This window comes from Dendrobium catenatum, unplaced genomic scaffold (assembly GCF_001605985.2).
Source record: "Dendrobium catenatum unplaced genomic scaffold, ASM160598v2 fragScaff_scaffold_334, whole genome shotgun sequence".
Classification (NCBI taxonomy): Eukaryota; Viridiplantae; Streptophyta; class Magnoliopsida; order Asparagales; family Orchidaceae; genus Dendrobium; species Dendrobium catenatum.
Window position 1 is genome coordinate 1,980,231 of NW_021318796.1, and position 72,089 is coordinate 2,052,319.

Consider the following 72,089-nt stretch of genomic DNA (forward strand, 5'->3'; position numbering starts at 1 on the left):
GGGATGGAGCTAGAATATGGGAAATAATAGATAGTAGGGTGGCCTTCAGTACGAAGGTTCTTGGGTAGACCATTGGTTTGAACCTTCTTGAATAAATAATTGCTTCACATCATGTTCATTATTGTATTATAATTTAGGTGATGTAGTCATCCTTATTAAAAATAAATTTGCCTATTTTAATTGAATTGCAGGTTGTTGGAAATTCCAGCAAGCTTGGGAATAAGGCATCCAATGTCAGGGGTAGAAAGCAACAACTTATAAATATTGAAGCCCACGATAAGGAACTGGTGGAACTAGAAATCAACACTATAATGTGTAAAAATCATAGAATTTTTCCTGGCATTGCACCTTGAAAGGAATAGGAAAGGTTCAGTAGCAATGCATGTTCAAAAGCCCCATTGCATCAAATTTGAAACTAGGTGGGATTTGTCATTTATCATTTCCTAGTATAGAATTTTCATTTGAGCTTCAAGAATCTAATAGGAAAAATGGTTTGTGTAGAAGTTATTACTTATAAAAGTTTCTTTTAATCCTTATTTCACTATTTGTGTGAAGTCAAGTATTTCCTAGGATTCTTGGCAACCTCTATTCTTATATATTTTTACTTGTAAATTATCTCGAACATATTTCTGTGTCAAGTTATGTTCTTTGAATTTTAGTTTTTATTTCAATTTCTTATATTTGATTGTTGAATTATAATTTTTATTTATGAAAATTAAAATATATATATTTTTGGGCTTTTACACCTCAGTAGAAGAAAAATGCCTCTCCTTATTTTTCTAAAGAGATATAGAGATGCTAATGGGTTCGAGAGATGATGTCACGTTTGAGTATGAGGTATATTAATTACAGAGAGAGTATGTATGCTGGGTATAAAAAGAAAGTGCTATCTTGTTGGGTTAGATGTTATGAAGTCAGTTATCCTAACAAATATGAGGTAGTATGAGTAAGAGAAGGAAAAGAATGTGGATGACAAGAAGAGGAGGCATGCTTAAGTTTATTGTAGACGATAGAGGGAAAGAACTGGCAGGGAGAAAGCATAAAAGCAAATTAGAAAGAATGAAAAGAGAGTATGACATTTAACTAGAATAAAAAATTAATAGGAATCAAGCAAAACAACATAACTTTGTATGGAAAACTCGTAACTTTCATTTAATTATAAACTTAAGTTTAAGAGTTTATTAATAAGCTTAAAAAAGGATGCCTAATTCTAATCTACAATCCACAATTAGCTAAATGTTAGAAATTTAAGAAAAAAAATCAAATAGAATACTAATAAAAATAAATATGAAATTTACTACCATATGTATTATTTGTTCAACTATTTCATGATCTTACAATTGGTGGAGGCACAAAAATAATACAACATTTGCCAATGTAGTAACTCCATTAGAGTATACTTTTAGGAAACATAAGAGCCTCTAGTGTAAAAAAATAATAATAATAAGAGCCTCTACAGTGCCTCAATTTTTCTTTGACACATAAAGTTGAACATATATTCACATTAGATGGTAAAACAATAATATATGCATTAGACCCAAGTATTCTAATTTGAGAGTTACATAGGCTAGCGCACATAATATTTTATATGTATTGTGCAAAAGTAATATCAATACACACTAAATTCATGAAACAACTTGTAAAGTTTATGAAATATCTATAGAAGATTTATAATTATCATTATGCAAGGTCATTTGTGTATATCAGCATATAATTTATGCATGTGCTCTCTAAATAATGCAAAATTAACCAAAAATAAAACAAGCATGAAAATATGATAATGAAGCACATGAGATGTCTAAACAATGTGTCACTTTAAATCAAGGAAAAGATTAACATTTAGGTCCAGCTATTGATCGGAGTAATTCTTAAAGCTAGACTCTTTTTCTTAATAATAATATGTTAAATTTTGTAATTAGTAATAATGATGAATAAACTTTCTTCATAATTGATGGATACCTACAAAATTATGAAGTTCCAAATAATTTGGTCACAAATAATGATAATTTTCATTCAATTAAGGGCAAAGCAATGATGCTTTCAATACTTGATCATTGGATCCCTATTCTTGAGCATTCGATCACTTAAAACTACATGAAAGACTTTAGTGGTCCAACTTGCATCATGCTCAACATCAATCTCACAACTCTACTACTTGATTTCAATCTCCAGCAACATATCTTAAGCCTAAGAGCTATATCTATCACAACTAGAGGCGATATGGTTTATCATAGACATTGGAGACAAGGTGCCACACTTATCAAAATTTTAATTAGCTAAAGGAATAAAATACATTCACCCAGGAGTATTATTGCACAAATCTAGGAAAAGATGTATCTTCACCATCCACCATCCATCTTTGTACATATTAACCACCCTCCACCCTCATCTCTACAAATACCCACTTTCAAGGGTAATTAAAGAACATTTTTAACTCAATTTACCCATAGAAGGAAAAAATCTCTCATATGATCCTTCACTTTTAATACCAAAAAGAAAACTTGAACCAGTTTCAACTCTTATTTATCCTAATAAATGAATTGAGTGCCATAGGGTCTTCATAAAAATAATATCCATAGTTTGGCTTATTGACCTCTTATTTTGTTGATTGCATGCAAGAGACAAAATCAAGTTTGAGACTACCATTAGCCCAATTCTATCAACAGGCAAAGGCCATTTTTGGCACATAAAAGTTTAGAGTCGTATGTCAGATGGCTGTGCAACTGTCAACCAAACTAGACATGGGAATCTATCTATGTGCGACTGCCAAGCACCCCTTGTCGAGATTCAAGAAGATCAGCCTTCTCCTCCTCAACAGGCTTCAACCCCTTATTTGCATATGTATCAAGATTGTTGATTGTATGATGAGGACAATATGCATATGTTAAGGACAAGTATTTTGAAGACAATAATGCTTATACAACATTAACATACAACTTTAAGTTAAGAATGATTTCATATCTTCAACTAACGTTATCAACAACCTTTAAAGGATATTTAAAATATGGATTCATAATTCACACCTCTTAATGTTGCTTTGATGCATGCTCAATTGACATCATTGTCAGTGTCACTTTAAACACCTTTAATTGAACGCTCCTTTGTTGGCATCATTGTTTCACCTCAATTCCATTTTGATGCTCCCTCCTCAGTTGGCATTATTATCTACACCTTTACAAGTCTAAATATCTAAATCTTCAACCCTTCAAAGTAGGAAGAGATAAAATAAGCTCCTTTCTCCAAAAGATTGCATACTATTTACAAAAAGCAAATAACAAGCTTGTCTCTTCATGTAACTTTGATACTTAAGCTACTTATACCCTTACATATTCCAAAAACATCCATTTCTAAATTGGTTATGACTCTTATGCCTCACTATGCAAACTCGTCACCTAAAATGGTTTCATTGTCACTTAGAAAATTCATCATCAACATCACTTGCAACTCAACAAATAACTCTGATTATGACTCCTTAGTTTGTCACACTACTAGTATAAATGTCTCAACTTATGCATCTGCATAGTATATAATGATCCCCTCTATGTGGGAATCATATTCAGTGGGGGAGGCAAACATTATTTCTCAAATCTCATGTTCTTTTATTAAGTTCTTATTTTTGACATACATTTGATTTTGAATATGTTGTAGACGTCAATATATTAGTTAAGAAAAAATATTCTTATTAATGTCTTGTTGGAATCTAGTGATTGAAATTTGGCAATTTTGAGAATAAGAGTGCCTCAATACTCCACTTTCAACTAAGGAAATTAAGGGGTTTGGAGCTTTCACAACACCTCACATCAAAAGGATGATAAGTAACGCTTTCCAATTTCTAAAAAATAGAGTAATATAATGTAAAAGTATCATTGTTAAGATAAACTTGGGATAAAATGATTGTTCGAGAAATTATAATATAAGGGAATAGGCAATAGTAGCATTTATTAAAGATGAAGTAGTGCAAATAAAATTTAGAGGGTTGGTCATGTACAATGCATGATAGCAAGTAGAGAAACAAAACATGTCAATAAATTGTGTAGAAGGATTAAGAAGAAATGGGTAAGTTAAAGATAATATAGCTAGAATTGTGCAAAAGATTTCACAAAATAAAGTTAATAGGCCATGTAGAACACAAAATAAATGAAATGAAGTGAGAGAATCATAAAGATGATTATTTATCATTATAATGACATTTATGATGATCATGATGAATGAAGTTCAAACTATGATATAACCCAACTTATTTCAATGTGCAATGACCATTGTTGTACCTTATAAGAATGAGTGAGACATTAACTGATGCTCTTTTTTATTAAGGTATAATAAGACATCCCATATGCAATTGAGCCGCCTAATATAGCATGAAAAGGTATATAATATATTAGTGACCATAAGCAATAGGAAGAAGTTATACATGAATATAACAACTATAAAAACTTTAGAGGTATTTTATGATATCTAGAGTGCATAATAGACTATTAAATCTAAAACATAATCTAGGCATCCTTAATATTCTTCAAGTAAAACCAAAGAATCATTCCCAATATTCTTAATAAAAATGCATGAGAAAAAAGTGTTAGTTTATGCTAGTAGAGAAAATCTCACCAATAAGAATCCAATTCAAGCTAAAACTTAAACACATGTGATAAATTCTAGGTTAGCTTCAAGTTAAGAATTTGATATGTGTTATGGAAATAATGTGAAGGTCAAAGAGGGTAAGCAGAAAGTATATACACTGGATACTAAGGCTTTAAAAAGTCCAACATTAAAAAGTTTGAAGTCTTCAATGAACTAGAAATTATCACCATTAAATATTCATGATTTCACGAGTTGCAACCACATTTTGATAAGATAAAATTCTTATTTAGAGAGGCAACACATCAGATGTAATTTAAGCATCAGAATTGTTTGCACTTAATTATGTTAGGTTCAGCATTATTAACATCGAGTTACAGCTTGATCAAAATCAATTACTAAAGTCTTTGATTAAAAACTATAATTATAATGCTTTTCCCAATTTTTTTCTAACATTTCATGAGATGACAAGTAGTACTCTGATCAAATCATGATTATAAGTGGTTATGACTGTAAACCCCTTAGAAAAAAAAGTTTTTTTTAGACCTACAACAGTTAATAACTATTTCAAGAGTCATTATAAGTTCAAATCACAAATCATTTTAGCTAGAACATTTATGGTGTAGTACTTTAATTACCCTATTTGTTTCATAATTTTTGGGCACTATTGAAATTTCTTAAGAAATCAACACTTATTGGTATAAATGAGGTTTTTAGGACTGTTAGGTATCCATTTTTCAAACCAATTTTATCAGAATTTTTTAAATAAAATGAGCTAATTTATGAATATTTTTCTTTAATTTTTTGAATCCATACAAAAATTTGATTAATTTTCTAATAAAAATTAATTTATATGTTATTTAATCATAAAAATTATCTAAAGCCATCATGTCATTATTAAATGCCATTTTCCCCTTAATACTTCATTTTCACCTAACAGAGACTTTTGGGAAAAAATTAAAAGAAAGAGAAGAGATAGAAGGGGAAATCCCAGTTTTAGATGACTTCGAGTCATTTTGTTAGTCGACCCAATTGAAAACTTGCTCGTCTCAAGGTAAATCATATTATGCATATCTCAATTTTCAAAAATATGCATTTTTTGGTGAATTTTTTGAATAAAATTTTGTTTACATTAGCAAAAAATATGTATAACTTTTTATTAGTAAAACTTTCACTGCGTAACATTTTATATGTTATAAATATTACGATTATACCCATTTTGAATATTTTCTATAAAATTTACAAAGGAAATTTTGAAATTTATAGGTTTTTACTAAATAAAAAATTATCTGGATGTTAAAAAATAGTGTAGTAGTACAATAAAAGTCTTAAAACATTATTTTACATAATCCATGACAATTTAGTAATTTTTTTGAAAATGAGCATTTTTTAGTAGGATTTTATGTTGCCTACAGTTATTGAAGATTGTGCAAATTTTATACATACTCAATTACTATTTAATTGTTATAATATGATGATATGTGTACATATATAATTAAATTATATCTCTTTAGAGCCTTAAGGGGCTAGATCCTGCTAAGATTTGTCTATGTTAGAGGATTGTTTGGAGCAATGAGGGACCAGAATTCTTTGAGATTCTGTCCGAGATAGGGATATGAGATATGTTCTGGTGATATAAGCACAAACAAAAAAAAGGAGTCAAAAGGGGCCAGAATCCTTGAGGTTCTCTCTAGATTTAGGAAATATTTTATAACTTCTATATGATATGAATTTCAATTTATTTATTTGTTCAATATTTTTATTTAAATCAAAGAATAATTGTTATGTACTTTTTACTGATTTATAGATTGAATTTAACTACTTTTAAATATTTAACAAAATATTTAATAAAAGAATATTTGAAATTTTAGATTGCCTTGTGTGGATTGTTGAGTTATTGTAACTCACTATGGTTTTATTTATAGTTTTCAGGATCTAGGAATGAGAAAGAGATTGTCGACTAGCAATTCATGATCAGATATGAGGCTATAGATAATTTATTATTTCAATTTTTTGTATAGAGATAGGTAGTTAAATTTTCAGTTCTATAGCTCTTGCTAGTAGTCGTGCACTATAGTATAAATATTTATTTTGATGAAATGATAGAAACTTGGTGAATGAGTTTATTTTTAGTATTTGAATGTTTTAGTAACTATGTAGTATGTAGTTTATTTCAATAAACATTTGCAGAAAATCTGAAATCATTTCAAAACTAGATATTCGAATTTGCTTATCACAATGATCATCATTTAAAGCATATGGAATGATTCATTTTCCTAATTCTATGATTGAACTTCACACAAAGACATCCGTTCATTAAACTTATTAGTTAGTTTAATAAGGTCAGGTAAGTTTAAGAATATCATATGCCAGATTGGAGATAAGAGTTTTACAGAAGTTAACACATGAACTTAAATTTATAAGTATCCAATATACTAAAATAAAGGAAATGTAATGCATCAATAAAAGGAAATGGCAAAGGATATATTATAAATAAAAGAAGTACTAAATTGAAACTGACCTCTGGATTTACTCGAGTCAACACAATATTTATTTCTTGTAGCATTATGATAGTGTATTGATAGATATCGCTAGGTATAAATATAAATAAAGGTTTGAAATATTGTTTATTATTGTAATAATATAAATTAAATATTTTATATTGAAATACAACTTTTTTATGATGGTCGATAATAATTGGTTTGAATGCTCGGTACTACTCGGTACTGAAAGGTAACACTCAGTATAAACTTAAATAGAGGCTTTAAATATTGTTTATTTATTATGTAGTATGCAGGGATATTCTCTAAAGATATATTTCAGATGCAGAAATTCAACTTTTAGAGAACTTTGTAATCATTTGGTTATTAAATTCGGAGAGCAATATGTGCATAGACTTGGCTAGCTCCATATAAATCAATTCCTATTATTGCCTCCATTACCTCAGAATGTTCCCCTTGTGTATATGTTATTGATGAAGTGGGATGTGCAGGAGTGTTTTGTTATAAATAGACAAATGTTACAGTTTACGTTTGATGAAGTTGCTCTGATGCTTGGCTTGCCAAACAGAGGTGCTAAATTTGAGCCTAGAAGTAGTAGAATAATAGGAAAAATAGCAAATGACATCAGGCATGTGATTGAAAAACTGGACGTGTCAACTTCAATTGATGATTTAGTAAAAGAATTCATAATATATTTATTATCGAACATTTTCTTTCACATGGCCAACTTTCATGTGCCTATTGCAATCCTATATGTAGATAACTTCTTAACATATAACTGGCCTAAATTCATTAGGAATTTCCTCGTAATGTAATTCAATGCCATTTTAAAGAAACATTCTAAAGGGTATTCACTGGGTTACATCAATGGATTTGTAATCATTGTAATTGTGAGTACATAACTCATGTGGTTTATATTGTTAAAGTCTTTTTTCTTAATGATTAAACAAACTTTTTCTTACTAAATATTTACATATTTAATTTATGGAGCATACAAGAATCCATAAAGTAGTGGATGACCTATGCCAACCCCGTTTTATTCGTTGGGACAACAATTTTATGTATAGTGAGAAAGTCGTTAATAATTTATATGCTAAACTTGATAATGCATAGGTTGTGATCCTAGATGCATTCATATAAATTTCTAATTAAATTTTATATTTTGTATGCCTAACAAGAAATATTATGCAGATTTTTTATTATTTAGAAGGAATTATAGAAGATGAGAGGACATTATTAGATAGTTCTTCGACATATCCACCAGAGCAGCAACTTCAAATTGCACTACCCAGCCAGACCAGCCCTGAAATCTCCTATAGGCCCCCCACTCCAGCCAATCCAACCAGGATTCCAAGCCCAACTCAAATTACAAGCCCACCTCTAAGCCATAGCACCCGCTCCCAGAAATAATCCTCCAGTGCTCCTATTTCAATTCCTCCTGCCACAGAAGATTCTAACTAGCATAGCCTAAACCAAGTAATCAATAGTCTGATTGTACATAATAACTTACTTATTAAGAAGCTTGCTGCGATTGAATCCTTAAATGGTTTATTAGAGAGGCGTGTGGCGGATCTAAAACAATCAGTGTTCGACTTAAAAGAAGATAGTAAATTGAAATATGCAGGTATACATAAGTTTTTGGGTGATCACTTCCCTGCTTTATTTAAATGTTATCGAAGTGAAAGTTCTGAAAAATCTTCTTTAAGAACCATTTATGACAATAATATTTTGACCCCATCAGCCCCAACAGTTGCCCCAATTACTGTGGAAGTCACATAGGAAAGAGTAGTGGAGGGTCAGGACAAGTTTGTTATCCCATCAGCCCAATCAACTGCCTCAAATGATGTGGAATTAACACAGGCAAAGAAAGTGGAGGCCCAAGAAGAGGTTGGCTTAGGAGAAAAGGCTGGTAGCCTTTCTGAGGAAGAGGGATTTGCTTCATCCGCTCATGTTGGCATTACTAGACGGTTCACCTCATGAATGGAAAGAAGAGAAAACTCGTGGCCACTCGATTCACTATTGGTGATATGAAGAATAAGAAAGAAAAATTTAAAACAAAGAAAAAGAGGATTGAGCCTGCTTGTACTAAGAATCTCACTCCTGCTCTTACTGCTCCTGATGATGTTATTCAGGCTACTGCTATTGCTAAAATAATTAAGATAAAGGCAACTGCATCTAAAATAATAGTGCCTACTCCTAATTATGATCATATTCATATGATTGATGAATAAAAAACAATATAATGACGATAAACTCCAGAAATATTAGAGTACCCTGTTCGACTATTAATAAATAAAGAAAAGTGAATTTTTATTGACAGTTGTCTGAAATAGCTCAATGACAAGTGAGTACCGTGCAATACTGAGCATTGTAATTCATAAATAAGTATTGTACCGAACACTACGGAGCAGAAACATATTGTACCTTGTAGAGAATATCTATATCGAGGTGTACCCAGTGTAAAAAATACTCAGTATAACACAGTAATGATATGTTTGTGATTATTATGATATGGTATGTACCGAGTAGTAACAGCTTATACGGAGTAATACCAAACAATAACATCTTATACCGAGTTGTGCCGAGTATAAGAAATATACTCAATACTATTTGGTATATTACGTTCATCGGTGCTTGTAGGTTTATGAGGCAGTATATACAAGGCCTTTATGTGTATTCTTCTATTCTAATGAACATAATTTGAATTATCCATGGGCGATGTTAGTTTCTTATCTTGGAATGTAAATATATATAGAAGCAAAATCAATGAGCTTTTACTATTAGAATACCTTGATAATAATCATGTTGATGCATTTGGTATTTTATTAGCCAGGAAGAATGAACTATGCTTGTGCCGCAATAAACCTTTTCTCTTTATTTCTAGTTTCCATTGGGTCAGTTTCCATTCTTATTTTCTATTTGTTATTTTTACCATATTTCAACTTAACACCACTTCTATTTATTCTAGGGTTATTACCATCACCTCCAATAGGTGGACACAACTCCATTCATCTCCCATATCATCAGAAAAGTTGCTATTATGAATGTAAATCTAATCCTTCTTCCCATAATACACGATAGTCATTGGACACTCGTAGTTGGCAATTTAAGGAAGAAAATATGGGAATTTTTTTATTCATTATCCAAAGCTACTCATAAGTCTATACTACCTAAATTTATAAGTGCCACGCAGATTTCTCATTTATATTAGGAGTGATGATATTAAATAATAAGTATAATTATATTTTTAGATATCTCATTTATACAAGGAAACACTAAATTCTTTTGACGATGACATATGAAGGCGGTCGATCCAAATAATTTCAAACTTGCCAACAAAAGATAACAACGTCGATTGTGGGATGTATGTTAGTAAATATATGAAAATTATGATCAAACTAGAACTTATTCAATAGGATGATCATAAAGACTGGCATGCTAGTATGCCTATATTCAGGGCTGAATCTGCATATGCCCTTCTATGTGCTACTAGGGAATAAACATTTAAATATATAGTGTAATGCATATTTAGATTTTTTTTTTTCAATTTTATAAACATATAATGGTTTCAATAGTTATAAATTTAACGACTAAAAAAAAAAAAATTGTGCGGTAAAATATGAGCATATACTCAAATTCGAGGATAGCCTACCTATACCGAGTAAAAAAAAAGTATCGAGAGGTTACTTAGGAGAAGTTACTCAATACCGAGTAATACTGAGTTAATAAAAAGTACTGAGCAGTTACATAAATGACGACTGACTCCTTATATCTCTAGGTGTAAACTATATGGTTGTTAGAGGATTCTTCTTTGTGGGTTTCAAATTTTTATTCTTCTTCTTTTCCCAATGATCCTTTAATCTAGCATTAGATATCCTCTTAGGCCAGCACTTCTTAGGATCTTTAATATTTTTATGGACTCCCCCAGCTTCACGTTTAGTATTATTCTTTTTATTTTTTTTCTTTCGTGATGAATTGAATATTTTCAGCCATGACACTCATTACATCAAACAAACATTATTCTGCTTCCTCATTACCCTATCCTTGTGTGCTTATTTGATATGCAAATTAGTAAATATAATTTCTAAATATCATGTTATTGGATCCCTCCTATGATTGGCACGCATTCTTTCTTATACATGTGATCTTCCTTGCAGTATATAGGTCTTTTCGAGCTCTGGCTGACCATCTTAACAAAAAATAATTTTCAGGGATATTAATTATATCTAACTGCCTCAAAACTCTCATGCAATGAGAAAATAATAAACCCATCATCTTGAACTTATCACAGCTACATTATATAATTTCGTGAGAAGAATTAAATTAAACAGTCAAATTTTATTCTATGTTCTTGAAGTAAACGTGGATGAGTCCTACGAAGAATGATCGACGCACAGTCCACCTACACCATGTAAAAACTCCTCTTCAAAAAATGTGTACAACTTTCTCGAATAAAAATAGACAGCTTATTTTAATATTGAGCTACTTTTAATTATAAGTTGTATCTCTGTTTGACTGGATCTAAAATCTTCATCTTATTCATTCCAACATCAAGTCTTTATCACCTTTTCCAACCCTAGGAAACAATCAATAATATAACTGGTTGGCTTGGAAATGCCATGACATACATGATTGATGGATTCATTACATTGTGTAGATAAAATATCAAGGTTAAAATAATTTTTGTTAAATGCTATTGACAACTTTTGCCTAATTTTATACAGATCTTTCAACCATTGAGAGCTCTGCAGGTTTCCTTCTGTGATCATTCATTACATATTCTCTTAAACTCATCCTCTGAATTGTTGAAATAATTATAAAATAGGTATTTCACTTTGTTGTTACTATTAAAGCACCATACTTTGAAAAGAGCCTTCTTATATATATGCCATTGACATAACCTATGGCATGTATTATGTAATGCAATCTTTATTACATTAGCCATTTCTTGGTCCTGATCAGTAAATATAGTTATGGGATGTTTATTATCTATAATTCTTAAAAATATTCTAAACAGCTAGATAAATGACTCAATTGTCTCATCAGATAAAAATGTCACTCATAATAGAATGTTTTGGCAATGATTATTCACTCCAATAATAGGTTCATAGGCTATATTATATTTATTAATAAGGTAGCTTGTATAAAAAATAATCACATCCCCAAGCAGTCATAGTCAATTCTCCCCAATCTATCAACCCAAAAAAAATTCAACAACATGTCCTCTTCATCAGTTTGGACATCCCATGCAAATATGTTGTCAGTAGCTACTTGTTCTTTAAATAATTGAATTAATGAATTGGTGTTCCCATTCTCAATCTTAGCTATTATCTCTTTTTGAATGTAGTTGTATGCATCCATCTTTGTGAATCTCAAATTTTCTACACCTCCCACTTCATAAGATAGATATGTAAATATATTAATTGTTCTTATCCCAACTTCTGACATTAATTTCAGAACAGATGCATTCTCATCACTAATGTGCCTAGATGATTTGAGCAAATATTGATTATCCGATCTAACCAATTCGTAATTGTGACTTTCTATCAATTTTTTTACCATCCAAATTCCATCTTCACTAATTGCAAATCTAACCATAGCTGGACACCCAGTTCTTGTGTTTGATTTTCAAAATTTTGACTTTACATTTAAGTTAATTCCCTTCTTGAATCCTGCTTTCGAACATACAAAGTCCTTTGATTTTATTTTCCTTGAATTAGGCTAGAATGAATGATGCTCTTTCCGAACACTAAAATTACGAGAATGCACATAATGACAATACTTATCATATGCTTTCATTCTCAGAGTTATAAATATCATGTGCAAACATATTTCACATTCTTATATAGACTTGGCAGTAAAAAAAATTACATGTATAAAGAAATATTGAGTTTATACTGAGATTATGTACTTAGTATCAATACCGAGTCTCAATATCGATAAACTTTATCGAGAATTAATACCGAGACACTCTGCCAGTCTCGCTATAATGATCGGTACTCGGTACTATGATCCTAGTATTGCTCGGTACCAATGTATAATGAGTTTATATCAAGCGATAACTATCAGTACCGATCAGTACTGAGATGACTCGAAAGTTATTCTCGGTACTAAGCTGACTCGATACAATGAACTCGACGCTATCCTGGTATTGGTCGGTACCGAAGTATATCAATAATCAGGGTTTCAAGAAACTCTGCTAATATCGGAGCAAAGATCAGTACTCGTGAATATGCTCGGTACACAATACTATAGAATCGTAATATTGCTCGATTTTGATGTACAATAAATGTTAAACTCGTGAATAAATGTGTTATTGGTTGATACCGAGATATATTGGTAATCAGTAACCGAGACCGTTACAATATAAGTAGATGAAGTAGCAAATAAGAGGTGCATACATTTTTAGAATTTAAAATTTATATTCTAAAACCTCTATATAGATAAAAAATTACTTGTAATAAATGAGAAAAATCTTCATCAACATTATACGTCTCTTTAATCTCCTCGAACTCTTTCAGGTCTTCCAAAGAGAATTCCATTTTTGTCTCTTCGATATCCTTGAACCCTTCACGAAATCTTTCTCTACGCTCTTTAAACCCTAAATCATGTATAACGTCTCTAGAATAATCCGCCAAAAGTTATTAAATCTTTAAAGAAGGAGGGTGTTTTAAATTTTCGCGCCCAATTCATACATAGTCGTCGGACCGACCCGAAATAGTTAAAACATGTGGTAAATCTCTAAAATACAATGGGTTTGGGGCAGGTTCTCGGGCTGTTACGTGGCACCATCATACTGGCGTTCGAACGTAGAGCTATGTCCGGATGCCAGACCTATTTAAAATTCCAGACCCCCAGGCAGTAAAGGAACCTGCTCATTTTGCACATCAATCAACCTCCATTTTATCTAAAATCGTGTCACTCTCGATTAAGGGTGTAAGTGAGCCGAGCCGGCTCGAGCTCAATTTTTTTAGGGGCTCGTGAGTCAAGCATATCGAGCTCAAGCTCGTTTAGTAAACGAGCTCGAGTTTGAGCCGGCTCGGCTCGTGAGCTTGCCATTCGGCTTGAATAAATATTAATATTTTTTAAATAATTTTATTTTATTTATTAAATTCATATAAAAAAATTAATAAAAATCATCCAAATTTCACTTAAATGTTAAACATTTTATCTTTTTTTTTTTATAAATTTTGACTAAGTTCTTAAAAAAATCTCGCTTAAGATTTTAAAAAATTTCCCCTAAGTTTAAAAAATCCTGCCTTAAATTTTAAAAATTCCCACCCATGAAACTGGCGAGCGGCTCGAAGCTGTGTTTACACTGGAACGAGCTTGAGTTTGAGCTTCACTTTTAAACTACAGAGCCGAACTCGGATAAGACCTAAACCGACCTTGACTCGACTCGTATACCCCTTACTCTTCGTATATAATGCAACACATTTCAATGTCCTATATGTAACTCTTTTGTTCTACAGACAGGATCATTCTAGCAGAATTCTGCGGGACAACGCCTTAATTCTATCCTCAAATGACTACATTGTGTTGGCGAAAGGAGAGATTTCATGAGACGACTAGACGGCAAAGGCACCCGCAGGATTGAGCGCTATCCACCGAAAAAAATGTAAGGCCAAGCCCGATCCGATCAGCACCAGCAAGCACGGGACTTTCCCCTGACCTTACTCCGCATTTGAACAAATGCATCTCTTCAGTACTCCGACAACCATAAAGTGTGTTTGAATGTTTAAGTGAGAGATGTCATAGATAATAAGATTAATATCAAATATTCTAAGTATCAAAGTACTTATTTATTGTTAATTTAAATAAGTATTTAGTATCGATTTTAATTAGTTCATAATTTTTTTGAAATACACTATTATTTAACTAATACTCTTACTAAATTTTCTTATATAGATATATATCAAGATGTTATTAATTAAATTCATTGAATGATACAATAATTAAGCTAAATATATTTAATATTTAATTACTAAAAATACAACTATTACTTTAATATTTGTTATACAATTAATTATTTTAAATAATCTAATAATATTAATATTTTAAGTTAATTAATTGAAGCTAAATTAGATTGATTTCTATTGAATGGTAGGACGTTAGGGGTTGAGTTTTACTTAATTTATTTTTTATTACAGATTATCATATAAATCTCAATTTTAATTATAATAAATAAATTATAATTACAAAAATAATATATTTAAAAATTTTAATTATATATAACTTATTAAATTTAATTTATATATTTTAAGTATTATAATCTAATTATTAATTTTTTTTTATTAATAACTAATCATTATAAGATAATATAATAAAGTTTTCAATTTAATCATAAATTAATCTATATAATTAATTAATTATTAAGTGTAATATAATTTTTTATTAGTTTTAATTAAACAAATTGAATCAAATTAATTAATTTTTATGATACTTCTCTGTCATGTAATTGCTGCTCATTTCAAGAATTTCTCTTGTTGTAGCCGTAAGCCTAGAGTTTGTTTTTTTCCCTTCTCCAGTTATTCCTACCTTCAACTTCGTCTGCTTCGTGCATGAGGTAAAATTTTGAATGAGTCGGTTTCGCCTCCTTGGGCGACGTTCCTTTCCGTCATGTCGGAAGTCATTTTTGCTCGTCATTCTTTAGTTGGATTAGAAGTAAAGACGATGACAAGAACGAGCTTGTTCATTATGAAGGTAATCATTTTCTCCCATCCGACCAAATTTCGTAAATAGCCAGAGTTAGGGATTTAGTAAAAACGAGATTTACCACAAAAAGGTTGTAACGTTGGATTTGTCCCACCGTGGAATTAATGTGTTCTTGAAATATTGTTTGGCAAGATTTATGTTAAATCATGTTGCAACAAGTGGGATTTAACTTTAGTGGAATTTAGTAAATCCTATAAATCCAAATTTAGTAAATCCTGAGTGTGTTAAATCTTGAAAACTATTTGGTACGACAAATTTTAAATATTGTTAAATCCTAAGTTTAATAACATATTTCAGGATTTATGATAATTAGGAATTTAAATGTGAAGACGATAATTAAAAATTTAAAAATAAAAGATAATTAAAAAAATAATGCGTTATGAATTTAATAAAATATTAAGTACAAGTTACTTATTAATTAATATTTACATTATTAATTATACATTTAATAATATATATTAATTAAGCTAATTATATTAATATTTAATTATTTATTATATTACTAATTTTTAATTAAGTTAAATTAGATAATTAATTTATGCACTAATTATACAATAAATTATTTAATTAATTTACTTATTTATTAGTATTTTAAATTATATTAATTAAGTTAATCAATATAACGACTTAGATGCCTCTAGGGTTTGCCTTTTTTATCATCTCTTTTCGTCGTGTCTGTTTCGGCTTCGTTGCTTCGCAAGTGTAGAGATTGCAAACGTGGCTTCTTCGGCTCCTTCTCTTTTCGTCGTTGCTGTTTCGGTTTCGTTGCTTCGCAGGTGTAGAGATTGCACGCGTGGCTTCTTCGGCTCCGTCGTGGCTGTTCGATTTCGCTCCTTCAACGGCTTCCCTTCTTTTCGGATCGGAAGTTACGACATTTTAATCGGAAGCAACACGGGAGCTCGCTGGCTGTGAAGGTAACTTTCTACCTTTTGCGCGCTTCTTCGGCTAAATCCCATAAATCCGTCTGACCAAGGATTTAGTAAATCCGGAATTTAAGCCGTAAATCCTTAAATCCGGGATTTACCCATCGCCGGGATTTAACGCGCGCACAAAAACCGTTTGGCTGGATTTATAGTAATTCCTACTTAAAATCCCATTGTAAATCCGATAACAAACAGCCCCTAAAGTTGCTATTCTTTTTTGTTTGACAGGATTTAAGTTAAATTCTGCATGTTACCAAACACAATTATTTCTCCGAATCCTGTAATAACCTAGTTCTCCAAGCAAATCGGTTGGGATGGACGCCGCAGCTGAGAAGGCAGTCGCAGCAATGTCTGCGGCAGGGCAGCCGTTTTTTTCTCGGAGAATTGAGTTCCACCCGGCGAGGAGGCCCTACAACGGCGTCCCTATCTCCTCGGGTGACTTCCGACTCGAAATTTTAAACCCTGGTAGCGCAGACGAACAAAGGGAGGCATCGGGCAGCGGCACTGGGCCCGCGGCAGCGGAGACTGCCGCTCATGGAAAGAGATCGACAGGAGGAGAGTTTCATGAGCATGGATTGGATCCCGAACTCAGCTTTAGGATCAACTTCCAGAGGATCGTGAGTTTCTTTTGGTTTGTGTTGTTATTTTTGTCAGTCGATGACTTTTTTACCTTATGTTTGGGCTTTCTACTATTGCTTCGGCTTGGTCTTACTAAGAATCTTGATTACCTCTACAGATCTCCCATTCATTGCTAGATTTCTGTGGGGGCTGTCATATTTTGGCAGTCGACATTATCTTTTTCAGTTGGTTATTTCTTATATGAATTATTTGGAAAGTGCTTTTTTTTTTAAAAAAATTTCATCATTCTATCTATTTCTTTCTTTGATTAATTTTTTGGTTTTTTTTTTCTTATTTTCCTGGAATGGCTTAGTCCTCCTTGTGAATTTTGTTTATTATTCAACCTTAACTTAAACTGCGTGTGAATCTAAATCAATATGGTTTGCTATATGAATTTTTCCTAAACATGAAAGATATGCTTTATTGTAGGGTGCTGGTTTGGAGAACCTGGGAAATACTTGTTATCTTAATTCAGTCCTCCAATGTCTCACATATACGGAACCTTTTGCAGCATATTTGCAGAGTGGGAAGCATAAATCTACCTGTAAGTCTTTGCTTCGTGCATATTGCATTTTATTTATGGAAGATGTCTTGTTTCCGAGGTATCTCTTGCGCATGTTCTGATCAATGACTATTGCGGAATAATGTGCCACTTAAAGTTGAAAGATTTTTTCTATTTAGTTTATTATAATTCTAGGATACGTGTGTCAATGCAGTAGATGAATTAATGTAGGAAGTTTATGGATTATTCTTTAATTCTTGCATTGTATTGTTGTTGAATTTTACTAGAACCTTTTGATGGAGAAAAATGTGGTTTTAGCTATGAGTTGATGTATTGTATTTTTTTTTTGAATTTAAGCAATGTTACAATACTTAAGACAAAAAAATTTCACATAGATTATCAGGAAAGTAGAAAAAACTGTCTTGTGTACCACAATTACCCTTGCATTCTTTGAGTTAATATCAAAATGCTTGTTTTTATTCTTTTTAGAAAAGTTTATAGATTGATCATTTTGATTGTTTTGATGTAGCCAACGAAAGAAGCATAATTGCAAGTAGATAGGAATATAAATCTCATTATTCTGAATGAAAAATTATATGAGTAAGTGGCGATTCACGAAACTAAAATTATGAATATCACTCATCCAAAGGGGACATACATCCTCATTACATGTGGAATCATTCCACCCAAACAATGGTCGTAGAAGTTCACCCTTGAAATTGTGCTTTTGTAAAGTTATTGTATCGATGACAAGTTATTGGCAAACATTGTGCTTATGCTTAGCTAATAGCTAGAATGGCGGTAAAAGTGCTGACAACTTTTTTGGGATGATTAAGATGTAGGCAATGCCACAATGGTTGCATGTCATAATAACGATTTGCAGCCCTTTTTTGACCCACTTCTGTTGTTCCATGTAAAAACTTTTTGAGTAATTTTTCCTTTCATGGATTTGCACTTTACTTGCATCAGCCTTCTGATGATCTGGTTAGAAGAGTAGATGTTTTAGATCCGGCCTATGTTAAAAAGGTAAAGGTAAATCTAAAAAGATTTGGTTAGAAAGTATTATAAATGACCTTTATTTACTATATTTAAATGAGAATTTGACTCTTAATAGAACAATTTAGAAAAAAGATTATAGTAGCCGACCCCACGTTGGGTCGGCTACATTAATCCTTGTTCTCCATTCTGTCCTATTAAGAGTCAATTTCTTATTTAAATCTAATAAAAAATGTCATTTCTAATATTTTCTAACCATGTCTTTTTCAGTTTACCTTTACTTTTCTTAGCATAGGCAAAATCTAATAAATCTACTCTCTTAACCGAGTCATCAGAAGGCCGACGTTTTAGGTGACCAAATCATCTAAGCCGACTCTCTCCAATCTTATCTCCCACTGGAGCTAGTCAAACCTTTCCATGTATTTGCTCGTTTCCCATTATGTTGCTAAGAATAAAGCCAGTTATCCACCTGCTTGTCCTCATCTCTGCAACACTTAACTTAATTTTATGCTTCATTGTTAATGGCCAATATTCTGTGCCATAAAATATTGTAGGTCTCACCATCATCTTATAGAATTTTCCAATAAGTTTGAGGGGTACTTTTTTATCACTCAGTAGGTCCGATGCATTCCTCCACTTCAACCATCGAACTTGAATTCTACTAATAATATCCCCATCTATTTCACCATTACTCCGATTTTTCTTGATGCAAAAAAATTTTAAAGTGGAATAAATTTTTAAATACTTCAACATCATGATCCACACACAAATTCAGTTCAAAATTCAAGTTTTAATATTAACAATGCCATATAACACTTAGAATCTATCATAAAAGATTATCTTTTATATTGAGAGATTATCTACCAAATTGCTTTGTTGATGCTCAATAAAATGAGGTTGTTGAAAGGAAAAAATAGAGACCTCTTAAAGGTAGCTTAATCACTTATATTTTTTTTTGTAAATGTTCATATCTTTGAGGAGAACTTGTCATAACAACTATATATCTCATAAGTTGAATGTTCTCAAGAGTATTTAAATTTCAAACACTTATTCAAAACCTCCTTGACACTGGGCGGACATCTCAAAACAAGCAGGCGGAATCAACAAAAGCAGGAAACGAGGAAGAAGATCATACATGGAAAAAGAAAAGAAAGACTTTATTCAGCGGCAAGACACCACCTTGTTGCCAACCCAGGATATAGGCATTCTCTGGACATAATGCTGGGAGGAAACTCTATGAAAAACTCTGCCTAAACCTATCCTTAAGGGCTTATGTATATAGACTTCTAAAATACAAGTAATCAGCTATTGAACCCAGGCTAAACCTGACCGGACGCCTGTTTCTAGTCCGGTCTGGGTTGGCTATTTTTGAATCGGTCTTTCGGAATAATCAAGTCGGCATGGTGTTGTTCAACTCCTGTGTCATTCCCCCAGTCTTGAGAAGAGCCAATTGTATCATGGTGTTGAGTATTGGCTTCTACTGGGCCCATTCGCTCGTCACCGTCTTGTTGTGTGTGAATGATGTCTATATTCGGATTGGATGCCGTTGTAGAATCGTAATGGTGTGATAAATCTGCAATATTAAAAATAGGTGAGATTTGCAAATTTTTAGGCAACTCAAATTGAAAAGCATTATTATTAATGCGTTTAAGGATATGGAAAGGTCCCTCTTCTTTAGGCTGGAGCTTGTTGTATCTTTTATTGGGGAATCTCTCTTTGCTTAATCTTATCCATATTAGATCTCCTTCTTTGAAGTGTTCAAGTTGCCTAGATTTGTTTGCCTGCCTTTGGTACTTAGCATTTTGCTTTTGTATTTGCTGTTGGACTTGCTTGTGAAGTTGTTGGATTTCTTTGACGCGTGCTTCAGCATCTGTGTTATGAGTTGTAGAAGAAACAAGAGGTGTTAGTTCAAGTGGCCCCGTGGGGTTTTGTCAATACACAATTTCAAATGGACTCCGGCCTGTAGATTGGTTTCGAGATTTATCATAGGAAAATTCCACTTGTCCCAAAATTTCATCCCATAATCGAATGATTTTCCCAACAAAATATCTTAGGAGGTTTCCTGAGCTAAGGTTAACCGTTTCCGTCTGCCCATTTGTCTGCGGATGAGCCGTGGAACTGAATTGTAGCTTAATCCCCAATTTTGATCAAAGAGTTCTCCAAATATGGCTAAGGAATTTAACATCTCGGTCAGACGTGATTGTTTTGAGTTTACCATGCAATCGAACCACTTCATGAAAATAAAGTCTAGCTCAAGGTTTAAAATTGCGTAATCGGGTATTGAGGCGTTTTTCGTTCGTGAGGCGAGGCGTAAGCCTCAAGGCGATTTAAGGCGTAAGCCTTAAAATCAAAAAATTGCGTAAATATAAAATGATAAATTTAGTATATACTAATGAGTAAATAATATATAGAACATAAAAATGCACAAGATAAATAGCAATGACATTAATATATCATATAGTCATCAGCACTGTCATCACTCATTAGTCATCACTAAGGGGGTCTTCATTTGAATCATATTTATGATGAACTGCTCTCTCATCTTCCTCCTCTCCTATAGAGTCCAATATCACCCAATCAGCTCTTTCTTCCTCATTATCAGTTATCCTCTTCCCTAAATATTTTAACGAAGTCTTAATTACCTCATCTTAAAATTTAATAGATATCATATTCTTTGGGATATTTTATTTATATTACACTTCTTAAAATAAAATTTAAAATTTAGAATTTATTATGATTATTTTTAAAATAGGATATTTTAAAATAATTTTTGAATCCTCTCATTTGCAATAAAAATTAAATTTCATATTAAATAATATTATAATTTTAAACTATTAATATAGATGGCTTGATAATATAATGAAAATGATTCCACCTGTAAGTAATCGTAATCAGGGGCGGATCCATCTTTTTTCAGGGTGGGCAAAATTTTAATTAATCAAACAACAACAACAACAACAATAATAATAATAATAATAATATATTTTGGATGCTCTGTTTTTACAAGATTTGTTTGCTGACTTTCTTGATTTAGAACATTGCTATTCAGAAAAAAAAAATCATTTATACAGACCTTTGTTATTTAGAAAAAGAAAACTTTGCTACATAACTTTGCTATTCAGTCTAGTCAAGCCGCTCGTTAGATTCGTCTCATCAAGTTGCTCGATTTGACTATAAACATGACATGTTTGGAAACTGTTTGGTAATTCAAATTGTTGTTTGAACCTTCGAACAACGCTTCTGGTCTTCGATTCGGACACATTTAGGCTCGGATTGAGTTGAATTTGATTTCGTTGGGTTCGTATTTCCGAGACACTTAGTACGACTATAAGTTTGCCCAAATTGGAGCTCAGATGATCGTAATATTTTAATTATTGTATCATTCTCATCATAAAATAAACCCAATAAACAAAAAATAAATCCGTTCATACATAATTCGAATCGGAATATTTTAATCTAAATTTTATTCCCACCCCATCAGCGTGCAGTGGCGACTTCTTCCTCTGAACTGCCCTGTCTTCGCTTCCTGCCACCCTTGCCTTGAACAACTTCCTCTCCAAATGCCCCGCAAACGTCAGCGGTTCAAACCTCGTCACCTCCCCCTCTCCAACCAGCTCCGGCAGTGGCCGAAGCACAACCTTCTCCCTCGGCGGCTCGCAGAAAACAACCCAAGAAATCCGAATGTTTTCTTTATTACCAAGCCCGCGGTGAAGGACGCTGTGGTACCTCCCATTAGTGATGATCTCGAGCGCGTACCGACATGGACGATGATGGAGTTAGGGATGAGGGGAGATGTGACCCAGCCGAAGACGTTCTTGAAGGCCTGGAGGCTGGGGACCCCATTGTGGAGGATGAACGAGAGGGAGATCACGTCGGTATAGGCTTCGAGTTGGGCAATGTGTTGGATTAGGGCAAAAATATTAATTTTAGGGTGGGCAAAAGTCCAAAATGGCCTCCCTTCTTATTCATTTCTCTGGTTTTAGGGTGGGCAATTGCCCACCCTCAGACCTACGTGGATCCGCCTGTGTCCATGACATTGTAGATGAAATCCATTGCAGGCTTCTTCTCAGCATCCACCATCCTTAAAACATGAACTAAAGGTCTAGTGGTTGTAATGGCATATACACTTTGCCAAAATCTGTCATTTAAAACAATCTTTCTAATCTCTTTTCCCTCAGCCTTCTTCGCCCAAGCACAACTCAACCACTGTGTAGATGTGAACATAGCCTCTAAAGTTTGTCTAGCATCCAGCATGCTCTCTAAGGTCAAGTAAGCGGTGGCAAATCTTGTTGCCGCTGGCCTTAGAATTTCTTTCTTCAAAAATTTTCTCATAAGAGCTAGAACCCAAGAGTGGTTGTAAATAAACTTGATTTTTTTTTTGGCTTTAGTAAGTGCATTTTTATGTTGAGGTAGCTCCTCAAGCTTCTCAGGAATCAGATCTATACAATGTGCAACACATGGAGTCCAGTACAGATGTTTCCTCTTCTCCATAAGTTTATTACCTGTAGCCTTATAAGAACTTGCATTATCTGTCACAATTTGTACAACCAAATATTTTCCAACCTCATCAATAATGCTATCTAATAATCCAAATATGAACTCAGCATCTTTGATCTGGTCAGATGCTTCAATTGACCGTAAAAACGCCTCAATACCCGATTACGCAATTTTAAACCTTCATCAGCTCTTCCACTTGCCTTTGTAACTCATCATAGCTTTTAGGGGACATTCGATAAGTGGGTATGTTAGGAATGACAGATCCAGGTATGAAATCAATGGCATATTGAACATCTCGAATGGGTGGTAAACCATTTGGGAGTTCGTCAGGAAAGATTTGATTGAATTCATGTATAAGAGGCTTAATTTCCGGTGGGTGATATTTTTGTAGACTGTTCTCGGTCAGTAGGAGTAACACGGAGCCAGTTTGCGCGATTTTAAGAGACTGAACAAACAACGTTGCTGATTCGATCAAAGGTAGGGGCAGATGAAGTTTATCCGGTTGCCTTGGTAACTCCCTAGCTTGATTTTTGTTGAATGGTGTAAGCACCAAGGTTCGACCACTATGTTAGAAAGAGTACGTATTGTAAAACCAATGGTGTATCGCTCTTCGGTCAAACTGCCAAGGTCTGCCTAGCAGTATATGGCAAGCATCCACTTGTACCACGTCACATAGAACTTGTTCTTGAAGATCCTTGCCCATAGAAAATTGAACCAAACATTGGCAGTTGACCTCAATTTCGTTTCCTTTCTTTAGCCATGCTAGCTTTAAGGGTTGCGGATGTGGTTGTGTGGCCAGATGTAGTTTTTCTATCATTAAAGAAGATACCACATTTTCACAACTACCACTGTCGATGATTAAATTGCAAACTTTGCCTTGAACTGCGCATCTTGTCCTAAAAATGTTATGCCTCAACCACTTGTGTTCAAGTTCATAATGAGTATTCAAGAGGCGCCTGATAATTAAGAGTTCTCCGTCATCCGCAGATATAAGTTGTTCCATCTCCTGTATGCTATATGTATTTTCTTCACATGGATCTTCATCAAGAGGATTTTTTTCTATCAGCGTGACCAACCGTCTTGTGGGGAAATTAGTCGCGATGTGACCAAACCCGTGACACTTGAAACATTTTCTAGCTGGAAATGAGTTGGTTTGTAGATTGCCAGTGACCAAACGTTGATGAGTTGAGTTGGCAGCCACATTTGGTGGGTCTATGGTCGTATTCCTTCGGTTTGGGACAGAATTGTTCGGGCTACTAGTTTCGGATAGCTGCTCCCGCTCCCCGATAGGAAATTTCCATTTCTTTTGTTTCAGTTGTTTCTCCACTTTTAAAGAAAGGTTAATCACATCGGCCAAGGTTCAGTATGGCTGGAGTTGGACAATTTTAGATATGGACAAGTTCAATCCTCCCAGAAATCTAGCAATTGTGTTTTCTTCCGGTTCTTCCAATTGGCATTTGAGGCCCAATTGTTCGAATTCAGCAGCGTACCCTTCTACTGATAGTTTGTGCTATTGTAGATTATGTAGCCGGAGGAACATATCTTGGCGATAATGCATGGGCAAGAATTTCTTTTGAAGTTCTTTGGTCATCTTTGCCCACATCGTAATTTTTGACTTTCCTTCTCTCTGACGGGAATGCTTTGAATTTTCCCACCGTAAGGACGCATTTCCCTTAAGCTTGATGGCTACAAGTTTGACAATGCGTTCTTGCAGGATTTCCTTATAATCAAGATTCCGTTCAATTGTATTTAACCAATTGATGAATTCGTCTGGATCCAACCATCCTTCAAATTATGGAAGATCAAGTCAGATGCCGAAATCATGAACATGCCTTCTTGGTTCACGTCGGAAGTACCTTAAGGTGACATCATCTTCTCTGCTTGATCCTTCATGATGGAAAGGATTTTCATCAGCTTCGTAAGGTTGTGGCTCGTCGGCTTCATTTTGCGTTTCCCCTTGTTGACTGACTTCCACGGCAGCCAACTGGTTTTGTAGTCTTTGGATTTCTCTCCTTAGTTCTTCGATAGTTTGTTCTTGGGTGATTCTTGGAACCCCTCTCCTTGGTGGCATGTTCTTGATTGCCGATCAATAGTCCTCCGGAGCAAGGATCGTCCGCCCAAAGCCTTAGCAGCAAGAACAAAACAAAGGCTTTGAAGAAGACTTCTTTACCTGGTTAGCTCTGATACCAGATGACACCTGGCGGACATCTCAAAACAAGCAGACGAAATCAACAAAACCAGGAAATAAGGAAGAAGATCAGACATGGAAAAAAAAAAAGAAAGACTTTATTCAGCGACAAGACACCACCTGTTTGCCAACCCAGGATACAGGCATTCTCTGGACAGAATGTTGGGAGGAAACTCTATGCAAAACTCTGCTTAAACCTATCCCTAAGGGCTTATATATATAGACTTCTAAAATACAAGTAATCAGCCACCGCCTGTTTCTAGTTCGGTCTGGGTTGGCTTTTTATGAATCAGTTTTCTGGAATAATCAAGCGGGCATGGTGTTGTTCAGCTCCTGCGTCACTCTATTCATCTTTAGAAACGAAAACTATTTCTTCTTTTCCATGAAAAATCTTTAGGTGTTTTGTCATTCACCTTCATTCTTTACATTGGAGCAAATTAAATCCTAGGTCTAGCCATTGTATCTTTATTGGATACTTCTTAAATAAATAATGATACAAATGCTATTTTCTGAGTCATTCTAAAAAAATTATAATTCAATTGATTTAACATTCTTTGAACACCAACCTTACTACTTGAAGCCCAAAATGTAAGGGAAGGAAATTCAAGAACAAGAATTTCATGAGTGAACTTGTCATTTACTATCCTCTCGCAACAAACCTATATGTAATGAACATTTTTTTTATTGCCCCTCGTTCAACCTAAAGTCTCACAAAAACTATGGAATCTCCTCCCTTAATTTTGCCAATACTTCCAACTTATGTAGAATGAGTTTCATGTCTACACTAGGAGGGAAAAGAAAAAAAATCAATAAAGGGGAACAATGGACATATCTCTAGCACAACTAATAACCTAAATTTGATTCAAGGATTAATGAAATACAAATTGGTGAGCACATATTCATGGATGATGATTATAATCTCCACCTTTTATTGCCTTAAAAAAAGTGGTTTGGTCATGCACCAGATAACTAGTTTATGATTTCATGACTTATAAAAAGCTTTTATATTTATTTTGTGCTTTTGTTTCTTCTTTTAAACACTGTCATTACTAGGTCCTAAGTTCTGGATGAGAAAAATGGAGGGTTGTATTAGGTAGTCGACAACCAGCATAAAATTTATCAAATTCATGACATGAATCCTTTAAAAAATATTGTTAATGCTAGGGCTTCCCATGAAAGCAACACGTTGAATGGCCTGTATATGGCATCAAGTGTGCAAGGGCCGTTACACCGTCACCCGGGTGCAGTGTTAAATAGGCAAGTGTTCCCATATCAAGGACGAATGTGGGAAAAGAAGCTAGTCCATAAAATTAAAATTAGGATAAGAACTTAGAATATATGTTCGCCTATAGAAAAATTAATGGAATTAATAGATATTATGATTCATAGAAAGATAAATATTCTGTGCATTCAAGAAATTAAATGGGTTGGAGAAAAGACTAAGAAGATTGGTAGTCTAAGATTTAAATTATGTTATTCGGTTAGGAGTCTTACTAGAAATGTGGTAGGTGTGATCATGGATAAGAGTTTGAAGGATAATGTTATAAAAATTAATAGAATTTGAGATAAAATTATAGCTTTAAAGATTATTGTTGATGCTAAGATTGTTAATATTATAAGTGTTGATGCTCCTCATGTAGGTTTGTATATTGGTTCAAAATTAAAATTTTGTAATGACATAGAAGAATTAATACAAAAGATATCTTTTAAAAATAGAATTTTTATTGGAGGAGATTTAAATGGACATGTTGGTAGAGATGTGGATGATTTTAAAAGCATTCATAATGGTCATGAGTTTCGAACGACAAATGAAGGTGGTAAAACCATATTAGATTTTTTTTTAGCTTATAATTTTTTAATTGCTAATATCTTATTTAAGAAAAAAGAGATGAGCATCTCATCACTTATAAAAATGGATATAGTAAAACTCAGATTGATTATTTTCTTATAAGAAAATTATATCATTTAGATTGCAAAGATTTTAAAGTTATTCCGAATGAAAATTTATGTACCCAACATTGATAATTAATTTTGGACTTTAAGATGAAGTGACAGAAAATAAAAATAAAGTAAAACGATATTCTAGAATTAGATGAGGGCATTTAAAGAATATGAACAAAAATATTTTAGTAGTAATAGACCTAGTGAGGTGATTGTGACTTTAGGCGATCATGTCATTAATGGGAGTATACGTTTTAGATATATTGGATCTATTGTTCAGAGTGATGGTGAAATAGATGGAGATATTATCAGCAAAATTCAAGTTGGATGGTTGAAGTGGAGGAATGCATCAGGCTTGTTGTGTGATCGAAAAGTACCCCTCAAACTTGAGAAACAATTCTATAAGATGATGGTGAGACCTGCAATGTTTTATGGTGCCGAATGTTGGCCGTTAAAAGAGAAGCATAATACTAAGTTAAGTGTTGCAGAGTTGAGGATGCTCAAATGGATGAGTGGTTTTATCCTTAGAGATAGGATATGAAATGAGCATATACGTGAAAATGTTGGAGTAGCTCCAGTGGAATATAAGATTAGATAGAGTCGCCTTAGATGATGGTTTGGTCACATAAAACGGCAACCTTTCAATGACCTGGTTAGAAAAGTAGAGGTATTGATTTGACTTATGTTAAGAAAGATAGAGGTAGACCAAAAAAGACTTGGTTAGAAAATATTAGAAATAATCTTCCTTTATTAGATTTAAATTAGAATTTGACTTTTAATCGGACACAATGGAGAAAAAAGATTCATGTAGCCAACCCCACGTAGTGGGACAGAGGCTTGATGTTGTTGTTGTTGTTTTGTTTCTTCTTTTAATTAACTTCAGATTCCAAATAAAATTCATGAAGTTTCTAAAACCTCAAAATGAAAAAAAAAAAAAAACTATAATGAAAGAATCTAAGTCTTAGAAACGAATGGTATGTGGGATGTTTTTGAACTTCCACCATGAATAAAAGTTGGTTGGGTGCAAGTGGATTTTTGCAGTCAAACATAAAGCAGATGAAAGAATGAATAAATTTAAAGCCGGGCGTGCACCTAAATGTATGATGTTGACTATGAAGAAGCTTTATATCTTCAAACTCACTATAATTTGAGTTTTGCTTGCTTTAATGGCAGATTTGAATTTTCCTTTACATCAGCTTGATATTAAAAATATTCTCTTGATTGGAATCGGGAATCTTGGAGAGGAAGTGTACATGGAGATCACACCTATATTGGAAAATCAAAGAAATACCACTAAGGTATGTAAACTTAGAAAAAGCTTAATATGACCTCAAATAATCCCCTCATGATTGGTCTGTTGGATTCTCCAAATATGTTACAATGAGTGGGTACAATTAGAACTAAAGTTGAATATAAGGCAATGGCTGAAAATAATGTTAAATGAATTAAATTATCATGTAAATTTTTTTTTAAAATTGTAATATGATTACAAGACTGCTATAAGTATTGCAGAAAATCCTATCCACCATGATTTGACTAACTATATTGAGATAGACTAACAATTGATCTCAGAAAACTTAAAAATCGACTAACCCATTTAAAAGTATATTTAAAAATCTCCCAAACAGCAAAAATTCTCACTAATATTTACGTAGAATGAGGTAATAATCTAATCAACAACTTCTGCATGATCGACTTATAAAACTTAGCTTGAGGAGTGTTGAAATAATTCTGAAGTTGTGACCAACACATTTCCATTTATAAAAATTCAACAATTCACTAACAACAACTTATCATTTATAATAACCTAGCAATCCATAGACGATTGCATTCCATTTATAATTAGCCAGCAATTTTCGGAGCACAAATTTCTAATTTTGCAAGGTAGTTAATTCTGAATTTTAGAATTAAAGGCTAGTTTAATATCTATTTTTTTACTAGATAGTTATGTTCTACTTATTATATACAACTCATTATATTTTTTATGATGAACAAAAGAATAAAATTAAGTCATAAAATTTCTCATTATTTTCTCAGCTCTTTTCATTCTAATTTTCATGAGCAATAGATACGGTGAAACAAGGCAACTTAAAGAAATTGCACTTTTCAACAATCCCCCTATTTATAAGTTGATGCTGCGCCTCACTGTTACAATGTGGTTTCATTAGCTTGTATGAGCATTACTATTGATAACCATTATGCATGTAGAACGACTGCTATGCTTTTGGACTCTTGATGTTCATATCGTTTAGGACACAACCTTTTACTGCTGATGTAGGAATTTGCCATCCACTTCATGGTCCTCTTCTCTACACAATCCTTAAACACCTTATCACTTGATCAAGGAGGTGCCTACACATTTGATTTGGTTAACACTTGGTTGACTTGGCTCAAATATTATTTGGATAATGCTAATTCAATATGGCTAGTTGTAAGGGGCCCAAGTGCACATAAGCCCACATCTAACGAGGGTGCCTGGTCATGAAAAGAAGAGTTACATCACTATGAGGAGGGGCCAGGAAATTATAAAAATTAATTCAAAGTTTCTCTCACATTCCTTATCTATAACTTCCAACTTTTCCTCTCATCCCTACTCAATCCTTTCTCTCTTTCAAAAATCGTTTATTTTTCTCTCTGGTTGTTTCCTCACTCACTTCATTGTATTCCTCTCTTAATTTCACCAAAGGGGGATGCTTGTGAACCAAGGGATAAAAAAAAAATCATGTGCATGAATGAAAACCCAAGCTAAAATATAAAAAAATTAAGGTTTGTGAAAATAGAAATAATCACCATGTAAGATCCTACTTTAAATTTCTCTTTTCATTTCATGTTTAACATTTTTTAGAGACTCTAATAGCATGAAATCTAACACTTTGTTGCATTAGCATCATCCCACATTATTAAAATCCTTTTAGGAAAATTTAATATGAACTTCTTTTTTTTTTTATACCAAACCCTAAATAGTGGATACCACTTAAGAAGTTAAGAGATTTCAAGTGTTAAGCTCCACTTACATGATTAAACTGTCAAACCTAGACTTCACTCGTTTCAATTGAAGGGTTTTTTTATTTTTGAACCAAATTGGGCATCGAAGCATTGATTCATAAGCATTTTTTATCCAAAGTGGATTTACTAGAATTCTTCATTCCAATGTTGAATCATTGTTAATACACTTTTCTACTATTACCTACTTTGTCTCCTAAAGGAAATCATGCCACTTGCCCCAAGGGATGATGACTGTGATCCCTCCCGTTTTAGAGAGATTTTTTGTTGCTATTCACTTAAGTCGATGATGAGGTTGTTCTGTTGGCAATGGAGAGCATGATAAACTCCCCACGTTAGATAAATAAAGTATGGTGAGAGCTATGACATTTTAGAATGATGGATCGCGAGTTTGGTAATTTATTTTAATTCTAGGCTCTTTAACAAGCAATATTTAGCATCTTTAATGTAGATGAATAATTCTATGGGACTATTTACTTGGCCTTAAATTAAGCTAAGCCTAATATGCTGAGCTGAGTTAGGATTTTAAATAGAGTTAAGACACTTAATTGGTGAAAAGATAAGTTGACAAAGTAATTTGATTAGTTTTGACTTTAGCTTGTGTTCTTAATTCATAAACTTGTTTTATTAATGCATGCGTATGCATTATTTTATTCTTAGCATAAATTAATAGAATTTCTTCAACCTCCATCATGCACAAAAGATAACCGGCAAAAATTTTCCTTCAACGCAGATGGTGCCGAATGTTGGCCACTAAAAGAGAATCATACTACTAAGTTTATTGTAGCAAAGATGAGGATGCTCAGCTGGATGAGTGGCTTCACCCTTAGAGATAGGATACAAAATGAGCATATACATGAAAAGGTTGGAGTAGCTCCAGTAGAAGATAAGATTAGAGTGAGTCGCCTTAGATGGTTTGGTTACATAAAATGGCGGCCTTCCGATGACCCGATTAGGAAAGTAGAGGTATTAGATTTGAATTATGTTAAGAAAGGGAGAGGCAAACCTAAAATGATTTGGTTAGAAAATATTAGAAATGATCTTTGTTTATTAGGTTTAAATGAAAATTTGACTTTTAATAGGACACAATGGAGATAAAGGATTCATGTAGCCGACCCCACATAGTGGGATAAATGCTTGTTGTTGTTGTTGCAGATGGCTCTGTCTAACATCATGATTGAAGGTGATGGGAGAGTGTGGGAGAAAATGAAATAGGTGAGTGTGGAAATATGTTGGGGTTCATGGGTGCTTAGTTTTGGACATTTTTAGTGCTGGGGAGAGCAAAAGCATCTCTTAGTTTAGGGGATAAGCCAACACTAGGTTTTTTAAGTTGTTTGGTGCCTAAATAGAGAGCACCAAATAAGTGCCAATCAAATAGTGACTAAGAATTTTTAAACCCTCAATATTTAATAAAATTTGGTGTTATATTAAACATTTGACTACTGAGTAGGCAATATGTGCAGTTTTATGCCGCTTACTAGTAAAGTAATTAAAATATTATTTTGAGATTTGATTCATTTTTGAATTATAAAACTCTATATTCAAATGCTTCATTCTTCGATTTTTAGTTTTCTTTCCATCTTTTTTATTCTTTCCTGTTGAAGGATGAAAAGAAAAGCTTCATTGGCTATTATATATATTTTTAAGTATTCCATGTACTGCATATATTGGTTTGGATTCAGTTTGTAATTGCATTCTATTACTTGTGTATTCTTTATAGTATGGCTAACTATAGTTGCCTTTTCTTTAAATGCTTTAACAAAGGTCGTGCTGCTGGATTTTGTGCCATGTGCGCTCTACAGAATCATGTCATGGATGCCTTACAGTCAACTGGAAAAATATTGAGGCCCTTTCATCTTGTCAGGAACTTGCGATGTATCCAAAACAATTTGATGCTTATAAAGTTCAAAATTCTTTGAACTAAACTGTTTAATTAAAGCCTATTTTTCCTTTCAACAAAATGGCACGTTAAACTTTGCATTAGAATCTTCTCGGTGTTAATCTGTTAATCCTAACAAGTTGATCAGGCATATCTCGGAGTTTTCGCAATTCCAGACAAGAAGATGCGCATGAGTATATGGTTAACTTGCTTGAATCGATGCATAAGTGCTGTTTACCTTCTGGTGTCCAAAGTGAGTCACCTAGTGCTTATGAAAAGAGTCTAGTCCACAAGATATTTGGCGGTCAGCTCAGGAGTCAGGTAATATAAACATAATGGATATTAGCTAATTATGTATTTCATATTTTGAAATTTGTGTAGTCATTATTTCATGTGGCAGGTCAAATGCATGCAATGCTCTTATTGTTCCAATAAATTTGATCCCTTCTTGGATCTGAGTCTGGAAATAGTAAGGGTTGATTCATTGAGGAAAGCTTTTGCACATTTCACTGCTACAGAACAACTAGATGGTGGTGAGAGACAATATCAATGCCAGCGCTGCAAAGAAAAAGTCCAGGCTTTAAAGCAACTAACCATTCACAAAGCTCCTTATGTGCTTGCCATTCATCTCAAACGTTTTGGTTCAAGTATCCATGGACAAAAGATTAACAAGAAGGTTGAGTTTGAGCCTACCTTGGACGTGAAGCCTTTTGTCAGTGGCGTGCATGTGAGTTAGTGTTTCATCAACTTTCGACACTTTTCTTTACTGAAGATCTATTACTTTCAAATTTTACTTGTTCTCTATGTATTATTTTCCAGGATGGAGAATTGAAATATACCCTTTATGGAGTCCTGGTTCATGCTGGTTGGAGTACTCACTCTGGCCACTATTTCTGCTACGTGCGGACCTCTGCTGGCTTGTGGTACTCTCTTGATGATAACCATGTTAGTATGTCATACCCTTGTTCCTTCTCTTTTTTTTAGGGAGTTCTAAAACCATTGTTTGCCGAGCACACACCATTACAAGCTAGGCTGTGGAAACTGCTGATGCGTAGCTTTCACCATCCCCTAAGCTTGCTGATAAAGCTTAAAAGTTGTAAAAGATATGAGGGCCTTTATGAATATATCTATTTTGGTTTGATAAACTTGGCTTAATGTGGAGATCGAGGTCTACAATCATCATTGGAAATGGAAATTATGGTCATGTGTTTTTTTCCTTGGGAAAGCCTTGACCATGATCTTGTTCACATCGAATTTACTATTGGAGCTTCCTGTTGTATCAATTTTCTTTTTCTAATAAGATTTACTACTGAAATCGTTTTGTGCTATGGATTCAAACAATGACCTGTGCGCCAAGATATAAAATTAGATTAATTGACTGTTTTATTCATTGACATGTATTATACTCTTTCATGTTTTTAGTGCATGCTAGTTGTTTGTTTTACCTGCATTTCTAAATAGTAAGATGTTTCCTTATTGAGATAAGTAATTTCTTTGCTCTTTAAATAATAAATTATTAAATGATATAAGTTCTAATTTGATGACATCTAGATGTCACCTAAATCAAGTGACATCTTGATGTAGCAACATCTTGATATGCCTGTGCTCTTGCCCTTGATGTCAATCCTTTGCCTATATTTTGTATTAGTTAGCAATACTTGCATATTAGCCTCTCCCATTGCACACATTTGTGTCCTCTCGTGGAGCCAATCATTGATTTGACAGAGCATTTGATGGGGGGATCTCGGACACCTCCAAAGCATTTGTGAGAACTCTTTCTTTCAAATTTTGTGGTTTTAATTCTGTCAAATAAGACATAAGAGGTTTCGAAAGGTTTTTGTTCCTTGAAAATGAAGCTTCCTGTTTGAAGCCTATTTAGTTGTCGGTGCTTCAGCTGTTGCTCTTATCAAATCTCTATCATTTATAGTTTAGTATGGGTAATTTCCTTTCTTCTTGAGTCACTTGTGATCTTCCTGAAATGTTAGTACTCAAGGACAATAGCAAATAAAATAGTATTCAATGAAAAGTTGTTCCAAAACCCTCATTATTTGGCATCATCAAAATCTCAAACTCGGGGTCATGGGTTGCAACACAAACAACTGTCCTTTAAACAAACACAAATCCCTTTGGGTTGGTATTCATTTTTGAATGATTGAATGGGATAATGCGCCCATTAAACTATTGAAATTAATTTTGCAATATTTGTAGTTTGAAATTCTTTAAGATTCTTAATAATGTCATTACTTGATATCACTATGAATTATCTGAAAGTGCCAAGTTTAGAAACTTGTTTGACAAAGAGATTTATAGCGGCAAGTATTTAAAGGCTACTTTGTAACTTCCGGTACCTTACTCAGCACAAGCTTGTTTTATGGAAGATCTCTATTGCTTCATCTCGAAGAATATTGGATAATAGCTTGCTAGTTCTTTATGGAATTTAATTGTGTTGATCAATCGGGTTGTACTGTTGCCTCACATCTCAATTCCATTGGTCGAGCTCGTCAGGTGTTTGCAAGGGGTCCTCTTCTTGTTTGGGTTCGAGTGTCGCGCTGCGACATTATGTACCCGTGCATTGTGGCGCTGCATAGTCTGGTTGGAGATAGATAGAGAGTGGAGCACTGCGATACTCTAAACCCCAGCGTTGCGTTGTCCGTCAGATTGGAGATAGTGTGTGGAGCGCCACGGCACACCAAACCTGGTGTCACGGCCGCGATCCTCTAAACCTGACGTTGTGTCCGCGGTGCTCCAAACCTAGTGGCGCAGTGTTGTGAGTCAATATGGGAAGTTTTTTTTTTTTTTCTCATTTTTCATATTGAACTTGAAGGATTGCATCCCTTTGGTGGTTATATGCGTGCCTCTTAGTCAAATATGTGCATAAAATGGTGTATGAGTGTAGAGAAACAAGGAGAGATAAGAGAGATCTATACAATTTCTCCCATTTTTCATAATGGATTTCTTGGTGTGGTGTGGCTCCATGATTTTTTCCCGATTTCAAAATTTTTCATGTTAAATCCTGGTTTTTTTTCTTGTTTGCTGTAATTTTCTGTTTCTTGTTTGTTTTGCAGTGTGATTTTACTTTCCCAACATAAGCTCATTATTTTATTTTGTGATATCAAATCCATTTTTTATGTGTGGTATGGAAATCACTTTTTGAAATCGTGTTGTTGTTAGTTGCTAACTTCTTGTTAGGCTAAGAAAAATTCTTTTTCTCGTGTTTCTCATGATTGTTGCTATGACTTTGATATTAAAACAATTTAAAATAGTGGAATTTTAAATTACTACCATGAAAACAAAGAATGATCAGTTATGTACCTCATTAAGAAAGCTTTTTGAGGTTTCCCTACATAAACTATTATGTATTTATCTCTTAATGTATCATCAACTTTCCTCTTAATTCGCTTGGTTTTTTTGAAGCTATCACTATTGGCCTACTTGAAAATTTCATTGCATTGATGCATATATTGGCTTTGTTCAACAAATTTGCAATTTTTTTAAGATAGTTTTGCCCAATAGCAAATCATAATTTGCTATTTGTTGTTTGAAGTTTTTGAAAGTTTTGTTGCAACTTTGATTAACAGCATAGTTAGTTCTTTTGATATGGCAAGAACCAAGGAAGACAGGACACCAAATCACACATGCTAAATCTTGTAGTGCTGTGATCGCCCATATATTCTTGGTCTCGTTGGTTTAACCTAATTTGATGTCCCCCCCCCCCCCCCCACACACACACACACGAAGACACATGATTTCTTTTTGCCAATCATCTTGGAGATTTTCAACATTGGTATCCTTCGTGCCTTTGTATGCGTTATGGAGTTATATCTTCTACATCTGAGCTTTTAGCACTTGGAGCCACTCTTGGGTTTGGAATTCCTGCTGACTCTCAGATTGGAAAGCGTGCATACCCTTTATTTGGGTTCATTAGTCTTTTGACCCCCATATCTACTGTAAACCCTCTTCCAACTACCATTTCTTTCACCCCCATGAGTTCTAATGAAAACGCCAATTTTTGCTGCCCAAATGCTTGAGATTCATCAAAGCGAGTAAAAATGGTTCGGAATAAATGGAGAGAGAGAAAGTGAGGAGGAAGTTTTAATCTTATTGAGGGTATTGCATAATTATACTGGTTGGAGCTGGTTTTATTTGAGAAAAAAGTTGATTTCCGTCTGGAGAAATATTGGATGTGATCCTTTCTACTGGAATGATGTCTCCAGCCATCTTCGCTGTCCCTGAACATGCCAATCTGCCACCATTTCAAATGATCTAAATACGACTGCATCACTTTTCATGTGGCATGAATTCCATCATGGGATATGTTACCAAATACACAAACTTTAAGTTTTCCATTTCTCATGCATCATCTAAAGCCCCAAATAGTCAGGATGATGAATTATCATCTTACATCATTATTTTAGTCAGAAATTCCATAGCCGCACTGCCTAACAAACATAGTCTTAATATATTTTTTTTCTTCTTTTTCTACGTATCGTCTAAGGCGGAAAGTAGTTATCTGTGTTAATTTTTAGCCGTCGCATATTTGTTTATATTTTGCTCTGCATATAATTTGTAAGATTTCCAGTCAGCTAGATTCAATTACATCGTTTGGTTCTACATCATCATTTATATTGGTGGCTGAAATTAGGACTGAATTAAGGACTAATCTCATTCATGTGATTGTTCATGAATTTCAAAGAACCATCTTATGTAAATGAACATATTCGTGTCTGTTTTGTGTTGGTGTTGATGAAGTTTAGGGGTAGGTCAGTAAAGGATTAACCATAGAATGTGCATATTAGGGGGCCTGTTAATGAGTTCGAGTCTACATTTTTCTTTCTTTACCATACTTGGTCTATACTGACAGGAGGAAAATAGTGTGTTTGTTTTATTTAACTACATGTGTTAGTTTTTTTACATGCTAAAGTCTGAGATTGATATATGTACAGTGTGCTGAAAAAATTTATTTGAATTATCATGATTATTCCTAGACTGAAACTATGAGGCTGAAAGGTATTGACTATGTCGTTGCAGGTATCGCAAGTCAGTGAGAAGACCGTTCTTTCACGAGAAGCATATATGCTATTTTATGTCAGGAATAGAACACCCAATATTAAACGATCTGTTGAGGATAAGCTCAACGCTAATATTTCAGCAAATTCTACTGGCAATAAAGAAGCTCCACTGGGGGAGAGAAAATTAGATACTAAAGTTTACAGCTCAATCACAGCTAGAAATGATGCTATTGTTCATGATCCGCTTGCTTCTGTGAATGATAGTTCAAGGCAGCATCTATTTAAGAATCAAGAGCCTCTTGTTCAAAAAAATTGCCATACTACAACTGAAGGTTCTTGCTTGCAAACTAATGATGATGTTTCATCAAATGGGTTTCACAAAACGGTGCTGCCAATGAATAGGACAGAGTTACCTGTTTCAGTAAAGTCACAGCTTCCTTCTTTTGATACCAAGGTAACTGAATTGTTTTTTCAAAAGCTTGCAAGAGTTGGACATTGTTCTTTTGTGTTCTTTATTTTTGTTTGATTTTTTATTTCTTTGGTCTTTTGTCATTTGACTATAGAGAGGAAATGTCAATAAGAATCCTCTGGACAATGCTACCCAACAAAAGATGGAGACTAGCAGCGCACCAAGCGATAATGATGATAAAAGACCTTTGAGCCCGTCAAATGTTATGAATGGTCCTACGAAGGAAGCGACTAGGGCAGCGTTCATGGACCATCTGGTACCTGTACCTCGCACTTTCTCAGTTTTACAAGTGCTTTGGTTTGGATTTTGGGTATATATGTATTGCTTTCTGGGACATTTGATAATCTTAGTTGTAATGACTGACTCAGGTTAATGACCCTGATATCAAGAGGTGTTCGATCAGTTTAAAGGGCCAAAATGGTAGAGAGAGAATTTTAAAATTTCTGGATGCTAAGCCAGCCGAATCACTCAAGTTAAACACAGCAAATAGTTCTGCTCAGGGTGAAACTTCAACAGTTAAAGAGATGGATGGCTTGCTAGATGGTAGTCACCAGGTGATGTCAAAGAAGCAAAAAATACCTTTCATAGCAGAATACTCATATTTTGGGCGCAAGCAGTTATTCTTCATGTCTCTTAGATTGCGTAAAACGAAGAAAAAGAAAACCAAAAAGCAGCATCAAAATTTCAGGAATAAGATAAAGAGAAGACTAGTAAATACGTGCACTGATTCTCAGGGTGCCTCCACATCTGAAACTTTTAGAACTGTTTCTGTGGATTCCATAGGTTGCTTTGAAAAGGACTTGCCTTCCACTTTAAAGAAGAAATTCAAGAGGGAGGAATTCGTCAAGTCTGGTAATGATAGTATAACTTGTGAAAATCCTGGGAATTCAAAGCAATCTAGCAGGTCCTCAGGGTGCATAGAGGGAAAACAAAATGTGAAGATTAAAAATGATGAAGATGAAAACATTCTCCAAAACTGCTCAGTGAGCTTACTGAAGGCAAGCTTGAGGGAAGCCCCAGGTGAGTTTCTAGCTATTCCATACTTTGCATTTTCCTGTTTGCTTAGTTCCATGTATTTCTTCGTCTGGTTTATTTGACCTAAAGCATTCAATTCCTCGCAATGCAGTTGCAGGATGGGATGCTGACGACTTGCTGACACCTCAAATAAAAGTACAGGAAGATCGTCCAAAGAGACATATTGGTTATTTGTTGGATGAATGGTAAGTTCATTTGCCTCTCTTGCATTGCATTGCCTGTGATTAGTGAGGCCGTTTTGTATGAGCCATTAGCATATGAGCAATTAATTTGAGTTATTTTGATGTTAGATAAGGTTTGATTGATTTCTTTTAACTAATTTGAGTGGTAAACCATATAATTGAATCTATGCTTAGCCTGAAAATATAAAATTGTTTTCAGGGATGAGGAATACGATAAGGGTAAGAGAAAGAAGCTAAAATCAAGGCAATGGTTTGATGGGCCAAACCCATTCCAGAAGACAGCCGATTTGAAAACACAGCAGAGGATGATGAAGGTTGTCCAGACCAGCTTTGGAAAAGAGCCACTGAGAATATGATGGAGATAAAATGAATTATTGTTTGTGATCATTGTTCAATTTTGAAATATATCTTTATTTTTATTTGCAATTTTATTTTTGTTAGGGGTGGCAGTCCTCATTTTGTTTTGATTGTAGAATCACTAAATTTATTGATGGAAAGGACTTGCTTATTTTGGAGATTTTGCAACCAAGTTAAGTTGCAGAGTTGCGGTTTGTGCCATGTAAATTTGTATTCATTATAGTTTTGTTTTGAGTAATTGACTTGCATATGGAATGTTGCAATATTTCATTTTTCTTGTAGTTAAGTTCATATTTGTCCTATTGGGTTGACTGAGCTCATATGAATTTTTTTTTTTTTGAAATTTTGAGCAAATTAAATGTAAATTTACATACCCATAAAATATACAAGTTTTAGATAGAAAATTTAAAATTTGTTAAAATTCTAGGCTTTGTGAACATAGTTAAATATGTTTAATTTTTTTTTCTTATATCAAGTAATATTTTTATTATTATGAGGGATTTATTATATATCGTATAATTTTTATATTTTTTTATAAGTAACATTTAAATCATTATATTTATTATAAAACATTGAAATTTTGAAATAATATAAAAATATATTTAATATTGATTTTTATAAAGTAAATTATTGTTCGATGTGATTGAGAATTAAAATAATATAAAAATAAATATAAACATTTAGGTTTAAGATGTCTGATATATTTGACATTTTATAAATATGTAAAAAGTTTTATAATATTTATATACATACCTGCATAATGTATTACTTTATTATAATAAATATTTTAATTAAAAACTTATGAGTAAATAAATTCATATTTAAATTTGATTAATTAGTTAATTTTAAATTATGAGTAGCTTGAATTAGATTCATTTACACTTCTAAGTACCCGTTAATAAAATGATATCTTAGATTTCATTTTCCCAACTTTCTTATTATGTTATAAATTTATAAAACAAATTTTTAATGCAAAATTTTTTTGATCTAAAAAATTATTTTATGAAGCAATAAGAAAGTTTTCCCAATAAGACCGTACATTAGTAGAATCGAACATCAAGTTATCCCCGGCAATTTACATTAGAAAAAAATTGATATCCTTTGCACTTTGTTTCTTCTCCTTGTCAAGCATCATTTGCATAATTTCTAAATGTCACAAGGCAACTATGGAAACCCTTCAAGTAAAACCACTTTTCCTAATAAGAAAAAATTAAATCATTTATAAAAGTCAAAACACTTCAAGTGCGATACAAAGTACTTCTACCATGAAAAACCTTACATATAGGGTCAGTAACTATCTCATTCAGTAGGACATCTAAACCCTCCAATTGCACTATTAAAAACTTGTTTCCTTTTACGAAGGAACCTACCTTCATCTGATCATGATTAGCCACCATCCTACCCTTAGAGCTGCTAGTTCCTTCTTTATTTTCATACTAACCTCTAGAATAATGCCTCCCTATAAGCTATTGGCCTTTCCCACTTTTCCTAATAGATTCATTATTTCTACAAAATGCTAACTCAACAAACTAATGCTTCCACAATGGTCTATCCTTGAAGAGGGATATCATCATTGGAAGGGTCAATGGATAGAGAGTAAAGTGGTATTTTAGTCATCACCTTCTCCTTGAAGGCAAGGTTCTCTAGCTCTTAAGCAAGCATCATGACCTACTCAACCACAACTCCCTCAACTTGCTTTCCAAGCATGATGTGAGTTGCCACTTTGAAGGTTCAATATCTGAGGTATCAAGGGAAGGTGTGTGGTTAACATTGAAGGATTAGTAATAAAAGATTCCTTATCAATAAATATTAAGGGGATGCTAAGATACCATCATGAAAAATTTTCATCTTAGTATAAACCCTGACACCAACTATATAAAGTTAACATCTCAAACTCGCTTGATGGATGCGTCATCAACTTGCTCAAGGAGAAGTAGACTATATATTTATTTATAGCAGACACTCGTTCACCTCATAGAGCTCACTTCAAAAACATCAAGTAGATTTTTCTTCATACCTTAACTTACTATAGGTGTTTGCTCAACTACATAAGGAGTTGCAATAATTTCAGTAAGCACAACCTCCTTAATGAGATGCTTTCACTAAGTACCCCAAAGGTATTCATCCCACCATCCTCGCATTTAGATACTCCTCATTATTGGAGTCAGAGTATAGTTCAACTCTTTTAGGGCATACCACATTGCTGCTAGCAGTGGCGAGTTTAATAACTTTTTCTATCTTAGTCGGCAAAAATGCATTCACCTTCACTACCCTAAGTTCAATTGTAACTCTCTTTTTGAGGGGTTGGTGGGATTTTTGGATACCTTTTATGGTATGTGCATTGCCCTCAACCTATTTAATCGATGGTGGTTTACTCACACTCCTCTATAATTTGTCTGCTCTCTCTTAACTAAAGGACACCCTATTGATTGTTTCACACTTGATAAAGCTAACTCAGTAGAGCTCATTTTTATAACACTAGTTGTCTTCACTAGCTCTTTTCAAATGATTAAATAAGTGAAGGATCTTAAATGTGAAATCATTTCTTATAGGAATTGGACAAGAGTGGTATCACATCATTATCATTACTGAAAAATAAGTTATTAATTTTTCATTTACTTTATTATTATACTTTGGTATCCATATTTAATACTCATCATTAATTCAATTAATTTTTTGGTCACCCACCCATCAAAGAGTCAAGTGAATCAAGGAACTTAACAGTTTTTTGCATATCCTTTTCAGGTACTTAGTAGGTGCTTATAGAGTCATGGAAAGAGTAATTATACTTAGTTAATTCTACAATGGAGCTCGATCAATGATTATAAGATATCACTCACGACTCATCACTAACCTCATAAAGGGTTAGAACTACTCGTCATCATCCACAACTGAGCACCATCATTAGTGCTAACCAACTCAACTATACGAAGTGCCCACTGGAGACTCTTAGCTCACCCTATCAAAATCATATACCATGGAGATCGTATTTCAAATAACCCAAGCTCATTATCCCTCCTCCCTAGAATATTTGAAGCTCCAATATAGGCCACCAATGACTGCAAGGTATTTACTAGTTATTGGTCTCTCCAGCATAATACTCGCTAATGGAATCACTCATGCACACTCATTTGTATACACTCATACTTCTAAACTTACCTAGAGATAGACTTTCAATGGTTATGCAAATATATTCTCCTTTTCATTAGCCAAAAGATGACACGTATCTAGGGTAATCTAAAATAAGAATCATTAATATAAGATGTTTTTTATTTTTTTTTAGATGCAGCCTTTCTTTTAGCTCTTATATCCTTATAAATAAAGGATGATGAGGTGCACTTTGGATCTTTTTGGCTCTTCGGATCTTTGGAAGCTTGATCTCTTATATTATAAATTTTGATAGGAAACTATTTTCTCCATTCTCACATAAGTTTTCAATTCATTTTCTTAAATTTTGTTAGATAGTAGGGTCAGATGTTATCAAAAAAAAAAAAAATCCAATATTCCCCAATATAAGTACAAAAAAGTTGAGAAATCACATTAGTTAGATGCCAAAGTGAATAGAATTTAATTGCATGAGAGTTATTTAGAAATCATAAAACTCCATCATTAATGTATCAATAAAATGGATAGAAGCTAAAGACACAAATGGAACTATTAGAGTAAGATATCATTTAAATATCGTGATTGAATGTTTGGGGGTAAAATAATTTTGAACTTCCAGTCTACGCTTTTGATGTTTGATGGAAAAATGGGATTTTTCCTTTAAAATCGTCTGATTGGATCTCTCGTTAACAATGGAGATCTTGTTATACTCACCTTAAATGTTGAAAGCAACCATTCAACGAGCAAGTAAAAGAACCATTATGATAATCTTATTTGAAAAAAATTCAATGTGATGATAAATCTTCATAAATATTTTATTATAGTAGCTTTTCTGCATAATTTTTTTTTTACTTTAAAAATTAGCAATTTAAATTTTTTTTGGGAGTTTTAGAGGTATAATCCAAGTTGATTAAGTATATAACATAATTATAAAATGAGGAATCAAATTAAAACAAAAAAAAAAGAGAAAAATACATATTAGCAAGCTGCATTAAAAAAGGTAACGCTTAAAGAAAGAGCAAATAAAATAACAATAATGCATCAACTAAAGCACTAGACTCAGAATATGCAAAAGAACTCTCAAGAAATAAAAATTCAATCACTCCCTAGTTGCCAAAATTATTTTCCAAAGGTATGGGGCTAGCTGACAAGATGACCATCCAAAGGGAAGAAGACTAACAAATAATCTTCAAGAAGAAGGAAATCATTTATCATTAGCCATTTCTATAATTTCAATTCTCCCTACTTGCAGTAGAAAAGTGAACAACCAGAGGGTAAGTGATGGGGGTTGTGGTGTGCGCTTTTGAATTATAAAAATATTTAAGGCTCTTTATTTCTCCCCTAAATAATGCTTAGTTTTTTTTTTTACATATTAAAAATAACTAACTGCACTTAATATGCACAAGTATACATGCCAAATAAAGTAATAAATTGATAGAATAGTGTCAAACCCATGAGGAAGTATACTTTTTAGCAATCAACCACTACTATTTACTATAATTATAAAATTATTCTACTAACATAGAAATGTTGGTTATGGAGATTCAATCATTTGATAAAAATAGTAAAAAAAAAGGATACAATATTTAAATAATATATTTGTGAAAGATGAATATAAATTATATATCTTCCTAATAAAACTCTTATTTGTAATATGATTTAGAGCATATGCATTCCTAGATATCTGTTAAGATTATAGGGATAAAAATAATATCGGTTAACCACTCCTTAAGAACCTAGCATATTTTACATCATATGTCTAGGTACACAAACATATTATTTTAGTATTCATGGTTATTTTTGCATTCCTCTGTAATGGCTATACATCACACTAGATTTTAACTACATATATAGCCACTATGTGCATTAAATAAAATTGAGAAAATATTGAAAACATCATTCGACTTTAGAACATAAGAATCTTCATTAGTACTTAATATATTCTCTACATCATCAATTCAAAATAAGAGAATTAGCCATACATTAAAGAAAAGATAAACAAACTCATTTTAATTGAAATCATAGAATAATAAAAATTACAAGAGAATGATATCACCAAAAAGGATCAATGTATCTCCTATACACTCCTTCCTTAACATACTTAGTTATTCTAATAAATACTACCTAAAATACTTTAATGATTGTATCCAGAACTTCTCTAGTTTCTATTAGAATTGACTCTAAGAGAAATATAAAGAAGTACTTTGAAAAGTACTAAAATTAGACAAGTGACTGAACTCTCTTATAAGTATAATATAATGAATATTAATAGGAATACATAAATTAGACAATTGACACTACGGTGCTTGAAAGATCAGCACCGTAATGCCCATAAAATGAATTAATGCCTATATACTGATGTTTTTCCACCTCCCCAGTGCTTGTTGATGTGGATTAGTTACTTAGGAACAATCAAGTCGCTTCACTAGAAGATCATGTCCTTTGGAAGTTACAACTACTACATCATGGTTCTACTGACTTTCAAATACTATGATGTTCGAGTGGAAAATTTGGTGCCAATGCATGATAGCTTGTGATGCAGCAGCAAAACTACTGAGCTGACAGAAAATATAATACATAAAATAAGATTTTAGCCATTACTACTCTTGAAAATATAATAAATAAAATAATATATTATTGATACTTATTAATGAACTAGTAGATTGTTGCAGTCTATGACCCCTAGTCTGAGATTTTGATGATGACAATTTTGAATGTTACTCTTGTCTGTGAGTACTAACATTTCAGGAAGATAACACACTGCTCAAGAAAATGAAAGACTCAAGACTAGGTAGAATAGGATGTGAAGGAGTTTGTAACTTTTTATTTTCTTTTTTTTGGTTCTTGAGTCTGGCCGCAAAAGTGTAGGCAAACTGAGTAACCTTGCACACACAAAGGGGGAGAGTTTTTTTTAAGAAAAAAAATATTTTTTTATGAAGATCATACTGTATGATTTTAAATTGTATTATATGATATATTGTGGCTCAATGACTATATTATGTGAACTAATGATACTGTATAATTGTTATCCTACTGTACGATTTATTTTCAACCAAAAACCCTAGCCACCAGATTAATTTAAACAAATTTTTAATATTTAAATTTTGAACTAATCATACTGTATGATCCAATCGTACTGTATGAATATTTGAGTACTTGCTAAAATTAACCCCCATGATTAGCTAATTAAATCAAGGCTTAATTAATAATCGTCTATCATAATGTATGACCTGGTTCGTATCATATGATGAACCGAGGCTTCTTTTGGTCATCCCAAAGATTTTATTGGACGAAACCTTAATTTTTAAACTAATTATACTATACGTTGTAAATATCGTACCGAATCTTGAATATTTTATTGATTAGACTATATGAGTTTGATTATACCAAATGATAAACATTGATGAATTTTGATCATCCCAACATTCATCTTGTACGAACAGAAGAAGTTTAGTATATCGTACTAGATGATATTTTTATCGTACTATGTGATGTATTGGAAAATTATTGCATGCTTGTACTCCTTCATACCAGGATGAGAGAAGATCGTACTGTACGAACATAAATGGCTAAATTAAAATTTTTAGGGTTTCTTGAAGCCTGATATTTATGTAATGCTTTTGTTTTTTGAAAAAAAAGTGAGGAACAAGATAAAGAAAGGGAACTCTTGAGAGGGATCTTCTTGAAGGGATTTAGGGCTTGTGAGAGGAATGAAAAGGTGAGTTTGAGAGGGAAAAGGAGTGTTAGGGGATCACACGGTTGCTCCAAGCCTACTGCACTCTTGTTCCTCCTATGGCCTGGGTAAATCTTGTGGGAGTTCTCTAGGGGGAGTGCCTTCAAGGTCAACATCCTCAAAGGTCCTTTTCCTTCTCAAGGAGGGAGAAAAAAGAGAAGGTCCACTGCCATCACTAGGAGGGTGACATAGCGTCCGACACTCCACTACACTGGGGAAGGTGAAAGTGAGTTAGTGTAAAGGCTTCTTTGCCTTACTATAGGAGTAGAAGGAGAAATAATTTTGAGTACTGTAAATCCCGAAGTGGAGGACTCTGGGGAGTGGATGTAGGTTAAGTAATCGAACCACTACAAATATTATGGTGTACTTTTTCCATTTACCGCATTTTTTTTTGTTGCATTTAACATTGCTATAACTACTTGGTGAGAATTTGATTTTAGTACTTCATTGTGTAATTTAAAATTTGATCACCACTGTTATAATTTTCTTTTAATCACTAGCTTCCACTTCAAATTAGTTAAGTTATTTTTTAAAATTCACAAAAAATTAGAACTCCTGTTTAGGCTTTATTCTTTATTTAAAAAAATACCAATTCACCCCCCTCTTGGCGCATCTAGTACTTTTAATTGGTATCAGAGTGGGGTTTCAAAAATAGTGTTTTAGAAAACCTTGAAAAAAATCTATCATGACATATTTTTGTAATCGTAATACTATGGAGGGTTATTCCATAACTCTTCCACCCTTGTTTGATAATAAAGTATTTAATTTTTGGAAAATTCGAATGTCTACATTTTTACAATCTACAGACTATCACATGTGGAATTTAGTACAAGAAGGTTAAATTGCACATTTTAAACTTTTGAATGGCATTAAAACTCAAATATCATATAGTAAATAGAGCAATAAGGATAGGGATCTAGCATAATTAAATGTAAATACTTAAATTATTTCTTTTGTCCATTGAAATCAGAAGACTATATAAGAGGGTCCACCTGTGCTACTGATAAGGACATCTGGGATATATTATGTATCACACACAAAGGAACTAGTGAGATTAAATAGTTTAGATTATATATTTTATTGCATGATTATGAACTCTTTCGCATGAAACCTAGCAAAATTATATTTGACATGTATACTAGGTTCACCCAGATAGTGACATCCCTGCATTTACTAGGTAGAGAGATTTATAATTTTGAAAAAGTCAATAGAGTTTTAAAATGCTTACTAAGTTCTTACAATATTAAAATCACTATAATTACTGAGTCCAAAGATTTAAACATTTATTCAGTTGATAATTTTCTTGCTTATGAACAAGGAGTAAGTCTAAGGAAAAATGATATAAGAGAAAAGTAGTGAACGGTGGAACTAAAAGTAAATAACTCAAAAAGTGAAAGTTCTACAGTAGAGAAAGATGATGATATAGCCTTGATGACCTGTCAAATCAAGAATTTTTTGAAAAGAAGGTGTAATCTTAACAATTGGAACAAAGGTAAAGCTCAAAGAATACTAAAGTTTCATCTGACATAATTTGCTTTGAGTGCAGAAAACCAGGTCACCTCCGAGCTGATTGCCCTAATAGAAAGATCCACTCACTAAGGAGAAAGGCAAGGAGAAGCCAAAGTATAAGAAAGGCAAGCTATAAACACAAAAGGAATTTTGGGCCAACTCTACCTCATAATCATCAAAAGAAGAAGCAGAGGAGAAGGCAACAAATTTGTGTCTAATGGCTAACAATAATCTTGATCAAACAGATCAAGACAAGGTATGCTAAAATTCATATGAAGAATTTTTAGTTATTTCTAAAAAAAAATTCATGATTCGTATAGAAAGTTAAAGAAAATGTATGCTAATATTAACATTGAGTTTAGTTCTTTACAAACTGAGCATGTTAATTTAGTTAAAGAACATTCTAATTTAGATAGAGATAACATGTCGCTGCTAGATGAGTTTGATAAATTAAATAAGAAGCATACTGAATTATCTGATACATATAATTTCTTGAAGACATCACATATTGAGTTAGAAAAAGAGTATAAGAAATTAGATGAACTTGCATGGTAAATAGATAATAATGAATTTTGGTTAAAAGTGGAAGTGTCAGCTTATGAATATGAAAATAAAACTCTGAAAGCAAAACTCACAGCTTTTGAAAATAATAACCATCATCCCCATTAGCCCAAATAAGCAACCCCCCGACTTCACATGCATCACACAACTTTAAGAAGAAGCATCATCACCTACATAGGTTAGTGAACCCATTTATCGGTGTTAGGTGCTTTTCTTGTGGCATGCTAGGTCACATAACTCACACTTGTATGATTCATTGTAGGACACACCTCATGTGGAGACCTAAATTACATTCATCACCATATATGTGATGCATAAGAAAATTTTAATTAAAAATTTTTATTAGTTGATGATTTAAAGCATAATCTGTTGAGCATTAGTCAATTATGTGATAAAGGATTTGACATAAAATTTCTTTCTAAAAAATGCTTGATGAGCTTAAATAATAAACTTGTATTAAAATAAAAATGAATAAAAAAATATTTACATGTTATATAATAACTATATTGAAAATTTAAATTCATTGTGCTTAAAAATAATAATGGATGACTCTTGGTTATTACATAAGAGACTATGCCATGCTAGCATGAAAACACTTAGGAATATCACTTAGAAAAACCTAGTTAGAGGCGTACCTAAGTTTAACTTCACTAAAGACCATATATGTGATGCATGCTAACTAGAAAAATAAGTAAAATCATAATTTCATTCAATCAAGGATGTGAATACATCTAGGCCACTAGAAATCCTTCATGTTGACCTATTTGGTCATGTTAGCACAACTAGCCTAGGTGGGAAAAATTATGGATTTCTAACTGTAGATGAGTTTTCTAGATTCACTTAGGTAAAATTTCTAGCATATAAGAATGAGTCATTTGAAAAATTTTGGACATTCTCCACTTGGATTGAATAGAAATTAGGATTCAAAATCTCAATAATTCATAGTGATCTTGGTGAAGAGTTTTAAAATGAATGATTTGAATCCTTTTGTCCAGAGATAGGAATAGAGCATAACTTCTCTGCCTCTAAAACCCCTCAGCAAAATTGGATAACTTAGGGAAAGAATAAAACCTTCGTAGAAGTTATTAAGGTAATGCTAGGTGAGTACACTCTTCCTATATATTTTTTGTAGAAGCGGTGAACACTGCGTGTTATGTCTTAAATATGATGAACATTAGGTTGAAGTTAGGTAAAATATCCTATGAAATACTTAAGGGTCGGACACTGAATCTTTCGTACTTCTATGTCTTTGGTTACAAATGTTTTAACTTAATCAATAGGAAATCTTTCTTAGAAAAATATGATCTCAAGGCCAATGAGGGTGTCTTCTTAGGTTATTCATCTTTAGGTAAGGCCTATAGAATCTTCAATAACAGGACCCTAGTAGTAGAAGAGTCAACTCATGTAGTATTTGATCAATCAGATAAGTCATCTGAATCTAAATTTAAAGAAGATGAGGTAGAGGCAATTTAGGTAGTAGAAACCATGACCATAAGAGAAAGGGGAGAACCTTATGAAGAATTGCCAAGAGATTAGAGATATTCTTCTAGTCATCCTAAAGAATTAATCTTAGGAGACCCATCGAAAGGTGTGAGAAGTAGACACAGACTTAGGAAGGAGGTTAGTTATTTTGCATTTATTTCTATGATAGAACCCACGAGTATATATTAAGCTTTAGGAGATGAATTCTGGATCCTAGTAATGCAAGAAGAATTGAACCAATTTATTAAGAATGATGTATGGGAATTAGTCAAGAGACCTAAAGAGCAAAGTGTAGTGGGAACAAAGTGGGTCTTTAAAAATAAGGTGAATGACTCAGGAATCATAGTAAGAAATAAGACAAGACTAGTAGCTAAGGGGTAACCAGATTGAGGGCATAGAATTTGAAGAAACATTTGCCCCAGTAGTTAGACTAGAAGCCAAAAGGGTGCTCTTAGCCTTTGCTTGCTTTAAGGGGTTTTAATTATATCAAATTGATGTTAAGAGTACTTTTCTAAATGGGGTAATCAAAGAGGATGTTTATGTTGAGTAACCCCCTCCCCCCCCCCCCACCTAATGTAGGGGATTGCCCCCCCCCGCGCAAAAAAAAAAAATAAATAAATAAATAAAACTCACAACTTTTAAATCATATATTCAAATTAAAAAAGACATTGTATGGGTTAAAATAAGCACCTAGAGTCTGGTATGAAAGACTTAGCTCATTCCTACTAGTGAGAGGGTTTATTAAGGGTAGTGTAGACACCTCCCACTTTTGTACAGAGGATAAATGATGAAATTCCCATTATTCAGATTTATATTTATGACATCCTATTTGGATCTTCAGATACAACCTTATGTGATGAATTCTCAAAAATAATGAGTAACGAGATTGAAATGAGCATGATGAGAGAGCTAAATTATTTTCTTGGGTTTAGTGTAAAATATATGAAAGATGAAATATTCCTTAGCAAAATTAAATACATTAAGGATATTCTGAAAAAATATGAAATAAAAAATGTTAAGGCCATGAACACTCCCATGAGTTCTACGATTCAACTAGATAAAGACCCAAATGGAAAATCAGTTAACCAGGAAAATTATAGAGGAATAATTGGATCTCTCCTCTATTTTATTGCAGTAAATTGGATATAATATTTAGTTTGTGCCTCTGTGCTTAATTGCAAGCTGACCCTAAAGAGTCTCACTTGATTGCGGTCAAGAGAATCCTTAGATATCTATTAGGCATCCCAAACTTAGGAATTTGGTATCCTAGACACATCACCTCCTTTGAAATCTTAGGGTACTTAGATTCTAATTTTGTAGGATATAGGGTAGATAGGAAAAATACCTCTAAAACTTGTCATTTCATAGGTCAATCCTTAGTTTCCTGGTCCAGTAGGAAGCAAAATTTAGTAGCCATTTCCACAACCGAGGTAGAATATATAGCAGTAAGAAGTTGTGTTGCATAAGTATTGTGGTTGAAATAGCAACTTTTGGATCTTAGATTACCCGTAGGAACAATCTCAATTATGTGTGACAAGACTAGTGCAAATTACATATAAAAAAATTCAATTCAATACTCTCGAATGAAACATATAGATATTAAACATCAATTTATAAGAGATAATGTAGCCAAAGGAGACATAGAATTGTAGCATATAGCTATAGGAGATCAATTAGCAGACATATTCATAAAAGCATTAGCCTATAACACCTTTAGCACCTTGAGGACAAAATTAGATGTTATAGACATTCATGCTTGATCCAAAACAAAAACAAAAAAATAAAAAAGACAAAAAAAGGTCAAAGATGTTTCCTGGTCTTCACACACTCATCTCATTGAACTCCAAAAATGACTAATTTTCTATCCCAATCATACTATATGATTACACTTCGTACTATACGAACATCACAAAATGCATAAATCAAAGCCTTATATTTAATCAACATTCCAGATTTGATTTTTTATATGTCTATTGTACTGTATGACACATGTCGTACTGTACGATACATGTGTTTATGAATTTAAATCCTTTGGTATGATGTAATTACCCTTCATACTATACAATATATACCTTTTATATAGTATGATCCACATGTTGAAATGGATTGGGATGAATTTAACTTGGTCAGTATGATATTATTGTCCTTCATACTGTACGAACACACATTTGTACTGTACAATATTTTTTTTTATCAAAGGTCATATTGATGATCCCTCGGGATAAACATATTTTCTTCATATCGTCCAGTATGATACTGATCATACTATATGATTTGCCCACCTTTTCCCAATCGATCATCCATATGAAATAATTGCTTGATCGTATTGTATGATCCTCGATCGTACTATACAAACAGTCAAAAAATTCTATAAATAGGAGGGGAAACAAGCTCATTTTACTCAACCTCTCCTCACTACTCTCGCCTTCATTTATTTCTACTCAATGGCGAGCTCAAGAAAATAAGCCCGAATCGTCCCAAGAAGCTCCTCTTCCTCTCATCATCACGACAATCATTTTTTGTCTGCGAAAGATGAGGATGCAATGTATGATCCTTCCTTCTCGCATGCTAAATCAAATAGCCCTTAACTTTGAGGCGATGAGCCTCTTTTCTTCCATTACTTTCTAATTTCTTCTCACCCTGGCCTTTCCATTCAATTTTGAGCTCCTCTATGAGTTCCTTGCCAACTTGAGGATAAATATAGACAACTTGATGTGGGTCTCCGAAAGGATTTTGCTTATAGGGTACGATCGCACTATCCTGTGGGACAAAATGATCAAAGGCATTTACACTCGCACAAGAAAGCCAATGAAAGAGTAGATGGAGTCATACATACGATTAGCCATGGAGGATAACGACTTTTTCCTACACACCTCAATGGATAATAATATGTATAGCCCAAAATATCACGAGATTTCTCCTATTTTATGCATCATCTTGAATAAGGTTTATTTGATGTGGGGATCTGTTTCCTACGGGCACAAGCTCCCATAGTTAATTACATCTTAGATCTTGACCTAAGAAAATTCTAGATTAAGAATGACGCACTATTCTCTTCTTTATTTGGTGCACTGAGAAAGTTTCTAAGTTCTATTTCGAAGAGGATAAACTCTTATCTTTGTCCTTAGTGATGATTAAACCTTTTTAAATATATAAAGTTATGATTAAGATTTTGAGTTTAGAAGATCAAAGATCAAATTACTATCCTAGGAGAAATAACGAACTCAAAATTCATCAAAGATGAAAAGACACACTAGGGGGTGCAATCTGGGATTATGCTTGCCTAGAGTGAGCTGTCAGCTAATATCCTAAACACAATCAATTACCCTACATGTATGCAAGATAGAAAGGGTCTAATGGAATTAAAGATTTGTAATTCAAAAGGTTTAAATTAGGAACTCTGTAATATTCAAAATAATATACCTAGCACCATATATGATGCATGGAACAGATGCATAAGTAAGAGTATTCTTAGGTATACTAAAGATAAGGTGACATTTTCACTTGAGCAATGCTGATGTAATGCATGTATGTAAGTACTGTGCACTATGAAGTAAAGTCTATAAAGATGCATGCATGACATCCAGAGTGCAGAAAAAATAAATAAACATATTAAGGATACCCTCCAGGTAAGGTACCTACATCACACCATAATAAAACATCATCCTAATAGTGCCCACTTTATGTGGGAAAATAGCAATGCACATGGCACAAATAGGTGACCTCACTACAGGCCTAAAATGACCCTAATGGTCTCTAAGGCTCACGGAAGGTAGGAGGTATCATACCCAAAACTGAAAGAAAATGGAACGTCCTAGAGGTTCCCATATCGTGTGAGAAAAGTAGCAATGCATACAACACAAGTAGGTGGGCCTATACTATAGGCCTAAGGTGACCACAAAGGTATCTAAGGCTCATAGAAGGGAGCAAGCTTTGACCTATAGGGCCAAAGCTTCATTAGTGCACTAACCTATGGAAACATACCTAAATATGCTAGAATATATATTAAACTAAAGGCTACTAACAAGATGTGTGTGATGTGTAGCAGTTTCAATATATAATTAGGAGTTTTCTTTACAAGTTACAGGGATTATACCTGACTATGTCGTGACCACTCAAAAGCTCCTGAGAAAATGGTCCTATTTGATTCTTGACCATATAAGACCCAATGTATTGTTGACCTCATTTTTGTATGAGGTCATTAGTGACCCACCCAGCCTCCAGATTAATCTTTACCCCAGATCAATTTAATCTCCAAATCAATCTAGACCCTAGAATCCACTCTAGACCCTAGGATTTTTCCAGATCAACCTAAACTCTAGGATTCTCCTAGAACCAGACCTTTTCAAATCAAACCCCAGAACCTTTTCTAATGCATCCTAGTCACCCTTAGGAGTGCATTGGACTCAAGCTCTGACCCTGGTCAAGCCTTTTTGACCAGATCAACCCTTTTGACCAAAATGCCCCTAAGGGATTCAAATATCGATTTCAAACCAAACGACCTCCAAATTGAATGCAACCACTTCCAGCAAGTTTCAAATGTCAAACCAAACCTGTTGGACCCAAAACCAGACCTTGGGTAAACCTAGTTTGACCAAAGAGGCCCTTAAAGGTCAAAATAGGTATTTTGATTAAATTGACCTCCCTAGACCTTGGGACCACCTCCAATGATCTCCAAATACCATTTCAAACCTGTCCAGCCTAGACCCACACTTTGGGTCAACCTGGTTGACCTAGTCAACCTAGGTTGACCAAATCAATCCTTAAGCTCTTTCACTTTGAATTAAACTTTAAATACATTCAAATCTCTATCAAACATCTTCAAGCTATTTTAATCAACTCCTCAATTGTCCTTGGCTGCCACCTCAGCATTGTTGACCATGTTGACTGGTCAAACCAGTTAACACAAGCATTCAAGGTGTGGGGAATGGTCAAAGGTGGTCAAATGGCTCCTTAAATTTAATCCCCTCTAATCTAAACCTATCCAGCTATTTAGAAGGACTTTAGAACATTCCTAGAGCTTATTTCAGCCCTTGAATCTAAATCAAACATCCCCCATTGCTTCCATGCCCAAATGGGGATCAAAGCCCACTTTCCATATGGCTTGTCCTTTTGTCCTTTGATCCATCTGTTCCCACCAATTCCTTGGACAGATGGCTTGATTATATACACTCCCTCAGTTGATCATAACCATCCAGTTAACTTAGGGATAAGTGAATAGAGCAAAATATCTCAATTAAGCCATTCTTAACCTAGGCCCTCTCTCACTGAATTCATCTGATCTAGAGCTATTCCAGCCCTCAAAAACCTCTAAAAATCTTCTCCAGATATTCCTCTAGCACTTCCAAGTCTTCCCCCACCGAATCCAAGCCTCCAAAGCCTCATTGGTGAAGAGAGAGGAGCCTAGAGAGAGAAAGAGGAGTGTCAAATATAACTTTCGGTCCAACAAGATCCAGATATTAGTGTCTTTATAAGAGTTTTAGAGGATCCCTGCAGCTTTCCAACGAACCCAAGCACACAAAAATCCGAAGGTTGGATTATAAGTTATTCAAGTTTATAGTTTAAATTTTAATTTAAAACTGTAGCAAATCTAAAATGCATGGAACCTCCAAACTTCAGGCATTGTTAGATCAGATTTACCTCTAGCTACAGTTCAAATTTCATGTAATGTCATTGAGTATTTTGAAAGTTATGGGCATTTGAAGTTTTCTAGCTCTGGTTCAACCAGAGCCGTCCAATCGCGCCTTTAGCGTGATCGGACGGCCAAGAAATGACCCCGTCCCCGTGGCTGGATTAGCTGAATCATTTAAGTGGCAGGCTCCAGCTTCCATGTGGCGCGTTCCCATTGGGCGTCGCCATTCAGCAGTCAGTTTGACCAAAAATATTAAAAAAAATTAAAAAAAAGGCCCAGATCTTTCAAAATTCATAGAAAATCTAATTTTTCACCAAATTGGACGTTCTTAGGCTTGTTGAAAAGGAAAATTAATTTAGTATGTTTTAAAATTAAAATCAAGTTGATTTGGCCTCTGTATTATGAGATATTTATAGTTGTTTCAATTATGTTTTTTGCACGTTTCTCACAATCCAGTGGTCAACTAGAGTCCAAATTTTGGTAAAATATTATTGGGTATCTTAGACATGTACACTAATTTTTCGAGGGTTAGATACCCAATTAATTTCTGTGATATGAATTTTCAAAGTAAAGGGTCCATTTTGGACCCTAAATTTTGAAAACTCATAACTCCTTAAATTCTTAGTGTTTTGTTGTGAAATTTCTGTGGTGTGAATGAATATGCACTAGGGTTAGACACCAAGTTTCAAGCCAATTTAAATAGAAGAGATACCTAGGAAAAATATTTAAGAAAATGTCTAGAAAAAATAGAAAATTCCTCTAAATATTTAAAAAATTAGGGCATTGTACACATACCCAATAGGAATGAAACTTGAACACAGTAAATATAGTGCCATTTTAAACCTTAGGTTAAAATTTCATCCAATTTGGACCTCATTAGGTCAAAAAAGTAAACAAGTAAAATTTGACCCCTTAATTAAGCTTTAAAATTTCGAAAAATTACAATAAATTAAATTTAAATCCAAAAAATACAAACAACACATCAAACTGACCAAATTTGAACCCTTAATCAAGGAAAAATAAAACCAAGTTCATTTGATAGCAAATCTGAACTTAATTTAATTTCAAGTGAATTTGAATATTTAATTAATTTAATTAATTAAAAATAGGTAAAAATTCCAGAAAATTCCCAAACACTTTAGAATCTCTCCTTAGGTCATTCATGACCTTTGGAGTTGATTTCAAGGAGTTGGGTGTTCATTTGGACTCAAATCAAGAAAACCCTTCTAATTAAATAATTTCAAAAATTCAATAAATACTTCAAACTTCAAAATTTCATAACTAAATATAGAAAAATACAAATTGACCAAAATCACTTGCATTCAACTCATAACAATGTCTAATATTTATTAAAAATATCAAAATTCTAGAAAAGCATTAAATTTGAAATGTCAACTTTTTGGTCAACTTAAGTCAAAATCAGTTCAAAACTTCAAACCTTCGTAATAAAATCCATAAAAATATAATTTCAGCGTACTTATAGTCTAACGGATTGTATTAAGGTCTAGTATTTTAATAAAATACTAATTTTCTAGAAAATACTCTTAATCAAAAAGTCAACTTTTGACCCCTTAATTAAATGATTAAAATAGTCCAGAAAATTCCTAAAATGTGAAAATTGTCTTAAAACTCTAGAAATCATTAATTAACCTTAAAATCAATGTAAAATCATTAATACTTAAACTCAAATTTAAATCTTCCCTTAAGCCTTTTAACCAATCCAAACTTCAAACAACTTTAACAAATTGCCCTCCAAAGGACATATCCAAACCACACGGCCTACCTCACACACTTTAGATGGTTTGCTAGGACAACCAACTCTAGTTCTAGGCTAGGCCGGTGTTTACTTTTCTGCTGTGTGCCTGGTTTTCGAGCTTTCACTGCATGTTGGTTGTTAGCTTAGAATTGATTGAATGTTTGTTTATTTATTTACTGCACTCTTTTGAGCATTTAAATTTCAAATATATTAACTGCTTGAGATTAAATATTAACTGCTTGGGATTATTTATATAACTGCTAATTATTAGGATAACCCTGCAGGATCGAGTCTAGATTTTTCAATTTTGATTAATGTAAATTTTATTTGATTTGAGTTGTAATTTCAAGTGATTTGAGATGGGATAACATCCAGTTTGGAATTCAAAGAGGAATGGACATCCCTTAGGGGAGAGTCTCTATCCATTTGGAGCTCCAAATTAGGATGATTTTAAAATATCCAAAGAGAAAAGATAACACCCCTTCCAAGGGGAAGTTTCTTTTCATTTAGATATCCGGACCCGACGATCCAAGAAGCAGCAGAAGGACGAAGAAGTGGATAACGAGAAGATCCATTCTCAAAGTCACTTGAGTCTTAGGATTAGAAATTCAGATTATTGTCAGTGGTGTCCGGCCACTTTACTTTTCTGTAATTCTGAGATGTAATATTAAAGGCACTTGCCTATGGACTGTCAGTTTGAATATTAATTTAATTGATTTGATTAATATTTGATGTTGATTACGATATGAGATTGTCTGCTTTTTGTAGTTTTTTGGCGATTCTTGCATGTCGATTTTGATTAAGCCTGGAAGCTGATCGTAGACTCTTAAGGACTCATTAAAAATTTTCTACTTAAATCAAATAAAAAATTTTAAGTCAACATAGAAATTCTAACGTTTTAAGAAGTAAGCCCGGAACCGCCGGGAGTTCTCTTTTCATAACTTCTTTATTTCAAATTTAAACTATTTAATCGAGTCAATCAGCATGCATTTCATTAGCAACAAATTTAAAAATATCTAAAACTTTAATTTCATTTATTTAGACATCAAATTCCTGACATAAGTTATGGAGACAATTAAGGATCTGCTATAGATGTCGACCTCATTCCTTTAAACTTTTCTAAATAATGTCCCTACCACTCAACATTAAAAGACCGGATACATATTTTTAAATCGTTAAGGTGGTTTAGCTGGCTCCCTAATCCAGGCCGGGGTAAGTCCAGATTTGCATTGCACTAGTTAGGTTTGGGTCACTTTTTAGTACCCAATTTAGACTTAGGTTCTGAGGCTGGCTCGGGCCATAAGACCTCAACCTCCGGGAATTAAATCCCGAATTTCTAATAAAATTGACCACTCAAATTAAAAAATCTCTTTCAATCAAATTCGAGCCCAACACGTAGGATAGGCTGAGGTGTTTCTGAAGTAATTCAGAATCCTAAAACACCTCCTTTGATTCCAGAAATAAGTCTTCAATTTGGAACCAATTCCGATTGAAAATTCTAACCCTTGACCTCCTTTGATATCAATCTTTGAAAATCTAAATAAAATTTCTACCACTATTTTAATCAAGAGTTTTCATATGAAACTTCTATTTCCTACGTTGTAATTAACTACGAGGGCTTGCGCTCATAGGAGATTTAGAAACCCAGACCTGATTTTCAAAATCAATTTTTCAAAACCTCAATTAATTCTCTTTGGGAAAATTAAACCAGATGATCATTATCGTCATTTTTAGACAATCGATAATGATTGATATCTTCTTTCTTCGGAGAGATATATCAATTATTATCGTGATTTTGATTAAGAAATTAATGATCTCTAATCCATATTAGCATAGTCAAACACTTAATTAAATTCTATTTTGATCCTTCAGGGTCAAATATGATTCTCCCCTTGAGTTTGACTACGATAATGTGGATAAATTTAAAGTTTTGAAATTTGAACCAATTATTGAATGATATTCTCTCAGTTTGAGATGATATATCGTTCCTAATGTGTGTTCGATTTTAAAACTAAAATTCCAGAAATGAAATCTTTCCCAAAGAAAATTAAAACTTTTTCAAAACATATATATTTTCAATCAAAACATGTACCTTGCAAGATAAGATGAAAGAAAAATATACAAGTGAGTGTAGATGCCATTCAGAAAAAAAATATAGGTGAATAAAAATATAACTAATAGGAAATTTGAGAGTAGCATTTATAAAACATGTGCATGCTATTGCTAGAATATAAAACAATGTGGTAGTTCTCTAATTTGGTAAGATTAATTGACATTGAATAACAAAATAAAACACTGGCCTAACCTATAGCTAGAAGTCGTGTCCTAGCAAATAAGTCTATGTGTGCGTGTAATAGGCTATGTAGTTTTGGGTATGTCCTACGTAGGATGATTTAGTTAAGGTTGCTTGTATTTTTGATTTGTTAAAGGGACAAAAGAAAAATTTTAGTTTGAGTTTAAATATTAATATCTTAAGATTGATTTTAGAAATTTTATTTTTAGTGTTTAGTTTATTACCACATTTATTTTTCACCAAGACTATGAGGTTTATTTCACCCTCCTTAGGGCTAACTTAATAGCTTCGTAGGTCTGGGTTACCTAGTGGTAATCAACCTTATTGGATTAATTTAGTTTGTTATAAATTAAAAAGAAAGGGTGAATTAGGTGATTTATTAATAAATAAATTTATTAATTGATTTTAAAAGATTAGTTTAAGGTTTGATTAATCATAGGAGTCTTCTATCTAAATGAATTTTAGTTTAGGTTTGTCCTCCTAATTTAGTCTACATCTTTTAATTTTTGGGCTGGTTAGAGATCGATTAATATATTGGTTAAACTTGATTTAAGTTTTGCATTTTTTAGTGGTTATGAACATAATTATGATCTGATTTAAAGTTAAGTGTTTTAATGTATTTTTAAGAGTTAGATTAAGGTTGATTTGGTTGGTTGATTATTAATAGAATAAAATACACTAAACCTAGAAAAATGTGTCATTAGGTTTATGTTTTGATGTCTTTATTCTAAAAGGAGCATGCACCCTAAGTCTACGTTATCTAAGACCCAGTCCATAATTGTTGTCCTAATGTGTCACTAAAGTTATCGACAAAAGGAAGTTCATTTTTAACCCTTTGAACATTCATACGTGTATCAATAAGCATAGGGATCTATGAATAAGAATAAGATAATAAGTAGAAAAGTAGTAAAAAGATGAGAAGTAAAGAGAAAGATGACAAAATGCCAAAAGGAAGGAATGAAAATAAAAAATAATAAAAAGAATGTAGGCATCCTATTATTGGGCATACCTCTTTGAAGTTAAGCATGCCTCTAAAACTCCCTTTCACCCCAATTCAGTATAATATAAATAGGAGAAAAGGCATTTTTGATGCCCTTCGCTGTTCCCAAATTCCAAACAAAGCACTTAAGAAATTCGACTCAATTAACCAAACTGTTTCCTAAACAAAACTCAAAACTAGCAAAGGAGAAGGAAGCTCTCCAAATCTGAAACCCAAAATAAGCTTTCTTTCCCAAACGCCACATTTATTCAAACTCAATTCTAGAGGCAAGCATAAAGAGAAGAAAGACAACACATGTACGAAATATCATTTCATTCTAAAAAGACATCAAAGAGCCTTTCAACCCAAAGCTAATCATAAAGCTTTAAATCCTAAAATTTAACTTATGAAACTTTCCAAATGAAAGAACTCAAAACTTTTCTCATAAGAAATCCACCAAAGCTCTTTCGGACACAAAACAAACGAGTGCTTTCTCTTTTGGCATGGGGTAAAACTAAGAAAATTTCATACAACTTTTCGTAAAATAGTTTCCAACAATAGCGTGACTCATGGAACCCTTTCAATATAAAATATGTTGTAGTCCTTTCCAATCATAAAGCAAACCATAGCTCTTACCAACATAAGACCAACTAAAGCTCTCTCAAATGTAAATTAAACCAAAATTCTTTTCAACACAAAACAAATCATAGGCCTTTCAAATATAGAGCGAAGCCATCCATCTTTCAAATATGAGACAACTTACAAAATTTTCCAACATAAAGCAAATCATAATACTTTCACATAAAGCAAATTATGAAGTTTTTTGTTAATCTCAAAACACAAGTAATAAAAGAAACAGTAGAAAGAGAAAAAGAGAGGGGTAGAGAGAGGAAGAAATCTATGCATTTTATTTTAAAACATCTTTCCAAAAATCATCCCAACAAACCTACTTTCCAACTCATCTCATTCCTCCAAAATTAACAAGAAGCACTTCAAGCAACTATTCTTTTTTATTCATACAAAGAGAAAATTTAGAGCATTCTTCTTTCCAATACCAACACACAATATAAGGTAACCCAAAGTTATTATCTCTAAGATCCATGATCATCAAATAACAGAACAAATAAAGAAAAGGATGCTCTTAAAATAAAGTAAACCAATCTCTCCATTCTCCACACAAACATCAAAATGAAATCTCATATACTTGAGAAAAGATACCCCACTTTTCACTCCAAACCACAAACTCATCTAATAGAAATTTGAAACTCCACATCTCACCAAAGAGATAACAACCACAAAAGGGGAGACACAATGCCAAGTTAATCTCTTATAAAGGAATTAAGAGGCCTTCAACACAAAATTAACTTCTCCATAATTAAAACATGTCTCAATTCAAGCAAGGTACACGTCTAATACTTCATCATAAGAATGTAGAGTATGTGAAACCTTCCAACAATTTCTCAAAACCCCAATGCACTAAATCCATAACAATCTCTATATGAAGCATAAGGCAATAAGAATTACCAACACAATACTTACCACAATAATGCCACCATTCAAATACACTTAAATTAACTCTCCAACAACTCTACATGATGAAGATGTCCATCCATTTTTCTCACTGTGTTTATGAGCATAATATTGAAGAAAGACAACTCTAGGGATGCATATTTCCAATTAACCCATAAACTCATGGTGTCACTTTCGGCAATAAGCTTTCCAATCCATCACATGCACAAAATTATTATTGAGATCTAAACATAGGGCTCTTCAAATTACTTTATTAGAATACCAACAACCAATTTAGCATCATATGATATGATTCTTTTCAATAGGCTTCAAAGAAACATACTCATGAAATCTTATAGGGGAACAAAAATACTACAAAGCTCCACACATCTCAAGTAGTGACAAAGATGTATTTGAAACCTAAATATCAAAATACTATGCAAAATTTCAATGACTCCAAACACCCTAACTCTTAAGAAATAAGAGTTCATGCTTCAAAATAGAAGAGGCGGGGTGATAGAATTTTTCATACAAAACCCAATCAAGTAGAGAAGAGAATATAGAGGTATTTCATCATTCGTAAACTTTTTAGCTAGACATGTTTCCAACAATAAGACACATGATTATTTTCCAACGAGTTTCCAAATTCAACATTATATGCTATCACAAGTTTAAAAGAAAGCTCTAACTTAGACTTATAAACATGCTCTTGTGTTGAAACATAGAGTATTGCAAATAACCTTTCTTTTAGGGAAAGAAACATGTAGCTCAAACTACCAAATCTTCTTATAAAGTAAGATATTCATCAATTATTTGCAAGGGGAATAGGCTTAGAACATATGCTCTTCACTCTATTAGAACTTCCGTATTCATAAGAGAAAAATATAGATGAGACGAAGCATAAACATACCAACAATCTCTTAGTAGGCATTACTACAAACATCTCATGTGCATGCTTTGATAGAATATCAAATTGGTCTTTTATGCATTTTCATAATTTACACCTAAAACTCTAAGTAGGCATTACTACAAACATCTCATGTTCATGCTTTGATAGATGATCAAAATGGCCTTTTATGCATTTTCATAATTTACACCTAAAACTCTAAGTTATATGACATAAAGAAAATGTAAGTCTCACATAACAATCGTCCATTTTAAAACAAGACAAATCAGCATGTTGTGGCAAAATCAACTTTGCTTGTAGCATGATTATCACAAGCTTGTGAAGCATGAATGCACTTACTAAGAGCAAAATTGCTAGAGATGTGATGACATATGCACCATAAAAGTCTCATTCACAACTTTGGTTTCAGCCAACATAAACATTAAATACATCAACTAAATCATCTACAAAACTCTACTCTATAATGAGGAAAATCAAGTGAGACTAAGGTAGAAGAAATAAGTAAAATAAAAACATAAAAAAGGCAAGAGATTGAAAAGCACAGGAGAAAGAATGGGTGGAGAAAGGGGATTAAGAAGAAAAAGAAGAAGAAGAAGAAGAAGAATAGAAAGCAGGAGGGGAAAAAAGGAAGAAGAAGAAATAGAAGACAAAGTAGAAGAAGAAAAAGAAGAGGAAGAAGATGAAGAAGAAGGGAAGGATTACCTACTCATGTAGAGAGAAGAGTCTGACAAGCTCTCAGTCAGTCATGTACGAGTCCTGGAGGTCGGGAGTCGGAGCAACAGGCGTCGGGTTTGGCATTGGTGTGCGAAACCGAGAGTGAGAGGGAAATGTTCAGTGGGGAAGCTGAAGTGGGGAATCCCATCGGGGTTGAGCGAACAACAGCGATGAAAGAGAGAGGGGGAAAGGTTTCAGTCTGCCTGGGCTCACGTGAGAGAGAGAGAGAGAGTCAGAGATGGGGGAGGGTTCGGTCCTATTCCTCGAGTAAGAGAGGGATGGAGCCGAAGAGAGGGAGTGAGCCTTGGCTCTTTCTCTAGATGGACCTGAGAGATCGAAAAAAGGGCAAAGATTTTCTCCTGGAGTAAAGGCATGATAATACAGAGAAAGGAAGCCCGCCCTTTCCCATCCTTCATCGCAGGAGCTTAAACACGCGAATAGAATCTGCTTACTGATGATAACGATAGATTTTGATTCTCAATACAATCGGGGCCATTGGATCAAATCTCTTGATATGGAATTAAATTCAAAATTCATTAAAAGTAGATTGGAGTTTAATTAGGATTAAATTGGGCTAACTCCGGTCAAATTTGAGTTCAAATCAAATTCAATTTGACTCAATTTGGGCTGATTTGGATTCGAGTAGGTTCAAATTGAGCATAAATCAACTCAACCAAATTAATTCACATACTCAATAACAAACACAACCCCAATAGGTGTGGCGAATGACAAGTGAACCATACATGATGGCATTGACCTCCCTATCTCTAGGAATATGCAACCCTAGGATCAACTAATGAAACTCACTAAGTAGTTGCAAACCTACAACTAGCTAAAGAGACTCACTAGGAAGATGCAAACCTACAACAAGCTAAAGAGACTCACTAGGAAGATGCAATCCTATAATCAACTAATGAGAATCAAGAAGCACACAATCACACAAAAATCATGCAATAAGCGTCCCACCATGTTATGAATATACAATCACACAGTGATCATACAAGCGTGTAATGATGGATGATCATTCAATCATGCAATCAACTTCAAATTACATAATAATCATACAACCATATAATCATTATACACTTATATCATAGTGATCTTATCATAAAATCATGCAATAGTCATATATTCCCATGATATTATACAATTAATCAATTATCACATACTCGTGTCACAATTGATTAATCATATAGCAATAATCAAGTCACATCATAATCACACTATTATATAGTAACCACACAACCATACGATAAATATATGATAAACATTTAATCATATTGAACAATATAATAATAAGAAAATGATTATGAAATGGTCACTAACAATCATATAACTATGCAATGATCATGCATTTACACAGTAATCAATCAATCTTTATTATGATCACACAATAATGCAACTATCATCTAATCATGCAATGATCATATGATCATGCAACAAACCCAAATATACAAAAATCACTCAATTATGCAATGAGCAATTTAAGATGCAGTGATCACCTCAAGATCAAACAATTATACAATGACATGCACTCAATCAATCACTCAGTCATGCAACGATCATACAATCATATAGGCATGGTGGGACATAAGAGAGAAAGAAACCTAACAATCGCCTGACTAAATCAAAATGACGAATGAAAAAGAATCAATGCTCACTTGACTAAACTAGAATAGTGAGAGAGAGCCAAGAAAAGAAGCTCAACTATCTGCCTACTCACACTGAAATAATAGAATAGAAGGAATGGATTCTATGCTCACATAAGAAAAAATTTAAAAAAAAACCATAAAGGACTAAGGAATATTCAACGATCACCTAGAATACATGCCTAAGATGATGCGAGGAGAAATAAATTCAACAATTCATTTGAAAATCAAAGCATATAGTAAAGAATAATAATCAAAGGAAAGAAATAAGAAAGAATAATCAAAGATAGGAAAATCATCTACCTGCCTGATCACATCGCAACAGCAAGATATTGAAAATAAAAAGGGTCCCACATCCACCTGACCATATTCGAAATAATGAATGGGGACAACTCAATGCTTGCTTGACCATATTCAAAAAAATAAAAGGAGTTAAAAGGAAGGGAGTTCTACATTCGCCTGACCATTTTGCAATAGCGAATGAGAATGACTCAATATTCATCTGACCATATTCGTAATGATGAATAAAAAGCCCTCCCGAAATCTAATACCTACCTGATCATATTCGCAATAGTAGAGCCAAAGAGAGAAGTGATCCAACATTCATCTGACCATATTAGCAGTGGTGGATGAGGACGACCCATAGTTTACCTGACTATATTCAAAATGGTAAAACAAAGGGTAAAAAAAAAGGGGAGTTTAACATTCTCCTGAACATATTCAAAATGGAAAATGAAAACAACTTAATATCCACCTGACCATATTCACAATAGCAAATAAAGAGCTTCCCCGAAGTCTAATATCCACTTGACCATATTCGCAATAGTAGAACAAAAGAGAAAGTCCAACATTCACCTGACCATATTCACAACAGTGAATGAGGATGACTCAATGTGTGCCTGACCTTATTCGAAACGGTGAAATAAGGTGTCACTAGAAAACTCAACAACACCTAAAAAGAAAATAAAAATAAGGGGAATGAAGAGGTGGTGAAGTATACCTCCTAGGGACTCTATCGGGCACCCAACCAAAAAAGGGAGTCAACATTCATCTGACCATATACGCAACAGCAAATGAGAATTGCTCAATATTCTCCTAATAATATTCGCAACACGAATAAAGATCCCTCCCGGAGTCTAATGTCCACCTGACCATATTCGAAATGGTGGGACAAAAGAAGAAAGACAACATTCACTTGACCATATTCTCAGCAGTGAATGAGGACTACCTGAAGTTTGTTTGACCACATTTATAATAGCTAGACAAAGGGTGAAAGGAAAAGGGGTTCAACATTTGCCTAACCATATTCGCAACGGTGATTGAGAATAGCTCAGTATCCACTTGACCATATTAAAAACAGTGAATAAAGAGCCTACCCCAAAAGTCTAATGCATGCCTGACCACATTCACAATAGCATAGCAAAAGAAGAGAAAAGGATCCAACATCCATCTGATCATATTCGAAATGATGAATGAGGACTACTCAATGTTCGCCTGACCATATTCAAAATAGAAAAAAAAAGAGTGAAAAAGAAATGGAATGGCAAAGGGATCTCCTGAACATAAGAATCCCCTAAAAATATCGAATAGAATATCTCTTCCATAGGTTTGTCCGTGGAGGAGAAATGACATGGAATGAAGTTGAAATTGACATGCAAAATCAAGGCAAAGCTATCATGATATCAATATGAGAAATAATATAACAGAATAGTCACACATATAAAGATCTAAGGGGATGAACCCAACTAAAAAGTGGAAGAAGGACCTGAATGGGATAGTGGCTCCCAAAATAAGTGAACAAAACCATCTTGAATAGGAGAATGTCTCCCAAACAAGTGAACAAAATAATAACCTGTATGGGATAATGGCACTCAAATTTGTGAATAGAATATACAACTTGAATGGGATAGTGGCTCCCAAACAAGTGAGCAAAATCCATAACTTGAATGGGAGAGTGTCTCCCAAGCAAGTGAACAAAGTCAACAATCTTGAATGGGAGAGTGACTCCCAAACAAGTGAGCAAAATCTATAACTTGAATGGGAGAGTGGCTCCCAAGTAAGTAAGAAAAACATATAATTTGAATGGGAGAGTAGCTCCCAATTAAGAAAGCAAAATCAATAACTTAAATGGGAAAGTGGCTCCCAAAAAAGAAATGGCGACATATAGTATATCAAAAGAATAAATGCACGCCAAATGATTATTTTTAAGAAAAATAACCATAACCCAAAACAATCAGGATCCAAAAGAGAATGAGAGTGCAATCAAGGGAATATTATATAAGTTCTTAAGAAGGATTTATAATTAAATGTTGGGGTCCAAAAATTTTCATACATGAATTTTCAAAAGAATAAGATAAGCATTTAAACATACTCAACAGTGGAGGCACTAAGAGAAGTTAAACTCACCAATTAATCTAGAAAAGTTTAATTCATATATTTTCAAAGAGTAGAAATTTTTATCAAAGAGTAAGAGCATTATTTTTAAGAATGAAAAATTTACCTCTTGATTATTTTGACCCGGTCAAAATGACATGTGGGGCCACATTTAAAGTTTAGTAAGAGATGGGTTGATCGCATTTAAACCGAAAAAGATTAGGGATTTAAAATTTGAACCAAAGTTAAGCTCCCTACAAGTCAAGCTAGGCTCTCTCCCTTATATATATATTTTGAATTAAAAGCTAATTCAGATTTAAATTAGAAGAAGAAATTGAATCTTCTCAATATTCTTGCATGAAAAGTATTTTTATATCTAAGAGAATGTCATTGCAAAATGATGAATCCAAAGTCATAATTTTCAAACTCAAGTATCAAAAATATCATGGACACATGAGTTTTCTTTGATTTAAAGATTTACAAGAAAATGAATCCATTTACTTATTCATTTTGGGCTCTTTTTTTTTCCCGTTTTAACAACTTTGGTGAACATTGCACCTCTCATTTTTTGGCGCACTTTGCACATCTTTTTTATTTTGATACACTTTGTGCATCTTTCATTTTTGGGTAACTTTGTGCCCCTTTTAACGATTTTGATGAAAATTGCACCTCTTTTTTTATTCTTTGTAATTGGGTTCCTTTCTAAACCTTTAAAAGACTTTTTCTCAGTTGTAAAGTCTTCTTCCAAATATAAGAGAAGAAAACACACTCTCTTGTATAAGGAAGAATGACCTACAAAACAAACTCGATCCTATGATAACAATGAACAACTTAATTAAGAAAATTATGAAGTGTATTCATCTTCATGCAAAAGAAGTCTATGAGATAGAAAATTACAAGATAATTAAGAAATTTTTTATTTCTAAGCCTAATTCCAATTTGCCAAAGAATTTAGTTCAAAAATGGAGTTATCCCACAGAAGGGATGGGAGGGAAAGGACAAGCACTTTTTATAGATCATCATAGGAAATTTTCTTTAAGTGTTTAAAGGAGTCAACCAACACTTCATATTTTAAATAAAAATGGAGGTAAATTTTTATTAAGAAAGATAAGTCACTTACTATTTAAATAAAATTTCCTCAAAAATTTGTCTTATATTTTAAACTCTAAAATCTTTCTCAAGTTAAATTTTATTTTGAAAAAATTAGCATATGTCAAATATAAAGATCCCACCATTAAAAATCAAATTTGGATTCTTATTTGGACTCATATGAATCAAGATCAAGTTTAAAGGAGTTCAGATTAGGAACATGATAGAGACTAAAGCATATGTAAGTATATGAATCAGGAAATCAAGGATAGAATATAGATTCTCATTTGAAATGATATGAATCAAGATTAAGTCTAAAAGAATTCTAATTAGAAATTCATAGATATTGAAATTTTGATTTGGAAAGGATGACTTGAAATAGATTGATTTGGATTTAAATTTGAAGTTTAAGGATAAAGATATGATAAACTCAAAATTTTAATTAAATCTTTATACATTAAAAAAGATATAACCTTCATTAAGGATGAAGAGAATAGAGTGGAGTAAAAAATAGGAACTCAAACTAGGAACCAAACTAGGAATATCCACATAAGTGAATAATACAACATTCAAAGATGGAGAGAAAAACTTGTCCCACCGTGGTCGCCAGAAATCTATGGGTCTCCGAAAGGATTCTTCTTATGAGGTTCGAATGCAAAGGGTATGACCGCACTATCTCATAGGACAAAATGATTGGAGGCCTTTACACTCGCATATGTAGGCCAATAGAAGAGTAGATAGAGTCATACATATGATTAGCCATGGAGTATAACGGCTTTCGCCTATACACCTCGATGAATAATAATATATATAATCCAAAATATCAAGAGATTTCCCCTATTCGATGCATGATCTTTAATAAAGTTTATTTGATATGGGGATCAATTTTTAATGCGCGTAAGCCCCCGTAGTTAATTACATCTTAGACCTTGACCAAAGAAAACTCTCGATTATGGATGGTGCATTATTCTCTTCTTAATTTGGTGCATATATAAAGTTCTTAAATTCTATTCTAAAGAGGATAAACTCTTCTCTTTGTCCTTAGTGATGATTAAACCTTTTCAAATGTATAAATATGTGATTAAGATTTTGAGTTTAGAAGATCAAATATCGAATTACTATCCTAGGAGAAATAACAGACTCGAAACTTATAAAAAATGAAAAGAGACACACTAAGGGGTGTATATCTAGGCTTATGCTTGCCTGGAGTGAGCTGTCATCTAACATCTTAAACACAATCAATTGCCCTATATGTATGCAAGATAGGAAGGCTCTATCCTAAGGAATCAAGAATTTGTTATTCAAAAGGTTTAAATTATGGACTCAGTATTATACAAAAGAATATACCTAGCTCCATATATGATGCATGAAATAGATATATAAGTAAGAGTATTCTTAGGTCTACTGGAAGATAAGGTGACATTTTCAATTGAGCAATGCTGATATAATGGATGTATGTAAGCAATGTGAACTGTGAAGTAAAGTGTATAAAGATGCATGCATAATATCCAGAGTACAGAAAAAATAAATAAACACATCAAGGATACCCTTCAAGCAAGATACCCGCATCACACAATAATAGAAAATTATCCTAACGGTGCCCACTTTGTGGGAGAAAATAACGATGCACATGGCACAAATAGGTGGCCTATGCTATAGGACTAAAATTCTCATAATGGTATTTAGAGCTCACAGAAGATGAGGGATGTATCATACCCAAAACTAAAATAAAATGGAACATCCTAGCGGTGCCCACTTCGTGTGGAAAAAATAGCAATACACATAGCACAAGTAGAGGGGCTGTGGGCTCCGAAAAGTCGGCCTCGGCCTCCACTCGCGCTTTTCTTTTTATTCGGCGAGGGAGTTTTAACTGAGTAAGTTCCGGGGTAAATTTGGAAGGCAGATGGGTTTGTAGATAAGACATCTACCCAGAGATTTCACCTCAAAATTTGGTGAGGATTTATGATCTGAGTTCTGGTTTCCTATAGGCGCAAGCCCTATAGTTAATTAGCCCCTCCCGATCACGAGAGAGACTTTCCGATTAAGGCTAGTCATCAAAATCAGATACATTATATCCATAGATATATAGTTTTTTTAATCAAGCGTAATAGTAGTAGCCAATGGATTTGGAATTGGTAAAAATTGGGATTTGGGAATTGAAGAGTTGATTTTTTTTTATTTGGAATTTGGGTTGGAAGATTTGATTAATTTAAAAATAGAAATTTTTACCATCTCTGTACTTAAAGCGGAAATGGTGGGGGAATGGGATGATAGACCGAATCAAGATCTCAATGGTTCCGTCGTCCGGGCCATCATGGTCCTGGTCTACTTAGTCAGAGGAGGTATCGACCCAAACCTGACGAAGGATTCTTATCGGCAGCCCAATGGTTGCTTCGTCAAGGGTACCTTGTAGACCGGGGTTTTTGAATGTCTGTCTAAAGGGGGACAAAATTTGAATCCCACCTTAGCTACAGAGGGCTTTTGTGCCTATCGATCTATCCTATTGATTTCATATCTCAAGGATTTAACGCCATTAGGAGCATATTGGCTCTGGCCATAACCGTATATCTTGTGGTGCCATTTGGGCGGCAAACCTACTCGTTCTAAGATAGGGCCGCCGCGGAGGAGTCATATTATCACTTTCATCCCTAGCTCAATATGCGATGATGGCTCGTCAGTATTTTGGCCGGCGAAACTGCCGCGCTTCATGAATATTACTAAGGAATCCATTCTCAAAAAGTCTATTGGGCAGTAGACACGTATCACGTCCTTACTGGCAATAGACTTTTTGAGAATGGAATCCTAGTAAATATTTTTGGACTAGGCATTTCACTATTTTGTGAGCTAGAGTAAATTTTCAATTTGTCCGCCTCGCAAACTGTTGCGGAGGATGGATGAAGTTTGCTTTAAGTGTTGATGGATTTATTTTCAAATTTTAAATATCTTTTTTGGGATAGAATTTTGTTTTTTGGATGGAGCTTTGGGATTTTGAATGAACTTTGGTTTTTTGGAGACATTGAAAATATCTGGGAAATTAACCCCTCCGGTTTGAGATCATCGTTTCAACACGGCCATCATCGGGGTATTTGGGGTCATTTCTTTATTGATCGTAACCTTGTCAAACTCTGCGGGCTTGTCGACAGTAAGGATCGGATTTTGTAGGCTTTGAGCATTTATTAAGTGAATTCATATTGTTGTCAAAAAAAAGGTTTCTTTGAAAAAATGGGCCCCCCTAATATGAATGTTTTAAAGAAATATACGGTTTGGCCACAACTTTATATTTCTTAATGGTTCGAACCATGTCGACTCCTATTGGATCCGGCATAAGAAGGAATTGGGGGTTCGGAATCTGAATTTCAACTTGTTGACCCGGGCACATGCATCCTAAGATGTCAACGTGTGTACCAATAA

General features: G+C 33.5%; 1 protein-coding gene across 1 annotated transcript; it reads left to right on the forward strand.

Annotated features, from left to right (window-relative positions):
• Positions 1 to 16,462: 16,462 nt before the first annotated feature.
• On the forward strand, positions 16,463 to 39,652 carry LOC110101442 (ubiquitin carboxyl-terminal hydrolase 23). The gene is made up of 12 exons (XM_020829352.2): positions 16,463 to 16,702; positions 16,940 to 17,328; positions 17,759 to 17,873; positions 32,221 to 32,331; positions 32,484 to 32,656; positions 32,736 to 33,062; positions 33,155 to 33,280; positions 37,364 to 37,798; positions 37,908 to 38,069; positions 38,182 to 38,833; positions 38,940 to 39,033; positions 39,230 to 39,652. The coding sequence occupies exons 2-12, from the start codon at positions 17,026 to 17,028 to the stop codon at positions 39,384 to 39,386; spliced, it is 2,655 nt and encodes an 884-aa protein (XP_020685011.1). The 5' UTR covers positions 16,463 to 16,702; positions 16,940 to 17,025; the 3' UTR covers positions 39,387 to 39,652.
• Positions 39,653 to 72,089: the final 32,437 nt, after the last annotated feature.

Bases quoted from the DNA above. Each gene is read 5' to 3' on its own strand.
- LOC110101442 (XM_020829352.2), top strand. From the start codon at position 17,026: ATGGACGCCGCAGCTGAGAAGGCAGTCGCAGCAATGTCTGCGGCAGGG. The intron at 32,332-32,483 runs GTATCCAAAACA...CAAGTTGATCAG, and splicing joins TCTTGTCAGGAACTTGCGAT to GCATATCTCGGAGTTTTCGC. The intron at 39,034-39,229 runs GTAAGTTCATTT...AATTGTTTTCAG, and splicing joins GGTTATTTGTTGGATGAATG to GGATGAGGAATACGATAAGG.